General features: G+C 41.5%; 1 protein-coding gene across 1 annotated transcript; it reads right to left on the reverse strand.

Moving 5' to 3' along the window:
* Positions 1-12,561: 12,561 nt before the first annotated feature.
* MTAP (methylthioadenosine phosphorylase) lies at positions 12,562-51,482 on the reverse strand. Its single transcript, XM_022551559.3, has 8 exons — positions 51,322-51,482; positions 43,252-43,338; positions 42,002-42,060; positions 37,607-37,774; positions 24,796-24,898; positions 20,283-20,522; positions 16,276-16,398; positions 12,562-14,062 (listed from the first exon to the last, which is right to left on the reverse strand). The coding sequence occupies exons 1-8, from the start codon at positions 51,352-51,354 to the stop codon at positions 14,024-14,026; spliced, it is 852 nt and encodes a 283-aa protein (XP_022407267.1). The 5' UTR covers positions 51,355-51,482; the 3' UTR covers positions 12,562-14,023.
* Between the last annotated feature and the right edge of the window lie 20,607 nt (positions 51,483-72,089).

The raw sequence follows: 72,089 nt of genomic DNA on the forward strand, positions 1-72,089 counted from the left end.
ATCAGACAATTATATTGGGTTGGTCACAAAGTTCGTTTGGGCTTTTCCTTAAGATGTTAAGGAAAAACCCGAATGAACTTTGTGGCCAATCCATAATAACAGTGTGACAACGTACTGTAATAGAACAGGGTGTTTGTGGAACACAGAGGAGAGACAGACAGCAAATGAGCCAAATGAAGAGGGGTGGTGATGGAGCAAAGAGGACACTCACTCTTCCAGGTGGAGAGATTGCAGTTGAAAAGGGCCAGAGGCAAGAGGGGGCGCAGACTGCTTGGAGCTGCAAGGCCAAGAACTGCTCTGTCCACTATGGTAGCCCTTTGTCACATGCAGCTGTTGAACACTTGAAATATAGCAAATGCGACTGAGACACTGAATTTTAGTTTTATTTAATTTTATTAAGCTTAAAAATTAACATCTGCTTCAGTATACTTGGAACAACTAACAACATGTGAACCTACTTTCTGAAAGTAAATTTTATTAAATTTAAATACAGATCAAATATTTCTGATGACAATTTAGAATCCAAATTGAGGTGTAAAGTTGGTATAAAATACACACCAGATTCCAAAGGTTTAGTATTTGTAAAAGAATGTGTAAAATTTCGTAACTTCTTAATACTAATTATATGTTGACATAATATTTTGGATATATTAGGTTAAGTAAATTAATTTCACCTGTTTCTTTTTACTTTTTGAAAAAATTTTTATTTTCTATTGGAGTATAGTTGATTAACAATGTTGTGTTAGTTTGTGTACAGCAAAGTGATTGTTATACATATACGGGTATCTATTCTTTTTCAAATTCTCCCATTTAGGTTATTACAGAGTATTGAGCAGGGTTTCCTGTACTATACAGTAGGTCCTTGTTGGTTATCTATTTTAAATATAGCAGTGTGTACATGTCAATCCCAAACTCCCAGTCTGTCCCTCCCTCCACACCCTCCCTACCCCAGTAACCATAAGTTCTTTCACTAAGTCTGTGAGTCTGTTTCAGTTTTGTAATAAGTTCACTTGTGTCATTTTTATTTAGATTCTGCATATAAGCGATATCATATACTATTTGTCTTTCTCACTTAACATGATAGTCTCCAGGTGCATCCACGTTGCTGCAAACGGCCTTATTTCCTTCTTCGTAATGGCAGAGTAATAATACATTGTATATATGTACCACTTCTTCTTTATCCATTCATCTGTCAATGGACATTTAGGTTGCTTCCATGTCTTGGCTATTGTAAACAGTGCTGCAATGAACACTGGGGTGCATGTAACCTTTCAAACCGTATTTTTCTCTGGATATATGCCCAGGAGTAGGATTGCTGTATCATATGGTAGCTCTATTTTTAGTTTCTTAAGGAGCCTCCATACTGTTCTTCATAGTGGCTGTACCAATTACATTCCCACCAACAGTGTAGGAGGGGTTCCCTTTCTCCACACCCTCTCCAGCATTTGTTGTTTCTAGACTTTACGATGATGGCCATTCTGACTGGTGTGAAGTGACATCTCATTGTAGTTTTGATTTGCATTTCTCTAATAATTAGTGATGTTGAGCAGCATTTCATGTGCCTCTTGGCCATCTGTATGTCTTCTTTGGAGAAATGTCTATTTAGGTCTCCTGCCCATTTTTTGATGGCATGGTTTCTTTTTTTGATATTGGGCCCGATGAGCTGTTTGTAAATTTTGGAGATTAATCCCCTGTTGGTAGCATTGTTTGTAAATATTTTCTCCCATTCTGTGTGTTGTCTTTTCATTTTGTTTATGATTTCCTTTGCTGTGCAAAAGCTTTTGAGTTTAATTAGGTCCCATTTGTTTATTTTCGTTTTTATTTCTATTACTCCAGTAGATGGATCAAAACAAAGATATTGCTGTGATTTATGTCAAAGAGTGTTCTGCCTACGTTTTCCTCGAAGGGTTTTAGAGTATCGGGTCTAACACTTAGGTCTTTAATCCATTTTGAGTTTATTTTTGGGTATGGTGTTAAAGAATGTTCTAATTTCATTTTTGTACATGTAGCTGTCCAGTTTTCCCAGCACCATTTATTGAAAAAACTGTCTTTTCTCCATTGTATAGACTTGCCTACTTTGTTGTATATTAATTGACCATAGGTGCGTGGGTTTATTTCTGGGCTTTCTGTCTGTTCCATTGATCTATATTTCTGTTTCTGTGCCAGGACCATACTGTTTTGAGAACTGTAGCTTTGTAGTATAGTTTGCAGTCAGCAAGCCTGATTCCTCCAGCTCTGTTTTTCTTTCTCAAGATTACTTTGGCTCTTCGGGGTCTTGTGTGTCTCCATAGGAATTAAAAAATTTTTGTTCTAGTTCTATGAAAAATGCCATTGGTAATTTGATAGGGATTGCATTGAATCTGTAGATTACTTTGGGTAGTATAGTGATTTAGACAATATTGATTCTTCCAATCCAAGAACAAGGTATATTTTTCTATCTGTGTCATCTTTGATTTCTTTCATCTGAATTGTAATAGTTTTTGGAGTATAGGTCTTTTATCTCCTCAGGTAGGTTTATTCCTAGGTGTTTTGTTCTTTTTGATGCAATGGTAAATGGGATTGTTTCTTTAATTTCCCTTTCTGATCTTTTGTTGTTAGTGTATAGAAATACAACAGATTTCTGTGTATTAATTTTGTATCCTGCAGCTTTACCAAATTCATTGATGAGCTCTAGTAGTTTTCTGGTAGCATCTTTAGGATTTTCTATGTATAGTATCATGTCATCTGCAAACGGTGACAGTTTTACGTCTTCTTTTCCAATGTGGATTCCCTTTATTTCTTTTTCTTCTCTGATTGCCGTGGCTAGGACTTCCAAAACTATGTTGAATACAAGTGGCAAGAGTGGACATCCTTGTCTTGTTCCTGATTTTAATCCTATTTGGTCATGGTGTGTGATCCTTTTAATGTATTGTTGGATTCAGTTTTCTAGTATTTTGTTGAGGATTTTTGTGTCTGTGTTCATCAGTGATATTGGCCTGTAATTTTCTTTTTTTGTGTGATATCTTTGTCTGGTTTTGTTATCAGTGTGATGGTTCCCTCATAGAATGAGTTTGGGAGTGTTCCTTCTTCTGCAAATTTTTGGAAGAGTTTCAGAAAGATAGGTGTTAACTCTTCTCTAAATGTTTGATAGAATTTGCCTATGAAGCCATCTGGTCCTGGACTTCTGTTTATTGAGAATTTTAAAATCACAGTTTCAATGTCAGTACTTGTGATTGGTCTGTTCATATTTTCTGTTTATTCCTGGTTCAGTCTTAGGAGATTGTACCTAAGAACTTGTCCATTTCTTCTAGGTCCATTTTATTGGCACTTAGTTGCTTGTAGTAGTCTCTTATGATCCTTTGTATTCTGTGGTGACAGCTGTAACTTCTTTTTCAGTTCTAATTTTATTGATTTGAGCCCTCTCCCTCTTTTTCTTGATGAGTCTGGCTAAAGGTTTATCAATTTTGTTTATCTTTTCAAAGAACCAGCTTTTAGTTTCATTCATCTTTTGTATTGTTTTCTTTGCCTCTATTTCATTTATTTCTGCTCTGATTTTTATGATTTTTTTCCTTCTACTAACTTTGGGTTTTGTTTGTTCTTCTTTCTCTAGTTGATTTAGGTGTAAGGTTCGGTTATTTTAGGTTATTCTTGTTTCCTGAGGTAAGATTATATTGCTGTAAACTTTCCTCTTAGAATTGCTTTTGCTGCATCCCATAGGTTTTGGATCATTGTGCTTTCATTTTCATTTGTCTCTAGATATTTTTTGATTTCCTCTTTGATTTCTTCAGTGATCCATTGATTGTTTAGTAGCATAATTTTTAGCCTCCATGTGTTTTGTTGTTTTTTACAGTTTTTTTTCTTGTAGTTGATTTCTAATCTCATTGTGGTTGGAAAAGATGCTTGGTATGATTTCAGTTTTCTTAAATTGACCAAGGCTCACTTTGTGGCCCAGCATGTGATCAATCCTGGAGAATATTCCATGTGCATTTGAGAAGAATGTGTATTCTGCTGCTTTTGGATGGAAAGCTCTATAAATATCAGTTAAGTCCATCTGGTCTAATATATAATTTAAGGCCTGTGTTTCCTTATTTTCTGTCTGGATATTTATCCACTGATAATAGTGGGGTGTTAAAAGTCCCCCACTATTATTGTGTTACTGTTGATTTCTCCTTTTATAGCTGTTAGTATTTGCCTTATGTATTGAGGTGCTCCTGTGTTGGGTCCATATATATATACAATTGTTGTATCTTCTTCTTAGATTAATCCCTTGATCATTATGTAGTGTCCTTCTTTGTCTCTTGTAACAGTCTCTTGTAACAGTATTTTAAAGTCTATTTGTCTGATATGAGTATTGCTACTCCAGCTTTCTTTTGACTTCCATTTGCATGGAATAACTTTTTCCATCCCCTAACTTTCAGTCTGTATGTGTCTCTAGATCTGAAGTGGGTCTCTTTTAGACAGAATATATATGGGTCTTGTTTTTGTATCCATTCAGCTGGTCTGTGTCATTTGGTTGGAGCATTTAATTCATTTACATTTAATGTAATTATCGATATGTGTGTTCTTACTGTCATTTTGTTAATTGTTTTGGATTTGTTTTTATAGATCTTTTTTCTTCCCATCCTCTTTTGTTCTCTTCTCTTGTGATTTGACTATCTTTAGTGTTGTGTTTGGATTCCTTTTTCTTTTTTGTGTGTGTATCTCTGTAGATTTTCGGTTTGCAGTTACTATGAGGTTTTGATACTGCAGTCTGTATATGAACAAAATTGTCTTAAGTTGCTGGTGTTTTAATTTCAAATGCATTTCCAGTTTATTGCATTTGTGCTCCCCTCACAATTGCTGATTTTGATATCATATTTGTCTGCAGATGATTTCCTATCTCTACTGTAAGTTTGCCATTACTGGTGAGCTTTTCCATTCATAATTTTGTTTCTAGTTTTGGCCTTTTCTTTTCTGCCTAGAGAATTCCCTTTAGCATTTGTTGCAAAGCTGGTCTGGTGTGCTAAATTCTCTTAGGTTTTGCTTGTCTGTAAAGCTTTTGATTTTCCTGTCGAATCTGAATGAGAGCCTTGCTGGGTATTCTTGGTGGTAGTTTCTTCGCTTTCTTCACTTTAAATATATTGTGCCTTTCTGGCCTGCAGTTTCTGCTGAGAAATCAGCCGATAACCTTACGGGAGTTCCCTTGTATGTTATTTGTTGATTTTAATATTTTTTTCATCTTTAATCTTGGTCAATTTGATTATCACATGTTTTGATATGTTCCTTCCTGGGTTTATCCTGCCTGGGACTCTCTGCACTTCCTAAACTGGGTGAGTGTTTCCTTTCCTGTGTTGGGGAAGTTTTCAGCTACTGTTTCTTCAAATATTTTCTCAGGCCCTTTCTCTCTCTGTTCTCCTTCTGGGACACCTATAATGCAAATGTTGGTGCATTTACTGTTGTCCCAGAGGTCTCTTAGACTGTTTTCATTTCTTTTCTTTCTTTTTCCTTTACTTTGTTCCGCAGCAGAATAAAGACACCACTCTCTTCCAGATCACTTATCCATTCTTCTGTCTCAGTTATTCTATTCATTCCTTCTAGTGTAGTTTTCATTTTAGTTATTGTATTATTCATCTCTATTTGTTGCTTCTTTAGTTCTTCTAGGTCTTTGTTAAACATTTCTTGTATCTTCTCGATCTGTGCCTCCATTCTATTTCTGAGATCCTGGATCATCTTTACTATCGTTACTCGGAATTCTTTTTCAGGTAGATTGCCTATCTCCATTTCACTTAGTTGTCCTTTTGGGGTTTTACCTTGTTCCTTTATCTGGGACATATTCCTCTGCCATCTCATTTTGTCTAACTTTCTGTGATTGCAGATTGTGTTCCACAGGCTGCAGGACTGTAGTTCTTTCTTTTAATGGCTGTCCCCTGGTGGATGAGGCTGTCTGAGAGGCTTGTTGTGCAGGCTTCCTAATGGGAGGGACAGGTTCCTGCTCACTGGTGGGTGGAGCAGGGTCTTGTCCCTCTGGTGGGCAGGGCTGTGTCAGGGAGTGTGTTTAGCAGGAAGCTGTGTGCTCAGGAAGACTTGAAGCAGCCTGTCTGCTGATGGGTTGGGCTGTATTCCCATCCTGTTGGTTTTTTGGCCTGAGGCATCCCAGCACTGGAGCCTACAGGCTGCTGGGTGGGGCCCAGTCTTCGTGAGAAAATGGTGGCCTCCAAGAGGGCTCACGCCAATGAGCACTCCCCAGAACTACTGCCGCCAGTGTCCTCGTCCCTGCAGCGAGCCACAGCTACCCTCCACCTCCACAGGAGACCCTCTAATACTAGCAGGTAAGTCTGGCCCAGTCTCTGATGAGGTTACCACTTTTTTCCCTTGGTCCTGGTGTGCACGTGACCATGCATGCACCCTATAAGAGTGGAGTTTCTGTTTCCCCCAGTCCTGTGGAATCCTGTGATTAAACCTCACTGGCCTTCAAAGCTAGATTCTCTGGGAGCTCCTCCTCCCATTGCTAGAGCCCCAGGCTGGGGAGGCTGATGTGGGGGCTCAGAACTTTCACTCCTGTGGAAGAACTTCTGTGGTATAATTATTTTCCAGTTTGTGGGTCACGCACCCAATGTGTAGGGATTTGATTTTATCGCAGTTGCACCCTGTCTACCATCTTGTTGTGACTTCTTCTTTGTCTTTGGATGTAGAGTGTTTTTTTGGGTAGGTTCCAGCATTTTTTTTGTCAGTGGTTGTTCAGCAGTTAGTTGTGATTTTGGTGTTTCCATAAGAAGAGGTGAGCTCACTTCCTTCTACTCCACCTTCTTGTCTCCTCTCAAAAGCGATTTTTCTTTCCAGTGAGGAATGGTTTTCAGAATCGTTGGGCTGGAGGCAGTGAACTAGCTGCTGGGGCTGAGGGCTGGCTGTCCACACTTACAGTGCCAGGGTCTGTCTCTTCTGCTATGCTGTGGGGTGGCGGTGGCAAAGGAAGGCAGGAGGCAGCAGCTGCTGCCGAACAGCTCCTCAGTTCTCTCTTTTTACTTTTTAAATGTGACTCCTAGAAGATTTGCAATTATATATTGGTGCACATTATATTTCTATAGGATAGCTCTGATCTAGACTGCCATGAGATATGGGAAGTGAGAGAAGAGGCTGGAGTAAGCCATAACATGTTAGAACATGCAGCGCTTGTGATAAGGAAGGGGAAACCGTACATTCAAAAGTATTGACTGAAAGGCTACTAAGTGCCAGACACTGTTCCGGCCATTTGGGATGTGTATCAGTGAATGACAAAATTCCTGCAGAGTTTACATTTTAGAGAAAGCAGGAGGGTCAACAAAGAAGCAAACACAAATAACATACTAGAGTATGTTGGGAATGTTAAGAGCTATGGGGAAAAAAAAAGTTGAGCCAGGTAATTGTTCTCAGGAGTGCTGGGCGTGTAGAGTGAGGATTCTTGCTTTCCGTTAAAGTAGGATGGTTGGGGTTGACCCACTGAGGCATATTTTGAACAGTGATTTGAAGAAGGTGCTAGTATGAGCCACGTGGTTATCTGGGGCAAGAGTTTTCCAGGAAGAAGGGACACCAAGCAAGTACTCAAGGAGAAGGCCTGGTGTGTTGTAGGAAAAGCAAGGTTGGTGGTATGGAGCAAAGTGAGTTAGAGGGTGTTAGTAAGAGAGGAAGTCAGAGAGAGAAAGGACAGGTGCTGCTCCCATGGAAAAGGGTAGAGGCTGGAAGACCAGTTAGAAGGTTATTTCAGTATTCAGGTGAGAAATGAGAGCAGCTCAGAGCAGGGTAGAAGCAGTAGATATTGTGAGAAATAGTTTCTGGATATGTTTTGATGGTAGAGTGAATAAGGTTTTCCTGGTGTGAATGTGGGTTTTGAAGAGGCCAGGATGACTCCATGTTTTTGGTCTGAGGAACTGGATGAATGAAACTGCCAACAACTGTGCTGGGAGAGCAGATTTGGGGGAAAGATGAGAAATGGTCACCAAGGAATGAGTGAAGATACAAAATCCAAAGATTGAGATCAGGGAGAAGAGGAGGAACCAGCAAAGAAGACTGAATAGCAGCTGTTGAGGTAGAAGAAAAACCGAGTGTGGTGTCTTTGGAAGCTACATGAAGAAAGTTTATTAAAGAGCAGGAAGGGATAAAATGTATCAATGCTGCTGACAGGAGAAGGGTGAAGTCTGAGAATTGACCAATAGCTTTAATACAAGTGACCTTGAGTATAATTTTTGTGGTATTGGAAGTGAGATGCTGGCAAAATTTGATTTGGAGTGGGCTGAAGAAACAATGAAGATGGGACTTCCCTGATGGCAAAGTGGTTAAGAATCCACCTGCCAATGCAGGGGACATGGGTTCGATCCCTGGTCTGGGAAGATCCCACATGCTGCAAATCAACTAAGCCTGTGCACCTAGAGCCCATGCTCTGGAACAAGAGAAGCCCGTGCGCCACAACAAAGACTAGCTCCCACTCGCCACAACTAGAGAAAGCCTGTGTGCAGCAACGAAGACATAATGCAGCCAAAAATAAATAATAAATTTATTTTTTAAAGAAAGAATGAAGATGAATTGGAGGCAGTGAAAATAGATAGCTCTTCAAGAGGTTATATTTCAATGAAAGTCAAAGCATTAAGACAAATAGTAGAGAGAATTGTGGTCAAGAAGTATTTTTTTAATAGCAGAAATAACAGCATATTTGTGCATTGAGATGCAGTGATCCAGTAATGCGGGGCAGTTTGATTATGGAGAAAGGGGCAAGTGCCAGAGTGATGTCTTTGACTAGGTGAGAGTTACAAGATCTAGTAAGTGGATGAGCAGGGAAAAACATCTATGATAGCAGTTTTCAAAGTGTGGTCACCTGGAACTTATTAGAAATGTAAATTATTAGGCCCTATCCCAGACCTCTTGAATCAGAAACTCTGAAGCCCTATTTTATACCTACACCACTCACAAAAATTAAATTGAAATGAATTAAAGACCTAAATGTAAGACCTGAAACCACAAACCTCCTAGAAGAAAACACAGGAAAGACATTTGTTGACATGGGTCTTGGCAATGATTTTTTGGATATGACAGTTAAAGCACAAACAACAAAATGAACAATAAACAAGTGGGACCACATCCAAGTTAAAAGCTTCTGAAAGTCAAAAGAGACGATCAACAAAATGAAACGGTAGCTTACAGAATGGCAGAAAATATTTGCAAATCATGTATCTGATAAGGGGTTAACATTCAAAATATATAAAAACCCGTACAACTGAATAGCAAATAATAATAATCATCATCATCTCACTGAAAAATTGGCAACAGACCTGAACAGACATTTTCCCAAGATATTCAGATGACCAAAAGGTACATGAAAAGGTCCTCAACATTAGGGCAGTGCAAAGCCACAATGAGATAACACATCAGGCTTGTCAGAATGGCTATCAGAAAAAAAAAAAAGAGATAAGAAACGCTGGCAAGGATGTGGAGAGAAGAGAACCTTTGTGCAAGGTTGGTGGGAATGTAAATTGGTATAGCCACTATGAAAAACAGTATGGAGGTTCTCAAAAAAATTAAACAAAATCACCATGTTGAAGAGATATCTGCACCCCCATGTTCATTGCAGTATTATTCATAACAGCCAAGACATGGAAACAAACTATGTACCCATTGATGGATGAATAAAGAAAATGTGGTATGTTTATAAACAGTGGAATATGGTACAGCCATAAAGAGAAGGAAATCCTGCCATTTGTAACAACACTGATGGACCTTGAGGGCATTATGGTAAGTGAAATAAGTCAGATAGAGAAAGACAAATACTATTCATCTCATTTATATGTGGAATCTAAAATAAAACAGAACACTAAACTCATAGAAACAGATATCGGATTTGTGGTTGCCAGAGGCAGGAGGTGGAGGGTAGGGGAATTAGGTGGAGGTGGTTAAATGTACAAACTTCCAGTTATAAGTTAGTACCAGGGATGTAATGTACAATATGATGACTATAGTTAATAACGCTTTATGGTATATTTGAAAGATGCTAAGGGAGCAGATCCTAAAAGTTCCCATCACAAGGAAAAACATTTTTTTTCTGTAACTGTATGAGGTGATGGATGTTAACTAATCAGTTTGCAATATATACATATGTCATTATGCTATCTTAAACTTACAATATTGAATGTCAATTATATCTCAATAACACTGGAAAAGAAAAAGAACTAAAGATGTTCAGGCAAAATGTGTCTTGGAAGGACAGGCTGTCATCCAATATTAGAATTGTGTTGTGTGGAAGAGATTAGATGGCTCCCTAGTAGTTCCAGAGAGGGACAAATGAAAGTTACAGGTAGATTAACTTCAATTCAAAATTTAAGAAAAAGAATTCTTTCTAACCATCCCCTGTCCACCAGTGGAATGGGTTATGTTGGGAGCAGCAATCAACAAGCTCAGCAGAGGCTGGAAGATGCAAAACACAGAAAGGGGGACTGAGACACCAGTACTGAAATGTGTGCACAATTTCAAGATGGCTACAAACCTCAGATTACTATGTCCCAGACTGATGACTTCTAAAAAAGAAACTCTAGGGTGGGATCATGCAGTCTGGCTTAAGAAGTCCTCCAGGTGCTGCTAATATGTGTATTGTCAGAAAAGACAATAGAGGGGGAAAGAGCTTGGGGGAGGGTAATGGGGGTATGCCTGGAAGTTGTCTGCTGATGCTTCAGTTTTGTCAGTGAAGAGAGAACTGAAGTCACTTGCTGAAAGTGAAGACAGAGGAGGAGGTGTATGAAGAGCTGATGGAGGTTTTATGTAGGAAAAATAGGATCAGATTTTCACTTACGCAGATATTCACTGATCTTGTGCTAAGTACAAGGAACAAAGGATCCCATAATAAGTAAAAAAAGATGTTTCCTGCTTTTATGGAGGCTTATCAGTAGTGAGAGAGGTTAGTCCAGAACTGAACAGCCCTTTAAATATTTGAAATGCTCACATAAGATTTTCTCTTAAATAGTTAGACATATTCAGTCCCTTTAACCATTATGTACGTGGCATGGTATTCCCAGTTCCCATACGCTTCTTTCGGTGCTTTTCAGGTGGTCAGAGTTCCCCTGAAAGTGTTGTGCCCAGAAGTAGACACACTGTCTCGGACATGACCTCGCAGAATTCAATGTCAGGTTAAAGAGGTTATTTTATATAAACTGCTATAGAGCAAGGCCTCCCCTATTCTCCATGCCTCAAAATGAATAAACCAAGAGTAGATAAGATGCCTATGGTAAAAAGTCCAAAGAGTACAGAAAGGTACGAGGTAGACAGTAGGTCCCTTGGCTGGTACCTCAGAGGTTATCACTCAGCTTCTTTCCAGAAACTCTGTGGACATAAAGCATAAATATGCTATCCACACACCCACACAAACTGCATTATTTTACTTTACATATTTCTCTGGTTTCCACTTTTATCACCGACATTGTTTTATACTGGCACATAAAGATGTTATTTATTTGAATTAATGTACCTTATTTAGACACCCCCCCCCGCCCCGCCCCACCCCACCCCACTGAGAATTTTAGCCGTTCTTAAGCTTTGGCCTATTATGAACAACTCCAGGATGCACTGAGGCTAATTTGCGAAGTATTTTCAGGTCTCAAATGTAAGCCTTCTCCACTCTTTTTGGTTAACACTGAATATGAACTGTTCTGGTTATCTAATTGTCAAAATCATGAACAACAATGCAGAACAAAAATAAGCAGCTCACAATGCCAATACACATTTCTAAATAGATGCAGATGTACTAATTAGTAACTCAGCACTCTTCCAAGGGGCTAAGTCACTAAGCTAGAACTTTTCCATTATGCCCATAATCCACTGGGGAAACTTCGAAATGCTCAAAACTGATCACAGTGTTCACTTATTTTTGTAGCTAAGAAAAGGAGTGAAGAATCATAGAAGTGGAAGTGTTCTGGGAAGAAATGGTCAGCAAAGTCCTCAAGAATGAGGTAGGAGGAAAATTATATTATTGGCTTTGTTTAAGGAGTGAATGATGGGTAACAAAACAAGAGTACCATGTACTCCATTTGAGAAGTCTAAAAATGAGGCTGCAAGAAAAGGCTACTGGATCGAGAAAAGAACTTCTTTAACTTGGAGAGCACTGTACTTTGGGAAGGCAACAAGAAAAATGCCCACATTTTGGCCTTGACATCCTCAGACACCTACCAAAAATGAAGGAAAGTAAGGCATAGCATATATTACAGGGTAGTGAAAACAATCATGGGGTATAGAGCCAGAGAACCTTAGGTTCAGACCCATCAGTTCCTCTGTGGCTCCCTCATATGCAGAGTTGAAACCACTGCATCTGAGAATCCAAGAGCCATACTCACATATAACCCAGACAGCTTAGTATTAATGCTGAAGGGTGGGTAACTAGTTTATTGTTTACAATTAGCAGCTTATTATCTTGAAGACAGTTTCTTAGACACAAACACATTCATTCTACAATCTCTTTAAACAGACGAGATACATCACTAAAGGACCCAGTAACAGACCACAGTGAGGAGGAGTAATTTTGAGGGAAGTATGATCTCCCTGTGATAAGAAAACAAACCACATTCCTAAAAAATTGACAATAAAAAACAATAAGAAGCTTCCATTTTCTTTATTAAAAAACAAAAATCACCAACTCATGGAAAATAATTCATCAAATCATAAAAAGGAATAGAAACAAAAAATCAAATGTCAATTTAAAGAATATCAGACACACTATAATGTGTATATACAGTCTCTTAAATAATTTAAGATTAGCTCCATATTAAACACCCAGCTTTTCTCACATTGTTGCAAACCCAAGTATTGTTCTGACTATACAGTCATTAATTATCTTTTTTAACAAAAATAAAGATTGAACTCAAACAGAACTCCTCTTAGTATTGCCATTTTAACTTTTGCTGCATTACCAGAAAGTGTGTTTTCAAGAACTGGATCTTTCTAAGCCCATTTTTATTTTATTTTTTTTAGTTTTTATTTTATTTATTTATTTTTTTTTGCGGTACGCGGGCCTCTCACTGTTGTGGCCTCTCCCATTGCGGAGCACAGGCTCCGGACGCGCAGGCTCAGCGGCCATGGCTCACGGGCCCAGCCGCTCCGCGGCACGTGGGATCTTCCCAGACCGAGGCACGAACCCGTGTCCCCTGCATCAGCAGGCAGACTCTCAACCACTGCGCCACCAGGGAAGCCCCCATTTTTATTTTTAAAACTTCACTATTTGATTATATTCATTGTAGAAAAATGTGAAGATATGGAAAAATACAAAGAAAATTAAAAATTTATCCAGTATCCCTCCCCCCAAATATAATAACAAAAGAGTATATATCTTTCTATTCTTTGTACATATTTAAAACAAAATTAGTACTGTAAAATGCTTATATATCCCCATTTCATATTATACAGCAACAATTTCCTTAGTACGTTAAATATTATGTGAAACCATGATGTTCAGTTGGCTGCTTCACAATCTAATTAGAGCTTAACCATGATTACCTCCAGTTGTTGGATATTCAGATTGTTTTGAATATCTGCTATTAAAACTATGTTCTACATCCTTCTTTATACATAATTATTTGTATGTATCTCTGATAATTTCTTAAAGATAAATTCCTAGGAGTAAAGTAACCAGTACAAAGGGTATTTTTTAAGCCTTGTGATACATTTTACCAAAATGCCCTCCAAAAAGATTATACCAATTCACAGTCACATCAATAAATAGTCTAAGAGCTATTTCTTCACATTCCTTGGCAACATAGGAATGTTACTGCTTACCTTTACTGTTACAAATTTGGGGGAATGGTGAAAGGTGTCTTCTTTTTTTCTAATGTGTAAATATTTCCCCAGGTTTTCTGGTTATTTGCTTTCCTTCTGTTATCTGAAGCAGTCCAAGTCTTTTAGAAGGCATCTCTGATGTGAGCAATGTCTTGTCTTATCACTTGTTCTTCCTTAGGGGGCAAGGGCACAGAAGCTGCATATCTCTTCTGTGTTTTCTCAAGCAGGAATTCCCCAAATGATTGGAGTTAGAAGGTTACCTTGTCTTCTGGGCAGCCATGCTATTTTAATGTCTTGGTAACATAACAGAAAACTGGGCCATTTTCTGAAAGAAAGCAGGCACAAATTATGGGACTTTGAGTGTAACTCCTAACTTTTAGTTCTTCATTCTTCTTTCATGTAAGGTGAGGTTCAGAATGTTTATCTCAGAGGACTGTTCTGATTCTCACTTATCTCCATCCGCCTTCACATCCACTAGGACATATTTTATACACCAACCTCTAGCCTGGATTGTTGTTTATGCAACCTCCATCATTTGCCTTATTCCACTGCAAAACGTCATTGAAATTTCTACGTTAGTATCACCAAATAGAATCAGAGCTTCTTCATTACAGCGTCTTACATATCTTGACATATAGTGGGTGCTCACTAAGTGTAGTGAATTAATGATACACACTTCAGTGCTGAGAGAGCTGAAAATACTGCCCTGGAATAAGGGATTATTAGTATGGTGTTCCTTAATGCTACAGAATGGAGGCCATGATTCTTAATTTTGTCTAGAGCAGCAATTCTTCATTTTCTCTTTTCTACACATATTGACCCTCTTAAAAAATGCATACATACAGAAACACACAATTTTACACACACTTTCAGAAGCGTCACAGAAAGAACACCAATTTCTACTATCCATACATCTTTACTTAAAAATGCAGCTGAAGAAAAAAAAAAAAAGGAAAAAAAAAAAAGGAGAAAAAAAAATGCAGCTGAAATAATAAATTTATTGCTTGACAAATTATCTTTAAGTTCAAGGGACTATGGTCAAAATGGGGTCAGAAACCTAAAAAAAAAAACGAAAAAAAACAAACCCAAAACACACCATCCCATCTTGCAGGTTATACCCTCAGCAGCAGCAAAAGTAGAGTCATTTCCTGCCAATCAACAGTGTGTTTATTTAGACAAGCCAAAGTCATGCTGCTCTATCACATTACACTCATTATGTTTAGCTAAATGTAACTGTTTCTAGTTTAAAGTGACATTCTCCAATTCTTAGAATTTGTTTTCTGTTCCCCTTTTCTTTATCCTTATAATAAGGGCTGCCTGTATTTCAATTATGATGAAATACTTCATGGGGGGAAGGGCCTAACATTTACTCATTAAAGAACATTTATCTCCTGGGTATATAGGCTGAAACCAATGGATGTGTTTCCTGCTCCTTATGGATTTAAAGTCTAGTAGGGAAGACAGATTACAAATGTCAATATTCCTGACTTTGCCAGTCCTCAAGGCTGAGAGGCATATTATTACAGTGGTGTGCTGGAGCCTGCTTGTACCAGCTTGTAAAAACCTGATTATGTACATCACTTCCCAGCTTACCAGTGGCTTCATGTTAGTAGCTTGAAGTCGGCCGTGCAAGAGCATTTATACCACAGCAATGAGCAAACACTACAAATCTTGGCACCTCCATGCCCAGCAATTGGCAATCATTTACTACCACATAGTGTCCTTGTCACACTAAAACAGTGGCTCTCATTCCAGGGCTCCTTGGTAGTAATTCAGGTAGAGAGGGCTTTTATCAACTTTTCGAATCCTCTCTCAACTACTTTTCTTAAGACCTAAAAGTACAGATGTGTTCTAGGAGACCTTAGGATATACTGGCTACTAGGTGAATGTAACATCTGATCAATTTCAGGCAACTTCTTATCCAAGGTGGTTAATCAAGAGAGTCTCAAGATGTCCAGATAAAAACCACACATCTCTGAGCTCAGCAGTCAGTTCAAATTATATTCTGGGAATTAATACTAGAATTGAAGAGCTACCAATCTGCAACCCATCACTTGTTTATCATTAATTACTATCTTAGTTTGACGCAGCATTAACTGTTAAGTAGACATTCCCTGGCACCATTTCAGTATTGCTGTTGTCAGTGTTTTGGCTTTAAAGGCTGCCAACAGTTTGCATGGATCTGCCAAAGAGAAAACGGCCTTGTCTGCAGTGTAATCCATGTACAGAGCAAATATTACCGATCTTCTGAAGTAAAACTTAGGGATATACTGCAAAGCAGGACAATGTTAAGAACCTGGTAGACTAGATAATAAAACTCTCCCCACCTTAACTTCCAGTGCTCTTGCATTACCAGCCAAAATGTATATCTATTCCATTTATGGTTAGTAGTAGTAAATAGCATGAAAACTTGTAGAAAACATCTAGTCTAGTATAAAATACATAAGAAGATGGACCAAGGGTGAAATGCAAATTAAGAGAAAAAGGCAGCTGAGGGTCTATGGAAGTGTCTGCTTACAGATGGCTGAGGATACTTACCCTAATGTTATGGAGGGTTTCTGACCATTCCATGGATCCTACCTGAGGTATGGTAGTGAGAAGTAAACTTTTGGCTTTATTGGCATTTTCTTTCAGGGTCTTTAAGACCCGGTCCACAGAAACCTAGAGAAACAACAACATGGGATGTTAACAGCAATTTAAAATTCCACTGCTTTTCACAGAACATTTTCTTGAGTTCCTACCTGATCTGTTAAAGTCAGTTTACCCCATTTTCAATCCCCTGAGCGCAAGCTCTGCATGTATCAGGGAGAGCTCTTGGAGAAACCCAATGACATCTCTGAAAAGCACTACTGGTTTTCAGTATGGCATCCAAGAAAGTTTCTCAGATATATAATGTGTTAGCATGGCCTAAAAAGATTGTGGCTCTTCTCATGTCCATAGAATGGATTCCAGTTTTAAAAACTGTTGCTATACTGGATAAATCAGAAGATAAGCACATTTCTCTTTAGAGAAGTCTTCCAGCTAATAAAGAAAAATGATGGAATCAAAGCATCAACCATTTTACAGTCCCAGTGAATTAATGGATGGGCTGTTAACATCACAGAAAACCCAAACCAAACAAAGAAACAGTCCACTTTAATGAGCTTCCTTGTGGATTATGATGACCGAATATGATCAAATCTCTAGATCCTACTGCAAATTTACAGAAAATAACAGAGCACTGAGAAATTGGATAAACCACCCTAAGGAGATGATTTCACCAATTTGGATGGTGGGAAACTCTACAGGACAAATGACCTGGTTTCTTTAAAAAATACCTGGAAGAAAAAAATCACTTATGCTATTTGAGATAACTAGAAAATTGAACTTTGCCTGGATGTATTAAGCAATTATTGTTGGAATGCGATAACGGTAATGTGGTTATGTTAAATGTTTCCTAAAATGTTTATGGATAAAATTATGGATCAGAGTATAGATGAAATATGATTGGCCTTAAGTTGTTATGTTTATGATTGAAGCTGGATGTTGGATTCTTGGACGTTCATTACCATTGTCTGTTTCTGAGTAAAGTTGTTTCATAAGAAAGCTGAAAAAAGTTAAGTGTAAAACAGATGATCAGAAAGAGTACTTGTCATGTTTCACTATGCTTAGAAGAAACCCAAGATTCAGGGGCAGGGCACAATGATTACACCTTTCTGTTTCCTGAAGTATCAAGTCCAGACCCCTCCCACAACATTGAGATGTGTTTAGAACAAAATGATGAGCACTGTAGCAGAGGGGAGTCCCATCACTGTGCGAGGGGATCACAGCACAAGGTGGTGACCAGCTAGCTGGGTGCCTGGCCAGCTATGAATCTTCAAATGCAGGGTCATGAAGCATCCAAGAGATTTACCTTGTATTTTACTCTTTTCCTCACACTTCGTGACTAATATAGATTCTGATCTCCTTTTTCTCTTTGTTTCTGCTGTTGTTCTTCACCCAAAATGTCCTTTCTACTAACTTCCTCACAATAAATTCTAACCTTCTGTTCAACATCCAGCTTAAATCTCAGAGAAGTTTTCTTCAGAAACTATCCCCCTCCCCCATTCCATCACACCTACCATCTGATGACCACCCTCTCAGGAGCCAGCACTATACTAGATGCTCTACATTTATCATATGGCTTAATTCTCCTAATAATCTAATCTCCTAATAAATCTCCTAATAACCTGCAAGGTCAGAAATGTAACTACACAACCCCCACCCATGCGAACAGGTTAAATAACTCAACCAGTATTACAAGTAAAAAGAACAGGAATTTGAAGAAGGGTTTAGGCAACTCTAAAACCTTTTTGCCATGCCAGGCTACACATCTGGTTTAAAGCACAATGACACACATGGCTGACTGAGATGATGCCATCTTTGTCTATGTTTTCCTGGTGGCATTTAATATTATTTGCTTTCGTGCCTTACCACTTACAAAGAGCTTAGGTTTTTTTTTTTTTTTTTTTTGCTTTTAACTGAAGTAGCTCCAACTGACTGTTTTCCAAACCTCATGTGGGCTACTAAACGAAAGTACCATTCGCTCTGCATGGGGGACAAATGTTACTAGACCGAGCAGAAAGCCACAGGCAGGAAGTAATCTGCTCTTGCGGAGTGGCAGAGGCTGGAGTCTCCTATTAATTGGAAGCAGCTTCTCAACATCATGAGGCTGAGCTGTCCCTTAGGTGACCAAAGCTGCCAAGTCAGAGACTTTGTTGAGTCAGGATTTGCAAATCTCTTACATAACAAACATCCTAGTTGTCAGCAACAGTTTACTACACTGCAGAGTCAGGATAAGACATTCATGCAAAGAATCTGTGTTCATCTATGACCCAAAATCCATACCCACGGATGGACAGGCAGCTAGAATATCTTACTCCATTTTACATGAAATTGGATGGTGAAACAAGCAGCCTGAGATGGTGGTAAGGTCCCTTTGGAGAAGATGTCACCTTCCCTAAGTGTGTTCAGAACTGCCACACCAGCACTTCTTCCTTCAAAATTTCTTGGCTGTAGTTTTATCACTTTCTCTTTTTAAAATGAGATAAATGACAAGACAAATGATCTGGTTTTTGAAATTGGATGGTGAAACAAGCAGCCTGAGATGGTGGTAAGGTCCCTTTGGAGAAGATGTCACCTTCCCTAAGTGTGTTCAGAACTGCCACACCAGCACTTCTTCCTTCAAAATTTCTTGGCTGTAGTTTTATCACTTTCTCTTTTTAAAATGAGATAAATGACAAGACAAATGATCTGGTTTTTTCAAGTAAGATGCAAGGAATGAAAAGGGAGGAGAATATTACAGTAAAAGATTTAAGAGGCATATCGTTCAAATGCAATGTGTGGATTATAAGGGATCCTGATTTGAACAGTTAAAAATTATAAAACGAGGGAAAATGTGACAAATCTGGACATTTGATTATATTAAGGAATTAATATCAATATTTTTTCATACAACAATGGTGTGGTTTTAAAAAATTATTTTAAAAGAGAGGCCTTTTAGAAAAATTTACTTCAAAATAATTAGGGTAGGGGAGAGAAAAGTGGGTAGGGGCATATAAATAAAACAAGATTTGACATGGCTGATAACTGTGGAAAGCTCAGTGATGGTAACTGGGGGTTCATTATACTAGACTCTACTTTTGTAGATGTTCAAAGTTTTCCACAAAGAAAATATTTGTTTTGGAAGCCTGACCTCAGTGGCCCAGTGTCCTCAAATACCAGCTGGATCTTGCTGTCTTTCCTGCCAAAAACCCTCATTGACCTCCCATCTGAAATCCTTACACAGCCTACGTGGCCCTGCCTCCCTCTTCTCCCTCCTCTCCTCTCCACTCAACTCAGGCACGGCCATCTTTCCCATCACACTTAAACCAGGAAGCCTTCCTGGATTTCAAGTATTTGGTTGGGCCAATTTGATATGTACTTCTGTACCTTATCACACTATTTCTTTATAACCCTGAGCCTTCTCACATTGGTTTGCTTGGCCTCTGCCCAGCCCCACAAAACCCAGAATGTTGGCTCCTTATGGACTTGTCTGTCTGCTATCATATTATTTTACCAAGCACAGTACCCAGCCAAGGTAGGTGAGACAAACAGGAATACAGACAGACATGAATACAGAGTCCTTTTACCAGGAAGAGGTACGTAATAGCAGGGTTTTCACCCTACATAATAAACAGTAGCACAGCATACAGAACTTATAACCAAGTCTTTATCCTTAAAGTAAGGGCCAAGTCTCAATATAATTCCCAACACACCTACATGTTTACAATGTACTGTTCCCCTGTTGATCCTTGGATAAAAGTGTCTTTTTATTCTCTATGAAGATTTCTGTTCTTCCAGTGGGAACTACAGAAAAAATCTGTTAATACCTAATGACAGTGTATAAAAAGCTGACTTTAAAACCTGGTAGAATGGCACTTTCTGGAACTAATGTAATATAAACAAAGAGTTAAGACACTCTCTTACTGGCTCACACAGCACGTGGAAACCCAGGCCATACAAGTTCCAAAGAGAATTTCACTTACCACTTCCTCATGCTCCTTCCAGCAATCATAATCTGTTGCCATGGCGATACTTGCGTAGCAAATTCCAGCCTCCTTAGCAAGAATCACCTCTGGAACTGTGGTCATGTTGATAACATCCGCACCCCAGGTTTGGAACATGACACTTTCTGCCCGGGAGCTAAAACGAGGTCCCTCAATTGTGATCATTGTCCCTTTTGAGTGGCACCGGAGTCCTAGCTTCTTAGCGGTCTCTATGAGGACCTAGAATGCAAAGAACCAAACTCAAAACACACGAACATACAAACAGAAGTTCAGCTTAATTTATTTTTCCTCTGATTCTTTAAAAGATTGTTACTATAAATACCTAGTACCTGTAGGCCCTCAAAGAGAACCTAGGAAATCACAGAAGGGTGTTTCCTAGACCCTTACCCTTACATAGTGCTCTGTCCTGCCCCAGCCCCTAGCTCACAGCTACAAGAGCAAACAGTGAGGTTTTCCTACACACCAGGCATTTGTTTACATGCTTTAATCTCACTTCTTAACAACTTTAAGAGACTATCATGGATTGTGAATGGGGGCTTGAGCCTGAGCTCTTAACCTCCAAGGCTACACTAAGGTGCCTTCCTCATTCACATCTCAGAGATGTACAGAGTGAACTGTTTTCAAGCTCCTGAGAAACTCATTCTCACTGGTCTTTTATACAAAACCTGAGGGCTTTTGTGAAAGCTTTTTGGGGGTAGAAAGTGATTTCATAATCTCTTTTGCCTATTGCCTCTCTAAAGACATACAGTAAAAAACAGAATGGGGCTGTGCTGATTTCTTCTATCCAGAGATAAACTTATCTTGGCATCCCTTTAGAGGCAAGGTCACATATGAGTTTAGAAACATTATTTAAAAGTTTGATCACATTTTTAGTGTCTAATAATGTATGTCTAATCTAATTTCATTATTTTCTTAGCCTGTGCTTCAACATTCCTTTTTAATTAAAAAAAAAAATTAGTCTTTTAAACTTAACTGTTAAAGCACTGCCAAGAATTCACTTACCCTTATGTACGTCCTAGTTTTTTCATCTGTAAAATGGGAATAATAATATTATATAACTCAGAGATACTGAGAAGTTTTGTTTTTTTTTTTTTAAGAATTTATTTATTTATTTATTTATTGGCTGTTTTGGGTCTTCGTTGCTGCATGTGGGCTTTCTCTAGTTGCAGCCAGCGGGGGCTTATCTTTGTTACGGTGCGTGGGCTTCTCATTGCAGTGGCTTCTCTTGTTGCGGAGGATGGGCTCTAGGCGCGGGGGCTTCAGTAGTTGTGGCTCGCAGGCTCAGTAGTTGTGGCACACAGGCTTAGTTGCTCCGCAGCATATGGGATCTTCCCAGACCAGGGCTCGAACCTGTGTGCCCTGCACTGGCAGGCGGATTCTTAACCACTGTGCCACCAGGGAAGCCCCGATACTGTGAATATTAAATGAGCTAAGGAATATATATAGCAAGGAATCTAAATGCTTAACTGGTCTTCTAATTATTAACACTGGCAGCTTCTACACATTTCCCAAATAATTTGTCAAGTTTCCTATGATACCATATATAAGATGGAGTGACTCAAAGTCAATAGAAGGCTCCAATCTAGGCCAAAGTCTTGCCTGCACATGTCTGAACCACATAAGCAAATTAACCTATTTCCTTAAAAATAACACATTATGCTATGGCAAGACGAGAAAGAATTTTAACAAGAGCTTCGGCAACTCCAAATTTAGAACGATGACAAGCCCTAGATGACTAGCTGATGCTACATCATGTTTATTTATCCTATACATGCTGAAAATAAGGTTCTGCTAAATAAAAACTTTTCCTTAAGGAGTATAGGTATAAATACAAGGGCTTATTAAATCACTCTTTCCCCTGCTGTCCCCCCCCTCCACTTTCAAAATTAAGATATAACCAGCCCAGTCCTGTCTTCATTAAATGTCTTTAAAAATCCCAAATAACTGAGCTGTATGTCTCGGCCAAACTTCAGAGTGCTTCTAGAGATGTGTGAAGGAAGATCACAACTATCGCAGGCCAGTGGCAATGTGCCTTGTACGTCTTCACCATCACCCTGGGTGGTGGGTGCCACGATGGGGAGGAGGAAGTAGAGGCTTATCGGCCTGGGTGGGCCAGCCAGTGACAGACCCTGGGCCCTTGCCACCTGGGCAAGTACTCTGCACTCCCACACAAACAGATAACGCCACTGTAAGGTGCCAGAAATATAAACTACAGGCTGAGAGGTCTCTTTACTGTGTCAGGACTTTAGAAGAATGTGTTTCAGATTACCTTTCGACTAGAAGTACTATTTTTGGAATAGGTAACACTTGCACATGGTACAAAAATGTAAACAGTACAAAAGGATATTATTCTGTGACAAGTATTTCTTCTACCTGTGTACTAGCGACCCAGTTTCCCCATGGGAAACCACTGTTACCAGTTCTCCGGTCAACTTTCCAGAAACACTCTATCTGCATATAAATATTTTCATATTTATCTCTTTTATATACATATATTTCAACACAAGTGGTAAGATATAGTACAACCATAGTGTACCTTGCTTGCCACTTGACAATCTGTCATCGGTACACGAAAGGACAAAATGATGTTGAAAGTTAAAGTGATAATTACGAAGGGGCAACACCACCCACTCTTTACATTTTTTGGACAATATTTTAAAATCTCTTTTAGGGTATATAAGAATAAAGTAATACTCTGAAGGCCTTATTTTCCCATTTTCTTAAACTGCCCTCCCCAGCATTCTTTTAAAATCTTTATGTGAGGGTCCTTAGCTTGACTAGACTAATAATAGCTGAATTAATTCAGTCTCAAGGGAGGCCAAACTGCATTACTGGAAACTATCATCCAGCCACCACATTTACATGTGCTCTGCATACATCATTAGCACTTTTCCCTTACCCATCTCTACTCCTAGTACCCAAATCACTGGGCAGTACCTCTGATTTCCTACTAACATGCATATTCTCTCCCTAGTCTATTTCTTCCCAAGCTGCCCCCATTTTGAAGTGGACAAAAATGTTATTGCACACATCTACCTTCCTCTGGAGAGCAAATTTATTCTGTGGACAGATCTGTGTTTCAGACTTACATTGTTCTGATATATTCTGCTGATAACTACCCAGGAACATACACAGTTGATCCTTGAACAACATAGGTTTGAACTGTGCAGTCCACTCATACATGGATTTTTTCCAATAAATTCATACTACAATAGTATACCATCTGTGGTTCGCTGAATCCTTGGATGCAGAACTGCAGATAAGGAGGGCCAACTGTAAAGTTATACTCAGATTTTCAAGTGCATGGTAGGTCAGTGCCCCAACCCCTCATGTTGTTCAAGGGTCAAATATATTCTAAACTCACACTTAAAAGTTAACCTGCCCTTTTTTTTGTTTTAAAGAAGTAAAAAAGGTGCTTTCACAGAAGTCACAGAGAATCAACATGCAGTGATATATCTGAAATGGCTCCAACGCCTGGCTTTGGATTCTAGATTTCTGAGACCAGAGTGAGGTTAAGGTGCCCTAGCTCTTAACTGTAAGGAAGCTAGTTTTACATGATTATACAAGGCTGAACATATACTACTTTCCACATTCAGGTGTTAAAATCACCTGAATAATTAACATGTTTAGGTATCTGTATCGTCTAAGTTATTTTATAAAGTAGATTTTACTAGGCAGTTTGTCTCTGACAATAACTTCTGACCTACTGGGTTGCACCTGACTTTCAAATCTTGAGTTATAAGAAAAGTACCATGGATGGACTTTTGAATTGTGGTAGCCATTTTTATTCTCTGAAAGCTAAGGCTGTGATTCCTCACTTTATATCACCATTGGCTTTTGTAGGGCTGCCCCTTTAGTCCTGAGATGTTACTATAATCCTGGAGAGGAAGCTGGACAGTAACAGCCAAACTCAGCTCAAAGGCAAATGATGCCAATCTGACAATTTACAGATTATTAATAACTTAATTCATAAAAGCAGTTAACAGTCACTGGATGTCTTATAACTAACAGGCAGCACTCAAAGCACTTTATAAGTAAATAACTCTTTTATCCCTCACAGTCCTATGAGGTACATGTTATCATCACCTTATTTTACAAACGAGGAAACCAAACCCGAGGTTTTGGTCCAAAGACACACACCAATTAAGCTGAAGAGTAAAGACCTGATCATAAGAAATCTGGTTCCAGATTGTATACTCTAGACATACTATGCTACCCTAAATTATTTTAAAAGGTATCCTGACAGCAAAATCAAAACTTAGTTAAGAAAAAAAGAAAAGTAGGTTGCAACTTTGAGTGATTCATCTTACAAATGACTGAGAGTAGGGGAGACATTATTAGCAAAGGGAAACAACTCTTCATAAAACCTTGAGTAAGCAGCAAGCTAGAGAGGGGAAGAGAGACCACATGCTTGGCCAGTTAATTCTACGTCTAGATGCCACCCCAAGCCCTCATGATTTATTCTGGTGCACCTTCCAGAAATATTACGAACCTCTCTTGTTTTAGGGCAGAACGGCTCAGCCATTGGAATATGACACACTCCTCTGGCACAGGAATGATTTCCGTCATAGAAGGTCTGAAGCCTTCTGGTAGTCCTATAAAATAAAATTTAAAAGGGTAGTTTTTAAAAAGCCACCTTCCCACCCTCTGGGGGCTGGTAATCAATTGTATCTAGGTCGATATCTTGGTCCTCACTCCAGAATCAATAGTTCTGGATAAGCTGAAGGAAACTTTTTTTTTTTTTTAAAAAAAACAACAACAACAAGAAAAAGAGCTTCTGGATGGTATTTGGCTTTTTTGGCTCTGGGTTGGTGGCAACGTGCTTCCCAACAGGAATTAAAGTGTCTGTGGTCTGGTGGCTGTGATAGGATAACCACACTGAACTGTAGATGCAACTCAACTGTGGGCTCAGGAGGCCAGGTAAAACACTTAAGAAGTCAATATGAAAATTTTCCATCATCTCAGATGTAGAGGATTGTATAGTGAACCCCATATATATCACTTAGATTCAACAGTTTCCTGAATTTTGTCAAACTTGCTTCATCTGTTGCAAATCCCAGACTTTGTCACTTCACCCCTACTTCAGAAGGACCAAAATATGTGGAGTATTTTCCACGGCAATGTCATTATCACAGCTGATAAAAATGACATTAATTCCTCAGTATCACCTAATATATAGACCATGTGCAAATTTCCCTGGTGTCCTCAAAAAAAAAAAAAATCTTTTTTTAAACCGTTGCTTGATTAGTTTCATGTTCAAACACAGTCCAAACTTTGCATTTGATTGCCCTGTCACTAAATTGAGAGTAATTCCTGCCCTCTGCCCTCAACCTTATTTTTTCATGCCTTTGACCCACTGAAGAAAGCAGCCATTCATCCAGCTCCACATTTCAGAATCATTTGTCTCTTTGCTCCCTTACTTAAGCTTATGCGTCTACCCGCCAGAATTAGTTCTAAAGTCTCATGAAAGTTCTAAAGTTAACTTTCTGATAAAACATTTTTGAATCTGTAGGAGAGAGGGTAAAATTAAGCCAGTGGCAAGTCACCCAGCAACTTCTCTCTCAACGTTTTCAGAATAAAGCACTTCCTATATCCATTATATTGTTCTAAACTTGAACTCATGAGTAATATAGAAAAGAAAGTCCTCATTTCCCTAGAGAGGGGAGAGCAGGGGAGGGACACGGCAAGGGAAAACCAACAGCTGAAGGCAAATCACTTCATTTCTGCTTCCGGGGGTGGGAGGGTAGGCAACGGCATGGAGAAATATTCTGGTTCAGTTTACACAGCTGGCATGTCCACCTATCAAAGTTAACCTGTTACTTCCTCCCCATCACATATTAAACAGTGACACTAGCTGGCACCAAAGCCACCTTGCTCAGAGATCAGGCCTCAGAGATTGGGAGGAATGAAAACCCAGTCTGTGCTCCTCTCAACCCCTTATCGTATACGGGTCTTAAGGGAAAGGCTAAGTTAACCCCAAAGCAATTTCAGATGGCATTGAAGAACAGGTCAAATGACTCTTCCAGCCTATATAAACAGAGGCTTTTCTCTTTTTGTAAAACTGACTAATAAAATGGTTCCACATATTCCAGCTTTGGCTTGGTTTCAGCCTTCACTGAGTCAAGTATTAGCAAAAATCCTACTTACAACCATGATTAAGTGTGAAAACAGGGCCACAAAACCCTTCAGTGGCTATACCCCAATAGATATCTATGCAGTAACACCCCCATCTTATCTATCTCTGTCCTTCTCTATCTCCATCCCTTCTTTGCCTAATTACTCCTCTCTCTGTTTTGAACATTTACCTTAAGACATAATATGTATTAGTTATTCCTTATGTTATGCTATATACATGTGATACTAACTGCCTACAGTTTTAATTCCCTCTCAACTGGAACATTTTACATTTTTCTCTTTAAACAAAGCTCCTTAACTCCCACCTCTAAGGCTTATAGCAAACCACCATATCTTCTTGATTCTTCATTTCCCAATTACAAAATGTAGTGTTCATCCACCCATTTATAAGAGTGTTATAAGGATTAAGTGAGCCCTGATGCCTAGATATCCCACGGCAGCTCAGAACTGAGGTCTGGGCTAGAGACTGAATTGGGAGTCAGCACCAAGGAGAAGCTGTAGCTGAGAATGGGGCCTCAGAGCACCCAACCTTGCAGGAGGGGTAGCCCCGAGGAAGAAATAGGGACTTTAATACCAGTATTTCTAATAGGTTCAGGGTTATGCTGTTAAGATCGCAGGAGGGAAAGTGCCAATAAGAAACATCTCTTCACACAGACTGCCCACCTACTTGTGGTGTTCTGCATAACTCAAACAGTGACATATTCAAGGAAAAGTAATGATCTAATTTTAAATCACTATAAGTACTCCTATGCTGCATAAAATAATGAGGCATGATTATGCTGAATGAAATTCAGACCAAGAGCAATGGGGTTTGCAATCACAAGTGAAGTGACTGAAGGACACCACCCAAGTGAAATTCTAAAATGAAAATATATGTGATTTTAAGATCTCCTGTCCTCCCCCTGAGAGTTTTTAAGGAGAAGTGAGAGCTTCTGTAATGTAGCAAGAAGCAAAGGACATCCCACACGGTGGGGACTGTTACCTCATTGAGCCTGTGTTAAAGGGGGTTCCTGCCTGTTCACTCCCAATTTCCAGTCAAAAGAGCTCTTCTATAAACAAAACAGCAGTTCACTCTCAAGTGGAGTTTTCTGACAGATATGGAGAAAATATAGAAAATGTAGTTTTGTACCTGGATTTCAATCCTGTTACTGATTTTTCGTGTGGCCTTGAGCAAATTACTTAAGCTCCCTGAATTCTTTCTTCATAAGGTATTAGCAACATCCACTTACACCCTCGTTTAAAACAGGGCCGCAAAAAACCTCCGGTAGCTACATCCCAATAGGGTGATGCAATAACTCCTCCATTTATATGTCAAATGTGCGTTTGGGGATAAACAGTAATTGTTGCAAAGTGCTACTACTATTGCCCTGAGGATCAATGAGGGAACAGATGCAGCATCCGGCCCACAGTATTCACCCAGGTCACATTACCGATGGACACAGGCTTAGCAGAAGCAAGCACATGGAGGAGCTCATCAATGGAAGACACTTGCAGATTTTTCTTGAGGGCAGAAACTAGGTGTGCAGCCGTGCCTAGGTGAGCACCTTTCCCTGATAAAGGGGGCCCTTAATGAGATCTCTTCTTCCTCCCATCAAGAGATAGAACTGGAATCTCTTCCTGGGCCACAGGAAAAAAATTAGCCTTAGACAACATCAGACTGGCTGGATCCATTGGGAAGCTGTGTTTTAGGCTGTGGGTGAGAAGAACAGGAAGGATCACACACCTTCCAGAAGCAGCCTAGACCAAGGATGAGAGTTTAGGGGTGGCGGCTCTGTCCTACCAAGCTATGAAAGTGGCATGTGGCAGCAAACAAAATAATGCCCCCCTACACCCCTGAATATCCACACCCTAATGCCCAGAACATATGAATATGTTACCTTACATGGCAGAGGGGAACAGAGGTTGCAGGTGGAATTAAGACTGCTAACCAGCTGGACTTAGAAAGATTATCCTGGATTAACCAGGTAGGCCCAGTATAATCACAGGAGTCCTGACATGTGGAAGAAGGCAGAAGAGTCAGTACTAGTGATGAAAATGACTTGACCCGCCATTGCTGGCTTTGAAGATGGAAGGGGGCCAGGAGCCAAGGAATGAAGGTGGCAAAGAGCAAGGAAAGGGATTCTCCCGAGCCTCCAGAAAGGAATGCAGCCCTTGATTTTAGCCTACTGAGACCCATGTTAGACTCCTAATCTGCAGAACTAGATAATAAATTTGTGTTGTTTAAGCAACTAAGTTTGTGGTAACTTGTTACAGCAGCAATAGGAAGCTAATACATGTGCTCATATGGTTTAACACAGTTAACGCAATGCAACTCTACCCCTAACTCTTGCTTCAATTGCTGAAGCCTCCTAGCGAGGCAAAGGGACTGCTAATTTCACCCCCCTCTCCACCATCAGCCTGGGATATATATCCACTGGAAGTAGACTTCAGGGAGTGCCCAGCTGACTGGCTTTACTGCTCCCTGGCTGGCTGTGTGCCTCCAGGAGAGAGTCACTCTGACCTGTGTTCACCTTATCAGTCTTCTCATATTTTAAATGGGGAAGTATGAAGGGTAAATACTGTGTGAAGACTGAATAAGAACACATGAATCAAGTGCTCAGCCCGAGTAACTACTGCTGGTAGAAAATCTGCTTCTGTACTTCTCGTCTGCCAACTTCAGAGCAGACGTACTCGGGTCTCAAGTCAAGGGTACCCCCAAAACGGGGCTATGTGATGAGAAAAGTTAGCAAAACAAACAACAAACTGCGTATGGAAGAGTGAAGAAGACAAAATGATGTGTACTGGCAAGAGAAATGAGTTCAAGGCCATCAGGGAGAGAATACCGGGCACTTTCAGACACAGTGGGGGAACAAAGCCCAGAGAAAGACTGACCAGTAGGTTCTTTCTGGATCAAGATCCTTGAACTGGTACAAAGACAGCCATTTGTTAATAGTTTTCCTTTGAGGAAATGCTGAGTTGCAAACAAGATGAGGGAAAACACTTTTCCCACAGCAGAAGCAAACACACCCGCACACTTCCAAGGTGGTTCTGGAGCACAGCACATGTCCACGAGCCTCAGCACACAGGAACACGAGGCGGTTAATTTACTGGCAAAGCAGGGCCAAGGGCTGCTCATACGCAGCTTGGTTTCGGGGAAATGATTCTACCCATATCACTTAAAGTCTACCCAAACAGTCTATCTCATGAGTGCCCCTAAGTGAAAAATGCATCGTTTGGTGCATTTACTCTTAGCACTGCAAGCTGCAAAAGGGGAAAGCTGGTTGGAAAGGCATGCATATTGAAAACTTTAGTAATGTGTCAGATGGCCTTCTATTACGATTCTAACCATCTCTACCAGTAATAGGTATGTGCGTTAATTATCCAGGGCCTGACAGCATCTCACAGATGGGAAGAACTTAATATTTTTCTTTCCCTTCATAATTATCCAGAAATAACTTGACTTCATGTTCAAAAGACCAGAGATGACCAGATAATAAACATTAATACTTCACTGGGGAAAGGGAAATGAGCAGGGATGCAAAGTACAAAAGCAGTGAAGAAACCACCACAAAGGGGACAAGATAGTTTTAAGTACACATCAAAGATCATTACCATCAATGACAAAAGGAACTAGGAAAAAATTACATCAAATTACAGGAAGAGCTGAATAGCTGAGGTCTTCTACCCAGGGACAGCCCTTCTCTGGACTGTGCTGCTTATTCAGAAGTCTGCATACGAACTGATGCTCAGTAACAGATTCCGGGGCAAGCCCTCCCAGAGGGTAGCAGTTGTTTGAGCTTGGTTTCCAGCACTCCTGTGACTGTGTCTTCCTTCCTGTTATATTTTCTGGGAGTAGTATGGCAACCAGCTTTGAGGGGAGTCAAGCTGGGAGAAGTAAAAATGTTAAGAACTAACCCAGATGAGGGCAGTGGTGACAGATGACAGGGTGGATTCAAGGCACACATGGGCACGACTTAGAGACCGACTGGATGTAGGGGTGACAGATCCACAGCAGTGATCACCCGGTAGATGGCAGTGCGATGGTATTACCAACTTAGCAACTTACCAAGTGGAGCAGAGGGAGCTCGAGACGGGGGAAGGTGTGGGGTTAGAAGACAACCAAGGGGGAAAATTAATGAAGTGTGAATTACAAAGTGTGAGGTGTCTTTGGGACCTTGTCCTGTATCTAGGAGCCAGTGTGGATCTCAAGGTGGAGGCCAGAGCTGGAAGTCCATGTGTCAGGAGTGGTTGAGGTCATAGGGTTTGCAGATGAACCTAATTCAAACCCCACAGGTCCCACTTATTAGCAAATGACCAATATTTCTGAGCTTAAGTTTCCTCAATTTAAACTGAGGAAACGACCCATATATGTGGTAAATAGGGTTAATTGATTTGTGGTACTTGGTAGGAACTCAAACATTGGGAGCTTACAGCATTTTTTAAATAACAGTAAGGATGTAAGGTGAGAAGGTAGTTTGCAGAGCAGAGTTAACCTCACACAGGGAACAGTTGCTCCCACTTCAAGGACAGCAGCAAGATGACAAAGAAGAACAGGGATGCAAGTAACTGGTGAAAGGGAGGGTGAAGGAAGATGGCGAGTTTGTGCCTAATACCATCTGTTTTCTTGTAAAGAGGCAATGTTCTCAACCAAGAGCGAAGGATATGGGCAGGAAGCTGTGAGAGAACAGAAAGGGTTCAAAGTAGCTGCTGACAGGAATGGGAGAAAGAGCTAAGCAAAGGCTTCCTGTATAATTCTTTATCATAAACCTCCATTTCTATTGGTAAGAACAAACCCCGTGCCCAAGAGGCTGAAAGACTGAGAAACTGACATCATTACACACCTCAACCTCTAGGCCTACCTTCCAAGGATGGCTAAGAACTTTGCACTGTAAAACCCTAGGGGAAGCCCAAGGCAGGGCTATGTCTTTGGGAGAGGGAAATAAACTGACATCATCCCTTACCCCTGTGGTTACAGTGGGACTTTCCTGATGAGTAAGTGTGCATCACCAGCCAACGCTCATCCCAACCCCCAACCTCTCCCGATTCTAGCGAGAAAATAATTCTCTTAAGAGGGTGGGCATCAGAACTCTCAGGAATCAATCCAACACCCTCATTTAGCAGATGAGGACACTAAGTGACACAGGAATTCGGGGGCAGAGCCAGGATACAATTTTGGATGTCCTCACTTCCAAGCTGGGGCTTCTTCCACAACATTCTTTTAGTTGAACATAACCAGGGGCCTCAGGCCAGTGTGTTAACAGCATTTTGCAGAAAACACTTGGCATTAGGAATTACATCCTGCCTTTTTTTAAATCTTAATTTTTTGGCCATATTTTTCTCATTGCTAAAAAAACAAAAACCAAAATCCCCCAAACACCTTAAACATTCCTGATAGAGGCCGCTATTAAAAAGAAAGAATCTTATTCTCATCCTTACAGATGTTACCCAGCTTCACCTTGAGATATTTCTGGTAGTGACAGAAGCGGTTTAAGGGACCCTACTAGTATGCATCTTTTTTTTTTTTTCGTGGTATGTGGGCCTCTCACTGTTGTGGCCTCTCCCGTTGCAGAGCCCAGGCTCCGGACACGCAGGCTCAGTGGCCATGGCTCACGGGCCCAGCCGCTCCACGGCATGTGGGATCTTCCCGGACCGGGGCACGAACCCGTGTCCCCTGCATCGGCAGGCGGACTCTCAACCACTGCGCCACCAGGGAAGCCCTTTTTTTAACTTAATATAATGTGGGCATCTTTCCAAACACTCTGCATTATCTAATTGTTCCTTTCATAAATATGGTGAGGGACTTCCCTGTTGGCACAGTGGTTAAGAATCTGCCTGCCAATGCAGGGGACACAAGTTCAATCCCTGGTCTGGAAGATCCCACACTCTGCAGAGCAGCTAAGCCCGTGGGCCACAACTACTGAAGCCTGCGCGCCTAGAGCCTGTGCTCCACAACAAGAGAAGCCACCTCAATGAGAAGCCCACGCGCCGCAACAGAGAGTAGCGCCTGCTCAACACAACTAGAGAAAGCCTGTGCACAGCAACGAAGACCCAACGCAACCAAAAATAAATATATAAATAAAACTAATTCTTTAAAAATAAATAAACAAACAAATAAGGTGAGTTGAATTCCCTTCAATGATGATACTCAGGATTGATGGTGAAAGGAGAAAGGTCATATGTGGAAGTTGCTAGAATCTCCTGCCCATGTGTACCTTCCATGGCATGGAAAGTTACTAGTCTAGGGTGGAAGAGAGGCCATATAATCAGTCCCCACCCCCCACAGACAAATGAAGTTCTAGGAGTATCTAACAACAACTGGGTCGACAATGGAGGGTATGTGCAACAGAAGGAAAACAGGAAGAGACAACAAAATGCCTCATGCTTTGAAAAAAGCATCTACGGGAAACAGTGTTGCTTGCTCTATAATAGCAAAAATCTCATTAGAAATCACTTCTATACTCCACTTTATAATGTATCATCCAAGTCAGGCCTTAAAAGTGGGGTGGGATGCGAGGGATGGTTATGTCTTTACCTGCAAGGCTGAAAAGCAAAAACAAAACAAAACAAAAGCCAAGTAAATGCATAGTTATGCCTCTAAATTTCTAAGTCTTGTCTCAGAATTTGGTTAGTCTTATATGGAGCCCTCACCAAACCACAGGCAGGGAGGATCCAGCTTCATAAAACACCTACCACTGATCCTGCTGGGCTCAAAGGAGGGAGGTGCTTCTACCAGCAGGAAGGGAGGTAACAGCAGAACCACTGAGCAAGTAAAGCCGCTGGCTGTCCCAGCTGCTTCCTGGACAGTGGCAAATAGATACAGGAGATCAGAAGACACAAGGATGCAGGCAGGTATAAAGCACAGTAGAGAAACAATTTGAAAAGCCTTAGTGGAACCCTGAGAGTAGCTAAGCTTTCAGATTTCTGTCTCTGTTTCATGTGCAAAGCCAGATTATGGGGAGAGAATCAACTTGGATTCCCTATGAGGTCTTTTCTCTCCGTCACTCAGACAGTCTTGCTTCCCCACCAGAGACACTGTGAGAGCCAGATGTACCCTGCACGGGCAGAGGTTTGTACCACAGGAGAACTACCCCAAATTATGAATCTTGGGAGTGTCTCCCTTGTAAGATTCTTTTAAAGTAGAAATAGCCTCACAATCCTAAAACAGATGAAAGGTCAGACAGACACATTCTCTCCCCAGTTCACATGGACTGTTTAATAATGGGCAAGAAGCAGAACAAGCCCCATTCTTAACCATGTTTTATCATGAATTGCCAAATGACTTATGGCTCTGATGGTGGGGACCTCCACCAAGTAGAAGAAAGGGATTAATCAAACCCAGTGGGCTTCCCTGGTGGCGCAGTGGTTGAGAGTCCACCTGCTGATGCAGGGGACACGGGTTCGTGCCCCGGGCCGGGAAGATCCCACATGCCACGGAGCGGCTGGGCCCGTGAGCCATGGCCGCTGAGCCTGTGCGTCTGAAGCCTGTGCTCCGAAATGGGAGAGGCCACAACAGTGAGAAGCCCGCGTACTGCAAAAAAACACAAAACAACAACAACAACAAAACCAAAAATCCCCCAGTATATCAGGAGGCCCAAAGCAGGCACTGAGGACACTTACTGTGGGCGAGCCTCTTACAAATTCTTGGTATAAATTACTATTTAAAATTTTTGGTTTGTGAAGAATATTGCACATGGGATCCAGGATAAGGGAAGAGTCAGGAAACCTGTCACTGTGCAACACACATGGGAAAATGACCAGAAAACACATTCTTTCAGCATTTAAGTTCTAGATCCACATACATTTTCCTTTCTACAGCAGCCCTAATCACAAATGAAAGATTACTTTCACTTTAAATATTAGCAAAGGTTATTTCCTTGCATGTTTGAGAAACAGATGAAAGGACTGAGTACACACACCCAAAAATACTGGAACCAACTCCTCTCCCCACCTGTCTGCTGTCCTGATTTCTCCAGGTCAGCCACACCCAGGATTCCCCTTTTCTCATGCCGAGGCTTTCAAGTTTTCACAGGTTGGAATGTAGCATGAGCAAACCCAAAGATTTTCAGAAGAGAATGATCTTATTTTCCTAAAAGAGCTTTCAGCCTGTCAGACACCTTCAAGGGTATTTTTCATTTTTAGCTTATAGGCATCTAATCATTTTAAAAACAACCATAAAAATCAAAGCTACCTGTCACTCTTAAATCTTAATGACTTCTAAGTTATGCATGGCATGGTTGACAAGCCAGGTTGGTGTTTTTTCCCCCTATGCTGAGCACTGAGGGCAAAGAAAGCAAGATGCTCTAGTTCTGCCATCTATTAAAAAAGAATAGCCATACTATTCCATTTTGATTCTTTATCACAAATGTATGTCAGGGAGATTAAAACAGTCCCTCTAGTCTTGGAAGACACTTTAGGATGAGGATATTTTTTCTAAGATGATGTGCTGGCAAAGTTATAGCAGTAGTAAGCAAAAATGTGTTTCCAGATCAATCCCTGGAGAAGAACCCATGGACAGTGCAAGGAAAAGGAGCTTAAGTGACAGAATTCAACCTGTAATTTTGAAGAGAGGACCATGGCCCACATAGGTAAAGTGATCTGCCTGAGGCCAAACAGAGCCAAGATGACCCTTCTAGAGTTCAGTGCTCCTGCCCCCACAGCTCTAATCCTCTGTGCACCTCTGCAGGATGGTGCAGTCCTATCAAATATTCTGGGGCTGTGGTTACAGCTATGGGCACTGAGGCTGTAAACAGCAGAGCCTGCAGCTCACCATTCATGCCTGATGACAGGACTAAGTGGAGGTTCAGACGCCTGCCTTAACACACCAGAATTTAATTTGTTAAAATAAAAAAGTGCTGTCAGTACAACACATGTAGGGCATTTCTCACAAGGCAAAAAGTTCTGATTCTCCTCTCCTGTAAGACATTCTCAAGCCTGGGTAACAGAAACCACATAGCTCAAACAGCAGCAGTAACACTTAGAAGATGCTCTCCAATAGCAAAATAATGCAAGGCACATATGTAATTTAAAATGTTCTAGCACCCACATCAAAACAGTGTAAGAGAAACAGGTAAAATGAGTTTTAGTACCTTATGTAACTTAATATATCAAAAATGTTATTGTTGCAATGTATAATTGATACAAAATTTGAGATTTCATTCTAAATGTTACTTACTTAGGGGATCCTCCTTTCAACAGACCTTTTTTTCTGTTTTTACCAAGTGATGTTAACTGGCAGACATACTCCAGCCCAGACTCACAGTAAAGGCATTTATTGGGTAGGTACCACAGGCTAGACCCATAAAAGGCACTCGCTAGGGACTCAGAACTCCCAAGGCAAGACTAAGGAGGCAGGTTATAGCCATGGCACATAGAAGAAAACAGACACCGGAAGATTTTAAGGTCACACAGCTAATAAGTGCCAAGGCAGAAAGAAACCAGATCTGATGGCAACGCCTGTTCTCTTTCTATTCTCTTTGTGCCCCACCTGCTTTCTTGAGAGCCAGTATGTGAAACATTTACATTTACTACACGTGAGACAAAGATCTGGGAAATGCAACAGTGTACAGTTACACCACGTAAGTAACAAATTAATCCCAGGCTTAGTATCCAAGCCAAACTTTTCCTTCCAGTACCATCTACCATACTTTATAAATCCACATCATTCTAGAGTTTTGTGCACTGCATTATTAAAAAAACCACATTGCACCCATTTTCTTAGGTCATTACCCCCAAACACATGTCTTTGACGGCCATAGAGATTTTGATCAGGATGTCCCCTAAACACAAACTCCAGCCTCCCTCTCCCTTCGAACAATCATGTTCATTCAGTCACTCAAAAAATACTGACTGAGCAACCACAGGCCAGGTAGTATTGTGGGTGTTGGGGATAAAGTGGCAAACAGGACATATGGGGTCCATGCCCTCACACGGTTTACATTCTAGAGGGGAAGATGAAAAACATATAGTGTCAGGTGCAGAAAAATGATAGGAAAAATGAAAGGGGAGGGGCACGTAATGATTTTAGTCTATCCTCATTATTTATTAGGTTGAACCACATGAAATTACTGATATTCAACCATTTCTAGCTTACAGAACAGGCAATTTCATTTGGTTCAAGCTAATAGCTTCATTTCATCAGGTAACATTCAATGCTTCTGATGGACTAGGGAACATTTAAATACCTGAAAAGCAGAAGACACACAGAACAGGACTGAATAAACCTTCCTTCCATAACAGTCAAGGTAGGAGAGGCGTTGGGTACAGCGAGCCCAGAGTTAACAGACTGGAAGAGTAGGATGGACTGAGGTGATGGTCAGGGTGAATGGATGGGGGACACTGATAGGAGATACCAAGTGGTTTACCCTCTGTGGTACTTCTCCCCACCACTCTGGCTCAAGTAGCAGACTGCAGTTACCTGTCTCCATCCAGAGCATTCTGGGAAGTGGTTACTTCCCCCAGGAATGGGAGGTGGGGGCAGCAGGAGGATGGGATCCCTAGGAGACCACCCCTTTTCTTATGACTTCTTCAACTACTTCTAAATGCAGAGAAAGCCCAGGATCTTGGCAGTCCATTATTGTTCAATATTTTGGTAAAGGAACATTATAGATTCCTTGTGCAATTAAGTAACAGAAAATCCCTAGCTCAGGAACCAACTATTGATCTTAACATCACAAAAAGACAACCAGACATTACGTGCCTCCTGATATGATGCAGAAAGATTCTCACCAAGAATTCAAACCTGGTTCCGATCAGGCCTCCCGAGTTAAGCACTGGTTTACGGTAAATAGAGGGAACAGGGGAAGACACTAAATGAGACTTAAGGATGCAATCAGTAAAATCCAGCATGTGGGGAGACTATAGGACAAAAAAGAAAAAAGGCCTTCTCTGGACCCTCATTTCAACAAACCAACTACAAAAAAAAAGTCTGTGGGACAATAGGGAAAAAGAGAACACTGCCTAGACCTCTAATACTAAGGAAATATTAAGTAATTTGTTTTTTAAAAAGTTCTTTTAAAGTTACAAACTGATAAATGTTGAAGCTGGGAATTAGGAACTTGAGAGTTCATGATGATTCTTCTATTTTGTATCTGTGGGCCTGTGTCCCCTTTCCCACAAGTCCCCACACATTGTCCACTTGAGCTGAGAACGATTGTACAGGAGGAGCCTGAGCATTTTAGACGACTGCTCACCTGTCAATGAACTGATCAATAATGACGATATCGCCAGGCTGAATCTCTTCCTTCAAGGAACCGCAAGCTGTGGTCACTATGACATGTGTACAGCCCTCCTCCTTCAGAGCCCAGATGTTCGCCTGATAGTTGACTTTTGAAGGCATGATGGTATGCTGCCTCCCATGCCTAAGGAAAGAGAGTAAATATATTAAATATGGTAGAGGAGTGAGCAGGGCATTTTTTTTTTTTTTTTTTTTTTTTTTGCAGTACGCGGGCCTCTCATTGCTGTGGCCTCTCCCGTTGCGGAGCACAGGCTCCGGACGCGCAGGCTCAGCGGCCATGGCTCACGGGCCCAGCCGCTCCGCGGCATGTGGGATCCTCCCGGACCGGGGCACGAACCCGTGTCCCCTGCATCGGCAGGCGGACTCTCAACCACTGCGCCACCAGGGAAGCCCGAGCAGGGCATTTTTAATACTCTTGGAAAAGAAAACTCATTTACAGCAGTGCCTTCCAGCCCTTCCCACCAAAATGCTTTCCTTGGCAGAGGAAGAGTGAGAACAGGCCAGGCAATAACCAGCCTACTTTAAGTATAAACTATGTGGTTTTAAAGTGCAGACTCGGGACTTCCCTGGTGGTGCAGTGATTAAGAATCCGCCTGCCAGTGCAGGGGACATGGGTTCGAGCCCTGGTCCGGGAAGACCCCACATGCCGCGGAGCAACTAAGCCCATGCGCCACAACTACTGACCCTGCTCTCTACAGCCCAAGAGCCAAAACTACCGAGCCCACGCGCCTAGACCCCGTGCTCCGCAACAAGAGAAGCCACTGCAATGAGAAGCCCGTACACCACAATGAAGAGTAGCCCCTGCTCGCCGCAACTAGAGAAAGCCTGCACGCAGCAACGGAGACCCAACACAGCCGAAAATAAAAATAAATAAAGTGCAGATTCAATGTACATTTCATAGTTTACTTTCCTATCAAGAGTAGGTAAGAGCTTACTTAGAATTCACTCTCCAGGAAAATATGCCATGTCTATCCTGTGGGGCACCAACACCCCAGAATCTGAGGCATCTGGTCTCTCATAAGCCATGACACAGAAAACAAGAGGTGCCAAGGAAGAAACACCCAAAATAGAAACTCAAGTTTCCAGTCTAATCTCTCTATTCTTTTCTGCCTGATCACCCAAAGAAATTAATGAAACATTTAAAATATTAGATTTCCCAGTTGTTTATGTTGACATCAGCAGGTATGGTCCAAGAATGGATCACCTCACTCATCATTACTGTTATGGGCTGAATTATGTCCCCTCCAAATTCTTAGGCTGAAATCCGAACCCCCAGTACATCAGAATGTGACCATATCTGGAGACAGGGTCTTTAATGAGGTAATTAAGTTAAAATGAAGTCATTAGAGTGGGTCCTAATCCAACACGAATGGCGTCCTTATAAAAAGACACAGACATACACAGAGAAGAACATGTGAAGATACAGGGAGAAGACAGTCAGGTACAAGCCAAAGAGAGGGGCCCGGAACAGATCCTTCCCTCCCAACCTCAGAAGGAACCAACCCTGCTGACCCCTTGATCTCCGACCTCTACCCTCCAGAACTGTGAGGAAACAAATTTCTGTTGCCACTCAGTCTGTGGCACCTTGTTATGGCAGCCCCAGCACACTTAACACAACCGCTAATGATTTCGTGTCACGCTTCAAACAAAATACAAACACTCTGCCATGGCGCTCGTATCATCTGGGCCCAGCCTACAAACAGCAACGTCAGTCCTTACCTTTATCCCTTCCCACCGGGGCTCAGCCTCACTGGCCTCGCTGCTTAGCTCCCACATCACCTCCCCAGAGGAGTGCTTTCCACGACCACTGCTTCTCCATCACATCACTACCCCCTGACCTTATTTTTCTTTCTGGCACCTATTGGCCACTCAAACTATATATTTCCTTCTCGGTGTCCATCCTTCCCACTAGCATCAGCCCTGAGACGGTGAGGCCCTTATCTGTCTTCCCTGCTGGTACCTAGAACTGGACTTGCCATATGAGTAGTTCAATCTGTTGGATGAAAAACTGAGTACTTACACACACACTCTTTCCCCCATCTCTCTCACACACCCCCACACACACACCCAGTGTGCCAGGAAACAGCCAGTAACGGGAACTTGATTTCTAAAATTATTTTTAAAACTTCACACGTTAGAGGGTATATTTATAAGCAGTATTTCACAGAGAGTTAAAATTATCCTGAGCTGTTTGAAAAAGTACGAACATCACAGGTAATGTTCTGCCACAGGAAGGCTAAGTGTCAAGAGACCAGTGGTCTTCACATGTGATAATATAGGAACAGGCTTTCAAGGAAGTAACAACACACAAAAATCTCACTTTGTACGATAATGATTAAAAGTTTGGGCTTTGAAGTAAAACTGCCTGGGTTCAAATCCTAGGTCTGCCACTTACTAGCTGTGTGACCTCATCAAAATCACTCAGCTTTCTCAGCCCCCAATTTTTTTTTTTGATCTGTAAAATGGATAATAAAAAACCCTGCACCACAGGGTTGCTATCCAATATCCCTTGTATCATTCCATATTGATATTTTGAAATAAACTTTAATGTCTCTTCTTCACCAACAACAGAATTAAGAATATGGAAATAATTTGTACATAATTGCAGACAAGCATTAGCATATGAGGGTTTTTACCCCAAGGTCATAAACGACCTCTCAGAAGGTAGAAGTCCATGAATGCCCAGAAAGTATGGTAGTCCCCGCTTATCCACAGGAAATGCGTTACAAGACCCCTCTGTGGCTGCTTGAAACTGCGTATAGTACTGACCTCTATATATGCTATGTTTTTTTCCTATACTAACAGGTGGGTAGTGTACACAGTGTGGATATGCTGGACAAAGGGATGATTCCTGACCCGAGCAGAGGGGGTGGGATGGCACAAGATTTAAAACTTATGAATTGTTTATTTCTAGACTTTTCCATTTAATACTTTTGGACCACAGTTGACTATGGGTAACTGAAACCGTGGATAAGAGGGGACTACTGTACATGCATTTTTTCTAAGGCTGGTCTCCAAATCTCTGATTAGATTTTCAAAAGAAATTCACATATCAAAAGGAGTTAAGAACCACTGCATGAAGTGGTTCACAGTCCGACACACTTCATTTCAGCTGGCAAGAGTATAAAACCTTCACCATGGGGCTACAACACGAACCATTTTCTCTTACAGTCTGGAAAAAATTAAGCGTTTCTCCAGCAGTGACCACAGACCAACAAAGAAGGTTGCCTGAAATCAACCCTATGCGACCATCTAGAACTAAAATTTAGTTTTACTGGACTCAGCAAAGCCACTTCCGTTTCAAAAATGCAGTGTGGCAGACAGACCCTAGGGTGGTCTTCATTTTCATGCTCTGAATAATTCCTTCCTTCTCGACTGTGGGCGGACCTGAGATGCTTCCAACCAACAGAACACAGCGGAAGGTGCTGGGAGTCACTCCCATGATCAGGCCCCAGCCTGCCAGCATGCAGTACCTGGCCCTCCTGCTGGCCTCGCAGCAGCAAGCTGCTGTCTTGTGAACTGCCCACGGGGAGGGCCACAAAGCAGGGAACATAGACAGCCTCTAGGAGCTGACGGCCTCAGTCCTTCAACCCTGAGGAACTGAGTTCTGCCAACTCCTACATGAGCTTGAACGAGGACCTGGAGCTCCAGATAAGAACAAGCACTTAAATATACCCATGTGACACAATATATACTTGTGTGACCCTGAAGAGGACCCAGATGAGCTGTGCCCACACTCAGGTTACCTGGAAACTGTGGGATAATGTATGCTATTTCAGTCTGCTAAATTTGTGGTCATTTGTTATGCAGCAATAGAAAGCTAATACATGCAGTCTGACTAATTTCTAACTGTGAAAAAATGACTTGCTCTTCTCTTTAGGGAACAGCACAAGCCTTGTCAAGGCAATAAGGGTGTAGACACCACCGAGAACCCACTTCAGTGACCCGAAACCCACTCCCCACAAATCTAGAACTATTACTACACAAGGGGTCATGAATGAAGCAGTTTTTCTTGATCTTGTTAACTAGAAGATAAAAGACAGAAAAGAACAAAAGAAAACATTTCCTCTTGCAGCTAGAACTGAAAGCAGAGCTTCAAGTTTAGTCAAATCGTTGCATCACTCATTGGATTGTTCTAAACATTTTCTCAACCTAAGGGGGGATAGGCAAGATCTTTAATCTCCAAAGTCAGTAAAACCTACCCTGAAACTGTAAGTGATAAAGATGACTCAGATGCTATGGCTCCACCAACACATTAAAAACTCATACCTGCATCATTACTCTTTTCACAATTTAAGTTAAATTTAAAATGTTCTTTAGTAGTAACATTCAAAAGCTTGAAATACGTTACCTTGCAAGGAGGACGCAATCAACATTCTTTATTTTCCCCAAAATTAAGGCATCAGAAGGCTGCACACAGTGAAAAATGGTTACAAGTCAGTGATTTAAAAACACATATAGAAACAATCAAAAAGCTGCCATTTCAATTGTTCATCTGTAGTAGGATTCATAGAAACTTGGGGTCTGAGGGTATATTTCAAAGAAGTAAAAGAGTCTAGATTTGATGGATCAGCTTAGTCACTCAATATTTACTGAACCCTCTCTACCAGTACAGAGATTCGTAAGACTTAGAAGCATGCGTGGGTAGGAACCATTTAGTAAGATCTATTTGTAGCAAGCACCCCTGGGGACTCTGACGCCACACTGATCATACACAGATGTGTCAAGGCTATTTAGCAGGTTCAAGAACAGGTGTGAGAGTGGAATGCAAAAGGAATAGGAGGCCCCTATCAGGGAATTTAAGAACTCAGCACTGGAACCGTTTGCTGTGTTAACCAGGTCTAAGAAGGCCACAAGATGACCTCTGGTAATGGAGGAAAAAGTCTGAGAACCTAGGAGGTTAAGAAAACATGAGGCTAAGAAGTGAACAAGCTGACAGCAGGACTTGGAGGATACCGGATCAAATCTAAGGACTTGGCTGAAAAGGAGGGTTTGGTTGGGATTGCCAAATACAGGGATCTTCATAGGAGGATCAGAGGAACCACAGTATTTGGAAGTAGCCCTATGGAGTTAGGAGAAGGCAGACACCCTCACCCTAGCTGGGAGAACTAAACAGCCTCCTTTTAATAGAAAAGGAGGAGTGTTTTATTTCCAATTCAGTTATGCAGTTGTGTTCTCATTCCCCCAAAATCCCCCTTTGGGCCAGGGCTTACTAAGAAAAGGCCATTAGATATTTCCTCCCATTTGTTAAAGACTGTGGTATGACCGATAGGCCCCAAATTAGAAGCTGATTTGAATGCAGTGATCTGGAGAGTACAGTTCCTGTGTTTGAAATGAGCATCTGGCTTCTAGGGATATAATTAAGAAATTATTTGTACACATTTAAAAGCCATGTTCTCAGTAGTCAAGTCCAAGGCAATCTCAGGGATACTGTCTCAGTTGGCAGAGCCCAGTAACAGAAACTCCTGGCCTCTCTCAGCCTGGGGCAGGCAGCCCTGTGCTGCCAAGACAAAAGCAATTTAAAAAAATTTTTTAACTTAAAAATCAAGCCAGCAAGGAGAAAGAAAAAAGCTAGTATGTCTCCACTAACTGGATATTAACCTTGCCAAATGGAGTGTCCACATATTTTTCGGTTCTTCCTTCTAAGATTTCTGGATCATCCAGGCCTGTCCCACCAATTATTCCAATCTGAAGGAGACAATAAAAAGATATCACATTTGATCAGTTTGCAGTAGAAACAAAATCATTATTTTAAGCAAATTCGTTTATCCATACTCATATGCTCTTCTCCATTCCTGGTAAGCCCTAGTTATCTTAAAAATCTGAACATTCCTGAAAAGCAATCATTTATTCAGCAAACATTCGAAAGCCTTCTATATTCCAGAAATAACCAAAGCATGAGTCACCTTTTCGGACTAAATCACATTTTTGCTGACTATCTAAATAACAAATTAGCATGGAAACGTACTTCAACTAGTTTAAATCATAAAGCCAAACCTAAAAATAGGTAAATATGGTTGGAGAAAGTACTTTCTAACCAATTTTATTATCTCTACTAAATGCGTGATGGAATAAATGTTCAAAAAACAACTAGGATAGAAAATATTCAGCATTTCCATTTGGTAAGGATTTCTCCTCATTACTGCACTTGATAAAGAAACGAGAGATTTTCTTTCCTATGCCACTAAAATCAGAGCTGTAAGGGATCACAGATAGAGGAATCTGGAATAGCATGAAAAGTTAGCCTCTATATTTATGAACTCCAACTGTCATTCATATACATGTAAATGTAAGTAATTCAAAGGTCTGTAGTTCCAAATTATTTTCAAGTGTCTTATTGCATTTTCCAGACATTAACTTAATTGTCCTCGTCTTCAGGAAGTAATCTGAGTCTAAAAACCCTGATATTAACCTATAGAGTTAATCTAATTTGATGATTAAGACACCTGAACAAAAACAATTACAAAGGTAACTAAATATATTAACTAAACTGTTAACTAAAAATGAAATAACTGAAATCATTAGGAAGGTTTCCCTGAGTTGATACTTCCTAAAGGAAAAATACTATTTAAATTGTCAGCAACAGGCTACAGAGATGAACTAGAAACCTAATAAAAAGTCACCTGAGCATTTTTTTTCAATGAACAGCTTTAAATCTATTGTCACTTGAGTAAAATTTCTACTCAGCGGAAGTAGCTCCTTGAGAACAAAACTCCAAAGTTAAAAATTAACTGAACATCTGAATTAAATAATTTTGAGATCAGGTTACACAGTTGATTTATACTAGTATGTGGTAAAATAGTTACCTCTCTGGCCCTATTTCCTAGAAAAATAAATCAACAAAATAAGAAAAAGGGCGATTGAGTAAGATTTTTACAAAGAAAGGCAGGTTACATGATTTAGTACTTGGAAAGCATCCCACGACTTCAAGTGGCTAAACCAGTTTTTGAAGTTGCTGCCACCTTGTGGTACATTGTTGAAACCACAGCAGGTTACATATTCTACAGCAAGTCAACATTTTTCTTTGTTACAACTTAACATTGTAGGTAAAGACTAATCAATACAGGACTGCAGTTTTCAAATGAACAGAAGTGTTCACTTAAGTCAGTGGGTTTAAATTCATTTCAGTTCAGTAGAAATTTTTAAAATCGCACTATTTTATGAAATCCTGACCCATCCTCTAGCTGGTGTCTTTATTTTATCATTTCACGTAAGGCCGAAGCACCACAGATCATAGTTGGGATGGGGTAGGGGGTGCAATGAACTGTCCAGCCCATGTCATCACCTCAGACCGCCGAAATGAGTTGCTGACTTTGAAATTACTCTCAGCCTACCCTCTGGGGACTCTACTACTCATGGAAACGTCTGGTGTTTTTGCTTCCTTTTTTTAAAAAAATACTACCACTCTGACTTGGCTGTTTCTGGCCGTTCCCCTGGGCCATGGCATCTCGCATTCTGGATCTAACACTGGACTCAGACTCGTATATACAAAACAAACCAGACTTGGTTTTGAAACCACCCTCTGTTTAGGCAAGCCAGCCCAGCCTCACAGCAGTGAATAAGAAATGCCAGTTGGGGTCTTGCTGAAGTTCAGTGCCCTGGAGCCCACCCTCAGCAGCCCCAAACTTCAGCCCAAACCACTCTGGCTGCATGATGACCATGCACTGGGTAGCTGCTAACTCAGCCCTCAGTGAGGAATATTTAGTACTGGGTGTGAAAACAAGAGCCGTTACAGCTCATCAGAAAGGCCAGGATGTGTTCTCTGGCACTGGAGTTATCTGCAGGAGAGCCCGTCCAGTCAAACTGGCTCAAGTTGTTTCTCAAAACCCATATCTTGAAAGGGACACAGGACAAGTGTAGCAACTGAGTACAGCCACACCAGGGAACTCAATCCCTAACCTTTTTCTTGCTGCAGACGGAGGCCAGCAGTGCCAAGATATGGCAATGTCGCCACCTGCTGGCTCCATGGTAAAGTATAACTATGGGACGAAACTCCCAAGCACCAGTGGCCTGTCATTCCCCTCCAGCCTCTAAATTCAAATGGTCAACTCAGTACCTGCCTTGATAAAGTAACTGTGTCTTTGCATTTACATGTCACAGGCACTGTGGCCAAGTTCTCCAGGGGCCTTACCTCATTTAATTTTCACAACCACCCTGTAAGATGGGCCCTATAGTGTAACACCCATTTTATAAAAGAGGAAAGAGAAACACAAAACTTAAAAGAAATTTGTCCAAAGAGCAAATTATAAAGAGCAAAGCTGGGATTGGAACCCAGGTCTTTCATACTCAACCACTATGATGTACTACCTCCCAGTATCCCCTGGAATCCTTGATAAACACCACAACCTATTAGAAATTTGTCTCCATGTTATGAAGAAACTGGTCCTCAGAGTTCAAGTTCTGGACCAAGGTCACAGAGCAAGCATGGAAACAGCAACTCTGGGCACCTGAGTGAACCACCTTGGAAGGGAGGGGGCTGTCCATGCATGATCTCATGCATACTTACCAGGCTTCCTAGGCCAGAGGCATTGCCCTCAGTCCAAGCAGTCCTAGGAATGCTTAGGAAAAGTGTTCAAGGTCTGAGATGGAATTTCTGGGCCAATTCTGCCCAGCCAGGACTTCTTCACTACACAAGATAAAGTTCTGAAATAAGGACCCCCTGGTCCATCAAGGCCATTGCTAGATTTTAACAGCAAGTTGATTCATCCCACACTTTTCCACTTGCAGACCACCAAGTCAAACTCCTCAAAAAGAAGAGATGGTTTGACTTCCTCTCTGAGACTGTGTAAGCATTTTATCTAAATGTTGGCTTACCCAGCCAGAATGGTTACTTCCAACGATGCCAAAAGGGTTCACACCAACCCCTACCCTATGTCCACTTCCCCTGGTACCAGCCACAGGAGATTTCACATACCCCACTTGGTTTCAACAGCCATTCACCATCACTTTATACTACATGGAGGAACCTAGCACCCCATGAAGTGGAGAATTTCATTCTTTTCTTATGGCTAATATTCCATTGTGTATATATACACCACTTCTTTATCCTTTCGTCTGCTCATGGGCACTTAGGTTGCTTCCATCAACATTTGTTATTTGTAGACTTTTTGATGATAGCCATTTTGACAGGTGTGAGATGATCTCATTGTGGTCTTGATTTGCCTTTCTTTGATGATTAGCCATCATCAAAGGGCAGGATTTGACTGTTTTTGGAAATAGGGTCTTTGAGAAGGTAATTAAAATTAAATGAGGTCTTGGTGGGGGGAGTGCTAATCCAAAATAACTTCAGGTTCAGAACATCTGTAGTTTTTAATTTAACCAACCTCTCCTTGCAAAGTCAAGATATTATTCTAATGGGCAGACACCCTCTTTGAATATACAGTTCACTTCCCGAAGTGGTCAGTGACTTTTTGAGGAGGATTTTCCTCAAAGCTTACTGTACTCTGTAGCACTCTCCTTCACTTGTGGAAGAACATAGGATTCTTCCTGGTGCTCCTCCTGGGTCAGCTGCTGGATACTAGAATCCCCAGGGGAGCTTTCAGTACCAAAGCCCAGGTCCCAGATTCCAGATATTCTAATTGAGCAAGACAGAGTTGTTATTTTTCTTAAAGCTCCTCAGGTGGTTCTAATGTGTAGCCATAATTGAGCACCCTTGCTCTAGGGCCCAGATCATCAATTTCTAAAATCTGGGCTAGCTGAGCATCATAGGCTGAATAATGGCTCCTGCAAGAGAGCCTGTCAGCATTCTAATTACGAGAACCTGTGCATGTTACCTGTGTGATTAATGATTTTGAGATGGGGGCATGATTCTGGATTATCTGGGTGGACCCTAAATGTAATCACAAGGGTCCTTTTAATAAGATCGAATGAGGAAGAAGGCGATGTGATGATGGAAGCAGGGGGAGAAAAGGCGATGTAATGTAGGGCCCAGAGCCAAGGAACGCTGGTGATCTCTAGAAGCCGGAAAAAGCAAGGAAACATTCTCCCTTAGATCCTCCAAGAGGACCTGCCCTACTGACATCTTGATTTTAGCTCCATAGGACTCACTCTGGACTTGTGACTGCTAGAATTGTTAAGCGACTACACCTGTGTTGTTCTATGCCATCCAGTTTGTGGTGGTTGTGAGAGCAGCCAAGGAAACTAGTTCACTAAGAAACACCTGAGGAACTTGTTAAAAATGCAGATGCCCAGCCTTTTCAAAGCTCCATGGCCAATGGTTATCACATTTTAGCGGGTACCTGAATATACTGAGGCTCTTGAAAATCCAATTTGCTGCCCACCTCCCTATTTCAGATTCAGCAGGATTGGGGAAGGGCCCAAGAATTTGCATTTCTAACAAATTCCCAGAAGGGTGCAGATGCAGCACAGGCTTTGAGAACTACTGCTTTAGATGCTTTTGAGGCACAGACTAGAATACCATGATTATAATCACAATCAAAAAACCTTCCTCAGGGATTTCCCTGGTGGTGCAGGGGATAGGAATCCGCCTGCCAATGCAGGGGACACGGGTTCAATCCCTGGTCTGGGAAGATCCCACATGCCGCGGGGCAACTAAGCCTATGCGCCACAACTACTGAGCCTGAGCTCTAGAGCCCATGAGCCACAACTACTGAGCCCACGTGCCACAACTACTGAAACCTGTGTGCCTAGAGCCCGTGCCTCACAAGAGGAGCCACCTCAAGATGAAGCCCGCGCACCACAATAAAGACCCAAAGCAGACACACACACACACACACACACACACACACACACACAAACCCCTTTCTCAAAGTAACAACAGCAAAAAAGCCCCCATCTCTGTTTTTCTCTGCTGCTCAGGACACCAACCTGGCTACTTCTTCATCTCCTCACCAGGCGGTCTCTGTCTCAGGGATTTATAGCCCACGGGTCCTCAACCCAGTGCTGAGGCTCTCCTGAGAGGTGCCTGGAAATCCACGGGGAAATTTCTGGCTGCCACAATGACTGGAGGGAGTGCTACCAGCATTTTGTGGGGAGAGGGGACCCAGGATGTGTTCTATGTCCTACAATGCTCAGGACAGTTATACTAAGGGAGGAATTGTCGTACCCCAAATGGCATTGTGTCTCTAGGCAAAAAATGAAGGCTCATTGGTCATTTGGTTTCTGACTGGGGCCTGTGGGTTGTCCACCAGTTTCTGAAGGTCACTCAAGGACTTTCAGTGTGAAGGCCTTTGCTGGCCGCACTCAGCCATCGAAAAGGAGAGTTTCAAAGGCCTGTTCTCCACAGTCTAGACTTGCCCATCCCCCTTAATATTGATACCATTTTGTTTATAGCCCACTACCCAACTATGATGGGACCATATCCCCTCCTTGTCATAGCAACCATGTAAACAAGAGTTATTTTTAATCCCTCAGAGTAAAAGCTGGGCAGCTGCCTAGGGGAGCCATGGCCCATTACAGGAGCCCTCTGGAATGCCAGAGATCGGTTCAGCCCTCTGCATGGCCAAGCATGCCACTGCCCGTGGCTGTTGCCGGAGGACACTGTCTCCCTGAGGTCCTCCCAGACAGTGGCTGCTACTAATACTATGGGAGAGTATCCACTGGGCATTCGGCAGGCAGCTTGCTTCATGAAAACACTCTACACTCCCCCTTCCTTAAGGCTGCATGACCTTTGTCAACAGAATAAAACAGGGCACAGGGACCACATGTCAGATTTCAGAAATGGCTCACAACAAGTAGTTGGTGGAATGCCAGGCTCTAGGCCAATTCTATCACTACCTAGGTCCAACTATAATTCTGGACTCCTTAGGTGACCTTTCTGGGCCTCAGCTTTATGTCCACAAAAAGAGGTTTGTGTGGTTATATGGTCTTAAGGAACACTCCAGCTCTATATTTTATGATCTGGGGATAGGATATGGTTTCCATTAGCTTATTTTGCTCTGGACACTAGCAGTTCATGTTTTCTATATAGGATGTTGCCTCAGCAGTCTGGCAGAAGTGGTGTAGGAATCATGGATTTGCAACAGCAAAATTATCACCTGTTCTAACCCCAAAGAGAGAAATCAGCAGGCAGGCCTAGCACTATTTGTACCTATTAATTTTATATTCAGCAGCTGGCCAAGAACAAAAATGTACATCATTCAATATTTACATCAGGGCTCTGATCACAGTGCCCATTCTGCACTTAAATGCACTGCACTAATTTTACAGGGAAACTGTGGTAGGGAGAATGCAAAACCAGGTTAAAGTGAGACTGTTTTAAATACCACCGCTCTCTATTTTTAATGTCACTTTAAGTGTATTCCTGTAAAGGAAAGGCAATAGTTTCCTGCCTGCCCACTGAAAACTGTGGCCTCTCATAATGTAATTTTTGGAGAAAAGATGTTCAAAATTAATCTCATCTCCCTCACTTAGAAGCACTACCATTTAATAAGTTTCAGCCATGTGCTAGAAAGACAATACAATTCTAACGTCCCAGCAAACCCTGCAGTAATGTTCCCATTTTACTGAAATGAAAAAGAGCTTCATAAAAATTCTGCTTTGTTCTCCATGACTGATAAGGAAGAGGCATTCTACAATATTTGTTTAATGCAAGATTCTTTTCAAAATGGCAAAGGGAATACAGTATCTAAATGTGACTGCAACTCTCCCCAACCCACCCCCTGACATCAAGTGTCTGAAAGCTGCAAGGGCCTACTAAGCTAATCACTCTGGTTGATTACACACTGATCTCAGAGATTTGCCTTCTTCAGGGGGAACTGAACACAAAACGCGGAGTCAAGAGAGAGACTTGAAAGGCGACGGGCCTTCCTATCTCACGACCAAGAATTTCTAAAGCCAAACAAGTCAACTGAGTTTTTAGCTGATCATAAACAGCCTGGAAGAGATCTTAACTTTGATCCTGTTTATTTCTGTGGACTGTAATTCTACAGTCTCTCCCTGCCAGACATCAACCAGGAAGAAGTGCGTCAAAACCCCAGGGAAACTTGTTGCAATCCTCGGAACTCGTGCCCTCCTCCGGCCAAAGCTCCCACTGCACAATGATGCCTTGTACCGAGACCTGTGAGGACCAAGGGCACAAGGAAACTGATCCCTAACTTTCAAGGTTGCCAACAAAGCAGTTTAAAGCCAGAGGCCTCCAAACAGAGAGTGGCCCAGCATTCCTATACTCCATTTCGGTGTTGTAAAAAACTCTCAAGAGTTCCTAAAGCAGAGAAGGCCTAAGTTTAGAACACACAAAAAAGCCGGAAGCTTGCAAAAGAGCAAGCATGCAGTTTTCCCACGTGGGCCGCGGGCAGAGAGCCAAGTCAGAGCGGAAGCTTTGAAGTCGGTCAGGGCTCAAGGAGCCCGTCTTAGCGGTTGCAGGTGCCCACCCACCTGGCACACCCGCTAGCCCCTGCCAGACGCATCTGCCCAGAAAGGTGCTCGGGAAGGGTTGGGCGCGGGCGCAGCACCGGTCCGCTGTCCCTCTCTCTTAACTGCTTGCCTACCCGCTGCGCGCTGCGGATGCAGCTGAGACCAAAGGTTGGGGGACGAATCTGCAATTGTTCCCTCTCCCCCGCTCGCCGCCCCTGGGCTAACCGGCCTCAGACCCTCCCCGCCGCGGCGGGGGCGCACTGGCTGGGCGCGCGGCCCAGAGGCGCGGTCCCCCCGAGCGGGAGCGGGATCGTACAGGGCACGGAGGACCGCAGCATCCGGAACGACTAATCTCACCTTCACGGCCGCGGGAGTGGCACCTGAGGCCATGGCTGCGCGAGGAAGGAGCGACGGCCTCGGGCGGGGTGGAGACGTGGAGCGGCGGAGCGAAGCGGTTTCAGGCGCTGGGCCCGTGGCCGACCAACGAGGTCCCGGGGGCGGCTGTGGCTCCTCCTCTTCCTCCCCGGGACAGCTGGATTGGCTGCTGGTGTGGGCTCTCCCCCGCCACCCCCCACCTCAATTTGAGGTTCCAGTGTCCCGCCCCGTTTGCAGACCTTTCTGGTTCTCCGTTGATTTTTTTTCGACCCCCAGTTATAACTAACGGGCTCATGATAGTGAGAATAATGGAGACCGCTGATTGAGTACTTATGTTGTTCCAGACTCTGTGCTTTGCACTTTAATCAGCTCCGTTAACCATCACAAGAACGCTACAAAGAAAGAAGAGCAGCACTCCCGGCTCCGCCTCGTCTCAGCTGCAAGCTCGGCCTTATCTGTAAAACCAGGCCCATTCTCGGTGCAGAAGTTCTCGCGGGAGGGAAAATCGTGGAGAGGAGGGAACAGGCTCTTCGCCAAGGTTACCTCCAGCTGCTAACGCGGGGCGGGGCGGGGCGCGGTTGGCTCTTCTTATCACCGTGACCCAACCGGGGGTTTGCTCCTTTCTGTTAATTCGTGGGGGACAGAGCAGGGGAGGGGTTGACCGAAGACTCAGGGATGACAAAAAGAAAATAAACAGAGTAACGTGCTGCTGGATAACCTTTCTGACCTACAAACTGGCTGTTTGAGGTCAGGCTTTCAAGGGGATAAAATATTACCTAACTCCCAGCCTGGGTCAACAGGGCCGGGGCCATCTTTAACCTTACCCACACCAGCCAAAATCCAAGCCAACTAGATTCAGAATCCAGACTCATGTCTTCATCACTCAACACTGGCTGGTCACCCACCCCCCACCCCCGTTATACCAGCCCTTCACTGGGATAATCCCTTACTCTCAAAATCCCCATCCCTTCTCTACTGGGATAATCCAATTTAAACTCCCTGGATGGATTAAACTCTTCAACAAAATGCTGGGTGACAGTGATGTTCTGATATACAGAAACTTTGCAGATTACTCTGGGGGTGGGAGAATGGCTGTGGAAGGGTAGACTTTCCTCTTTCCCTATAGCAGTAAAACACTGAAACACGATGCAAGCATAATTTCATTCAAAACATCACTGGGTGCTTCCTGTATACTGTTCACTTAAACAGTAAAGACTTTCACTCTCTCCTTATCATTTGCTCTAGGTTTAAATTTTCTTGCAATGTAAATTTTCTTCTATTTCTTTTAAGTCATAAAATGAAATAGCAAAGAATAAAAGTAGAAGATTGGGGTGCTCCTTTGAAAGAGCAGGAGGCTGGGAGTTCCTCCCAAATGTAGTTTCCTAGGAGCCTGTCTGCTGCTTGTCCTATTGTTGGTAGCCCACTACTCAGAGGGGAACCATTGCAGGGACACAGATACTTGGGTTTTATGGCTGCTTCACAATTAGGGGATCTTGACCAACTTATGTGCTTTAATGTGACAAGCAAGTCCAGTTTCTACTCAGCACCGCCTCCCTGAGGAGAGTTAGACCCTGTAAACAAGTTAAATCCTGTAAGCATTACAAGACCCCTAGACAAAGAAGGAGTTGGAAACCTGGAAGGGTTAAAAACAAAATTCAACTGAGTAAATTGGAAGTCTGACTAGCTTTATTAGGCAATTCATAAGGGCAGCATCCCACCTAGCTAGAACTAGAGTGCTCTCAGAAGTGTTGTACACAATGGAAGGTTTTTATAGGAAGAAGGATGGGGCAGGGAGCTATTAGCAAAAGAAAAGAAATGATTATTTTTAGGCCAGGATATCTTTTTGGATGGAAAGGACCAGCAAGGGTTTTATCATGCATATTGCCTCTTCTTCCTCAGTAGTGGGGGAGGGGAGGAGGGAGAGATGGATGGAGAGGACCCTTGTGACAGATTACCTCATTGGTGCTGATCAGAAAATTTCAAACTATTTCTGAGGAAGGTCGAAACTGCGGTTAGGTTAGGTATTGAGTCTAAGTTTGGTTTCATGGGCTTTTAGCACAAGCAAGTGATGCCATTTTGGGCTTGTGGTTTTCTTTTTAACAGGGCTAAACTGGACTTCTGGACTTTTCTACTTTAAATTTCAGGACAGGGCTCAAGCATTTGCTCTTGAACTTGTGATGTCTGTGAAGGGAACAGTGTCCCAAGTCTGGTCTGGTTTTTTGAGTGATGTAATTTATAAGCCATTTCTGGGAAGAAATTAGCATTTCTAGACAAAATTTAAACAATTTTTTAACTTCTCAGAAAACAGGCACCCACCCACCAGCTGACTGTAAGGCACTATTTTGTTCTTTGTGTATGGGGCATGGAGTTCAAGACAAATTGATCCCCCTTCCAAGGGGACTCTAGCAGTTTTCATCATTATGCATTTTGAGAAAAGAGCATACAAATATTAGAAGCATGGGACTGGCCTGCTGTAGGTAATTTGAACTGACAACAACCGCTGTAGAGTTTTCTTAATAAAAGAATCGATTTTAGAAGAACATGTCAAATTAAGTTTTCAGAAAGTTAAAAACATTCAAACAAATAAATAGTTGGCACATGTCAGAGATGTATTTAACTCATTAATAAAGGAACCAGCAGGATGACAAAGCTGATTCAAAGGAGGATGTAAGATGCTGCAACAGCAGAAAAGAGAATGTTAGAATAAGATGGAAAAATTAGATACAAAACTGGTATATATTTTACAAGGCAATAAAACTCTAGCCTTCGGGGTTATCATGTCTGTGAACAGATACCACCTGCATCTTCAACTTCGAAAAAAGATTGTCACTTATCTATCTTAACAAGCAAGATATCTACCACCAGAGTCTGAACGCTTATCAGTAAGAAACAATAAAACAAAGTTACAGCACTTAGGTAAAGGGTCTGCAAACCTTGCCTACAAAGAGGCAAAAATTGAGGAGTGTGTGAAACTCAAAAACATAAACAATATCTGATTGAATGAGCCTGGCTGTATTCCAGTACAACCTTATGGATGCTTAAATTTGAATTTCATATACTTTTCACATGTGACAAAATACTAATCTTTATTATTTTTTTAAAATCTTTATTGGAGTATAAATGGTTTACAAGGGTGTGTTAGTTTCTGCTTTATAACAAAGTGAATCAGTTATACATATACATATGTTGCCATATGTCTGCCCTCTTGCGTCTCCCTCCCTCCCACCCTCCCTGTCCCACCCCTCTAGGTGGTCAGAAACCACCGAGCTGATCTCCCTGTGCTATGCGGCTGCTTCCCAATAGATATCTATTTTACATTTGGTATTGTATAAATGTCCATGTCGCTCTCTCACTTTGTCACAGTTTACCCTTCCCCCTCCCCATATCCTCAAGTCCATTCTCTAGTAGGTCTGTGTTTTTATTCCTGTCTTACCGCTAGGTTCTTCATGACATTTTCTTTTTTCTTAAGTTCCATATATATGTGTTAGCATACGGTATTAGTCTTTCTCTTTCTGACTTACTTCATTCTGTATGACAGACTCTAGGTCTATCCACCTCATTACAAATAGCTCAATTTCGTTTCTTTTTACGGCTGAGTAATATTCCATTGTATATGTGCCACATCTTCTTTATCCATTCATCCGATGATGGACACTTAGGTTGTTTCCATCTCCGGGCTATTGTAAATAGAGCTGCAATGAACATTTTGGTACATGACTCTGTTTGAATTATGGTTTTCTCAGGGTATATGCCCAGTAGTGGGATTGCTGGGTCACATGGTAGTTCTATTTGTAGTTTTTTAAGGAACCTCCATACTGTTCTCCATAGAGGCTGTACCAATTCACATTCCCACCAGCAGTGCAAGAGGGTTCCCTTTTCTCCACACCCTCTCCAGCATTTATTGTTTCTAGATTTTTTGATGATGGCCATTCTGACTGGTGTGAGATGATATCTCATTGTAGTTTTGATTTGCATTTCTCTAATGATTAATGATGTTGAGCATTCTTTCATGTGTTTGTTGGCAGTTTGTATATCTTCTTTGGAGAAATGTCTATTTAGGTCTTCTGTCCATTTTTGGATTGGGTTGTTTGTTTTTTTGTTATTGAGCTACATGAGCTGCTTATAAATTTTGGAGATTAATCCTTTGTCCATTGCTTCATTTGCAAATATTTTCTCCCATTCTGAGGGTTGTCTTTTGGTCTTGTTTATGGTTTCCTTTGCTGTGCAAAAGCTTTGAAGTTTCATTAGGTCCTATTTGTTTATTTTTGTTTTTATTTCCATTTCTCTAGGAGGTGGGTCAAAAAGGATCTTGATGTGATTTATGTCATAGAGTGTTCTGCCTATGTTTTCCTCTAAGAGCTTGATAGTGTCTGGCCTTACATTTAGGTCTTTAATCCATTTTGAGCTTATTTTTGTGTATGGTGTTAGGAAGTGATCTAATCTCATACTTTTACATGTACCTGTCCAGTTTTCCAAGCACCACTTATTGAAGAGGCTGTCCTTTCTCCACACTATATTCTTGCCTCCTTTATCAAGGTGACCATATGTGTGTGGGTTTATCTCTGGGCTTTCTATCCTGTTCCATTGATCTATATTTCTGTTTTTGTGCCAGTACCATACTGTCTTGATTACTGTAGCTTTGTAGTATAGTCTGAAGTCAGGGAGCCTGATTCCTCCAGCTCCGTTTTTCGTTCTCAAGATTGCTTTGGCTATTCGGGGTCTTTCCTGTTTCCATACAAATTGTGTAATTTTTTGTTCTAGTTCTGTGAAAAATGCCAGTGGTACTTTGATAGGGATTGCATTGAATCTATAGATTGCTTTGGGTAGTAGAGTCTTTTTCACAATGTTGATTCTTCCAATCCAAGAACATGGTATATCTCTCCATCTATTTGTATCATCTTTAATTTCTTTCACCAGTGTCCTATAATTTTCTGCATACAGGTCTTTTATCTCCTTAGGTAGGTTTATTCCTAGATATTTTATTCTTTTTGTTGCAGTGGTAAATGGGAGTGTTTTCTTGATTTCACTTTCAGATTTTTCATCATTAGTGTATAGGAATGCCAGAGATTTCTGTGCATTAATTTTGTATCCTGCTACTTTACCAAATTCATTGATTAGCTCTAGGAGTTTTCTGGTAGCATCTTTAGGATTCTCTATGTATAGTATCATGTCATCTGCAAACAGTGACAGCTTTACTTCTTCTTTTCCGATTTGGATTCCTTTTATTTCCTTTTCTTCTCTGATTGCTGTGGCTAAAACTTCCAAAACTATGTTGAATAAGAGTGGTGAGAGTGGGCAACCTTGTCTTGTCCTGATCTTAGTGGAAATGCTTTCAGTTTCTCACCATTGAGGACGATGTTGGCTGTGGGTTTGTCATATATGGCCTTTATTATGTTGAGGAAAGTTCCCTCTATGCCTACTTTCTGTAGGGTTTTTATCATAAATGGGTGTTGAATTTTGTCAAAAGCTTTCTCTGCATCTATTGAGATGATCATATGGTTTTTCTCCTTCAGTTTGTTAATATGGTGTATCACGTTGATTGATGTGCGTATATTGAAGAATCCTTGCATTCCTGGAATAAACCCCACTGGATCATGGTGTATGATCCTTTTAATGTGCTGTTGGATTCTGTTTGCTAGTATTTTGTTGAGGATTTTTGCATCTATGTTCATCAGTGATATTGGCCTGTAGTTTTCTTTCTTTGTGACATCCTTGCCTGGTTTTGGTATCAAGGTGATGGTGGCCTCGTGGAATGAGTTTGGGAGTGTTCCTCCCTCTGCTATATTTTGGAAGAATTTGAGAAGGATAGATGTTAGCTCTTCTCTAAATGTTTGATAGGATTAGCCTGTGAAGCCATCTGGTCCTGGGCTTTTGTTTGTTGGAAGATTTTAAATCACAGTTTCAATTTCAGTGCTTGTGATTGGTCTGTTCATATTTTCTATTTCTTCCTGATTCAGTCTTGGGAGGTTGTGCATTTCTAAGAATTTGTCCATTTATTCCAGGTTGTACATTTTATTGGCATAGAGTTGCTTGTAGTAATCTCTCATGATCTTTTGTATTTCTGCAGTGTCAGTTGTTACTTCTCCTTTTTCATTTCTAATTCTATTGATTTGAGTCTTCTCCTTTTTTTCTTGATGAGTCTGGCTAATGGTTTATCAATTTTGTTTATCTTCTCAAAGAACCAGCTTTTAGTTTTATTGATCTTTGCTATCGTTTCCTTCATTTCTTTTTCATTTATTTCTGATCTGATCTTTATGATTTCTTTCCTTCTGCTAACTTTGGGGTTTTTTTGTCCTTCTTTCTCTAATTGCTTTAGGTGCAAGGTTAGGTTGTTTATTCGAGATGTTTCCTGTTTCTTAAGGTAGGATTGTATTGCTATAGACTTCCCTCTTAGAACTGCTTTTGCTGCATCCCATAGGTTTTGGGTCATCGTGTCTCCATTGTCATTTGTTTCTAGGTATTTTTTGATTTCCTCTTTGATTTCTTCAGTGATCACTTCATTATTAAGTAGTGTATTGTTTAGCCTCCATGTGTTTGTATTTTTTACAGATCTTTTCCTGTAATTGATATCTAGTCTCATAGCTTTGTGGTCGGAAAAGATACTTGATACAATTTCAATTTTCTTAAATTTACCAAGGCTTGATTTGTGACCCAAGATATAATCTATCCTGGAGAATGTTCCATGAGCACTTGAGAAAAATGTGTATTCTGTTGTTTTTGGATGGAATGTCCTATAAATATCAATGAAGTCCATCTTGTTTAATGTATCATTTAAAGCTTGTGTTTCCTTATTTATTTTCATTTTGGATGATCTGTCCATTGGTGAAAGTGGGGTGTTAAAGTCCCCTACTATGAATGTGTTACTGTCGATTTCCCCTTTTATGGCTGTTAGTATTTGCCTTATGTATTGAGGTGCTCCTATGTTGGGTGCATAAATATTTACAATTGTTATATCTTCTTGGATCGATCCCTTGATCATTATGTAGTGTCCTTCTTTGTCTCTTGTAATAGTCTTTATTTTAAAGTCTATTTTGTCTGATATGAGAATTGCTACTCCAGGTTTCTTTTGGTTTCCATTTGCATGGAATATCTTTTTCCATCCCCTTACTTTCAGTCTGTATGTGTCTCTAGGTCTGAAGTGGGTCTTTTGTAGGCAGCATATATATGGGTCTTGTTTTTGTATGCATTCAGCCAATCTGTGTCTTTTGGTGGGAGCATTTAGTCCGTTTACATTTAAGGTAATTATCGATATATATGTTCCTATTCCCATTTTCTTAATTGTTTTGGGTTCGTTATTGTAGGTGTTTTCCTTCTCTTGTGTTTCTTGGCTAGAGAAGTTCCTTTAGCATTTGTTGTAAAGCTGGTTTGGTGGTGCTGAACTCTCTCAGCTTTTGCTTGTCTGTAAAGGTTTTAATTTCTCCATCAAATCTGAATGAGATCCTTGCTGGGTAGAGTAATATTGTTTGCAGGTTTTTCTCCTTCATCACTTTAAGTATGTCCTGCCAGTCCCTTCTGGCTTGCAGAGTTTCTGTTGAAAGATCAGCTGTTAAGCTTATGGGGATTCCCTTGTGTGTTATTTGTTGTTTTTCCCTTGCTGCTTTTAATATGTTTTCTTTGTATTTAATTTTTGATAGTTTGATTATTATGTGTCTTGGTGTATTTCTCCTTGGATTTATCCTGTATGGGACTCTCTGTGCTTCCTGGACTTGATTAACTATTTCCTTTCCCATATTAGGGAAGTTTTCAACTATAATCTCTTCAAATATTTTCTCAGTCCCTTTCTTTTTCTCTTCTTCTTCTGGGACCCCTATAATTCGAATGTTGGTGCGTTTAATGTTGTCCCAGAGGTCTCTGAGACTGTCCTCAGTTCTTTTCATTCTTTTTTCTTTATTCTGCTCTGCAGTAGTTATTTCCACTATTTTATCTTCCAGGTCACTTATCCGTTCTTCTGCCTCAGTTATTCTGCTATTGATCCCATCTAGAGTATTTTTAATTTCATTTATTGTGTTGTTGATCGTTGCTTGTTTCATCTTTAGTTCTTCTAGGTCCTTGTTAAATGTTTCTTGCATTTTGTCTATTCTATTTCCATGATTTTGGATCATCTTTACTATCATTATTCTGAATTCTTTTTCAGGTAGACTGCCCATTTACTCTTCATTTTTTAGCTCTGGTGTGTTTTTATCTTGCTCTTTCATCTGCTGTGTGTTTTTCTCATTTTGCTTATCTTACTGTGTTTGGGGTCTCCTTTTTGCAGGCTGCAGGTTCGTAGTTCCCGTTGTTTTTGGTGTCTGTCCCCAGTGGCTAAGGTTGGTTCAGTGGGTTGTGTAGGCTTCCTGGTGGAGGGGACTAGTGCCCATGTTCTGGAGGATCAGGCTTGATCTTGTCTTTCTGGTGGGTAGGTCCACGTCTGGTGGTGTGTTTTGGGGTGTCTGTGGCCTTATTATGATTTTAGGCAGCCTCTCTGCTAATGGGTGGGGTTGTGTTCTTGTCTTGCTAGTTGTTTGGCATAGGGTGTCCAGCACTGTACCTTGCTGTTCGTTGAGTGAAGCTGGGTGCTGGTGTTGAGATGGAGATCTCTGGGAGATTTTCACCATTTGATATTATGTGGATCTGGGAGGTCTCTTGTGGACCAATGTCCTGAAGTTGGCTCTCCCACCTCAGTGGTACAGCCCTGATGCCTGGCTGTAGCACCAAGAGCCTTTCATCCACACGGCTCAGAATAAAAGGGAGAAAAAGTAGAAAGAAATAATTAGTAGAAGTAGAAAGAAAGAAAGAAAGAAAGGAGGGAGGGAGGAAGGAAGGAAGGAGGGAAGAAGGGAAGGAAGGAAAGAAAGAAGATAAAGTAAAATAAAGTAAGATAAAATATAATAAAGTTATTAAAATAAAAAATAATTATTAAGAAAAAAATTTAAAAAAAACAAAAACGGACGGATAGAACCCTAGCACAAATGGTGGAAGCAAAGCTGTAGAGACAAAATCTCACACAGAAGCATACACATACACACTCACAAAAAGAGGAAAAGGGGAAAAAATCATAAATCTTGCTCTCAAAGTCCACCTCCTCAATTTGGGATGATTCGTTGTCTATTCATGTATTCCACAGATGCAGAGTATATCAAGTTGATTGTGGAGCTTTAATCCGCTGCTCCTGAGGCTGCTGGGAGGGATTTCCCTTTCTCTTTGTTCTCACAGCTCCTGGGGTTCAGCTTTGGGTTTGGCCCCGCCTCTGCGTGTAGGTCGCCGGAGGGCGTCTGTTCTTGGCTCAGACAGGACGGGGTTAAAGGAGCCGCTGATTCGGGGGCTCTGGCTCATCCAGGCCGGGGGGGAGGGAGGGGCATGGAGTGCAGGGGGGGAGGGAGGGGCACGGAGTGCAGGGCGGGGGCGGCAGAGGCCGGCGTGACGTTGCACCAGCCTGAGGCGTGCCGTGCGTTCTCCCTGGGAAGTTGTCCCTGGATCCCGGGACCCTGGCAGTGGCGGGCTGCACAGGTTCCCCGGAAGGGGAGTGTGGATAGTGAGCTGTGCTCGCACACAGGCTTCTTGGTGGCGGCAGCAGCAGCCTTAGCGTCTCATGCCCGTCTCTGGGGTCCGCGCTTTTAGCCGCGGCTCGCACCCGTCTCTGGAGCTCGTTTAAGCAGCGCTCTTAATCAACCCTCTCCTCGCGCACCAGGAAACAAAGAGGGAAGAAAAAGTGTCTTGCCTCTTCGGCAGCTCCAGACCTTTTCCCGGACTCCCTCCCGGCTAGCCGTGGTGCACTAACTCCTTCAGGCTGTGTTTACGCTGCCAACCCCAGTCCTCTCCCTGCGCTCCGACCGAAGCCCAAGCCTCAGCTCCCAGCCCCGCCCGTGCCGGCGGGTGAGCAGAGAAGCCTCTCGGGCTGGTGAGTGCCGGTCGGCCCCGCTCCTCTGTGCGGGAATCTCTCCGCTTTGCCTTTCGCACCCCTGTCGCTGCGCTCTCCTCCGCGGCTTCGAAGCTTTCCCCCCTCCGCCACCCGCAGTCTCAGCACGCGAAGGGCTTCTAGTGTGTGGAAGCCTTTCCTCCTTCACAGCTCCCTCCCACCGGTGCAGGTCACGTCCCTATCCTTTTGTCTCTGTTTATTCTTTTTTCTTTTGCCCTACCCAGGTACGTGGGGAGTTTCTTGCCTTTTGGGAGGTCTGAGGTCTTTTGCCAGCGTTCAGTAGGTGTTCTGTAGGAGTTGTTCCACGTGTAGATGTATTTCTGGTGTATCTGTGGGGAGGAAGGTGATCTCCGCGTCTTACTCTTCTGCCATCTTCCTACCCCGACTAATCTTCTTTAGATATTTTCCCAATCACTTAAGATTGTAAAAACCACTCTTCATTTGAAGCTATGCAAAAACAGGTGGAGAGCTGGTTTGGCTGAGCAGGGCTTGGGCTGTTGTTTGCCATTCGCCTCCCAGAAGCAGATGACCTTTGGGCAGACTTGTTGAACAATGCTTTAATATGTCTTTGAAAAGGCAGACAGTAATCTTTTGGGCTTATTTCCAAGTTTTAGATAATTTTTTCTTAACAATCCCCAGAATCAAAGTATGACAAAATTTCTAATAATCAGTGGTCTCCCTTTTTGATTGGTATAAAGAATCTTCAACAAGACAATAGGAGTCTCAAGGGTCTGTCTATGAAAGTAGCATCTTGCCCTACTGTTCTGGCCTATAAATTCCTACTGTTTACCTGTACCCTTGTCTTTCTGAAGACAATTGTAAAAAAGTACCGATGCCATCTTACAACAATTCTGATTATGGCACTACATGGATATTTCAATAGCTTTCTCTATTTTCATGCAATCCCTTGTACATACCTTGCCAGCTTCTATCACCTAGCCAACAAGGTACTGAGATGGTGTTGCCAATAGCTGTCCACACCAGGTCTTGAGCAATGGTCCTTCCATGTCCCATGTTCCCTTGTCGGGGAAAAACCTACAATGATTTATGTCTTTAAATATGACTAAATTACATGCTAATTTAAAAGACTTTTCTAAATCATTCCAGGAGCATCAAATATTGAAGAAGAAATGTTCACACAAATGCATGAAATATATCATCTCAGCTGACCATATAAGCTTTCCCACTGAAGGTCACATCTCTGCTACTGACCAGTGTGTCAGTGCTGGATGGGTACTACAAAATAGACCCAGGCTGGTGGTAACCCTTCCTCAACTGGGAACGTTAAAGCTGTCAAGTTGTCATGGCTGAAGCAACTCACATAACTCCCCACCACCTTGTAGAAATTTGCTGAAATAAAAATTCTGAACAACCTGAGTGTGTCCTTGCAGATCCCCAATTCTGTGTGACTCAGATCTTTTTACAATGTTTCTGTGTCACAGATATTATGGGTAGGGACGTTTTGGCCACCACTTTTGTCAGTGGATTAGAGTTTGGCATTGGAAGCTTAGGTAAAAAGGTGAAATTGTATTAGCAAGCAGCCACTTTGGATGTAGCAGAACATTGATGACAAAATATCTTAAGAGGGGGCTTCCCTGGTGGCACAGTGGTTGAGAGTCCGCCTGCCGATGCAGGGGACACGGGCTCGTGCCCCGGTCCGGGAAGATCCCACATGCCGCGGAGCGGCTGGGCCCGTGAGCCATGGCCGCTGGGCCTGCGCGTCCGGAGCCTGTGCTCCGCAACGAGAGAGGCCACAACAGTGAGAGGCCCGCGTACCGCAAAAAAAAAAAAAAAAAAATCTTAAGAGGACAGTAAGAAAATCAATAGTAATAATAATAAATTTTAAAAATTGTTGCCCCTTCAAATCCCAGTCAGGCAAGCCCATGAAGACCCCAGAGATGTCTCAACTGGTATAAATTCAGATTCAAAGACTGCAATGTCATCATTGCATACAGTATAGTCATTGGGAAAAAAAAAAGTCAAATAGACACAACAAACCTTAACAAAATTGTGTTCAGAGAAATTTTTCCATAGGCAGTTCTCTAAATACTTAAATTCTTTTTCCCCTGCCACGAGAAGAAAAAAACAGTTCTTAAAAGGAAACAGTGCCTGGTATTTATTAGGATAAGAAGTAAAAGATATGCAAATATGTACTAGGCCAGCCTTAAGGTAACATTCTATTTTTTAAAAATTAGTATAGCTTGGTAAGTATATAAAAGATTTATCTGCACCCCAAGTTCTTTAACACTCCTGGTTGTGGTAAATAACTGAATGAAACTATTTTATTAGTTTTTTTTTTTTTTTTTTTTTTTTTTGCGGTACGCGGGCCTCTCACTGCTGTGGTCTCTCCCGTTGCGGAGCACAGGCTCCGGACGTGCAGGCCGAGCGGCCATGGCCCACGGGCCCAGCCGCTCTGCGGCATGTGGGATCCTCCCGGACCGGGGCACGAACCCGTATCCCCTGCATCAGCAGGCGGACTCTCAACCACTGCACCACCAGGGAAGCCCTCAGACTGTTATGAAGCCCAGGCATCACAGATTTTGTACAACTGAATTGATGGATTCTAGGGACATTTAAAAACAGATTTCATGTAATTTTGCCCTGAAATTCTTCTTTGTTCTTTCCTTGTCACATTGGTCGGTTTTGTGTCCCAGTCATCTGCATACGTCATGGTTTGTAGGTGCATAGGATGGCTTATATTCATTCATCGAATGAATAACTGAGTGAACGGCTATATGAGTGAATGAATGGAGGAACAAATGCATTAATTATTATGTTTTTAGTGTCAGCAAGAGAGAAAAGCTCGGAAATGCTAAGGAATTTGAACAGCAGGGGGCAGCAAACATTACCTTTTTTTGTTTGTTTTTAACCCTACAAGTCAACATATGAGAAAGTGAGAGAGGTGTTATAATTTAAAGGGCAATTCTAAAGTGACAAGTGTACTCAGCTTCAGTTGCTGGTAGAACAACACACAGAGTTTTTCAGAGTTCTTTCCTCAAGGACCCCAAACTCTTATATAGATGGCCAGCAGATGGCAGCACTTTTCATGGGTCAGGAATATAGAACAGCATTTTTGGGGGGAAAAAAGATATACAGGGCATGAAATCTTTATTTTAAAAATTACAGAAGTAAAATAAATACTTACTAGAGGATTGAATTTTCTAGTCACAAATATCTTGATGAAAGGAAGGTAGAATTTTAACCATGAGTACATTGTTCATTTTGAAGCAAGGTGATAACTAAAATGTTTTAAAATGTCAAGTTTGAGCCTTACAAAAGGTGAGCTGTAATTGATGGCAATCATTTGGATTTTACTGGGTACTTTTACAATGTTCCTTTATCAGATTTTTCAGTGATCTTTTCACAGATGTTAGCCAAGAGAAAGACACATGCACGTAGACACAATGCTTTTAGATTACTGATTAATAGCACTAAGGGACTTCCTACGTTGTCCTTGGCTACCTTATTTAAGTGTCAACAAAGTACCTCAGTCTCTTAGTATTACCATGTCTTCACCTTTTCTAAACATTTAACTACTTTAGTTGGAATATTTATAATCAGATTAAAAACAGTAACAATGTCTGTAGTTTGAGTACTTGAACTGCAAAGGAAAATGCAGACCTACTGGTTTTTTGTTTTGTTTTGTTTTTTTACATCTTTATTGGAGTATAATTGCTTTACAATGGTGTGTTAGTTTCTGCTTTATAACAAAGTGAATCAGTTATACATATACATATGTTCCCATATCTCTTCCCTCTTGCGTCTCCCTCCCTCCCACCCCCTAGGTCGTCACAAAGCATTGAGTTGATCTCCCTGTGCTATGCAGCTGCTTCCCACTAGCTATCTATTTTACGTTTGGTAGTGTATATATGTCCATGCCACTCTCTCGCTTTGTCACAGCTTGCCCTTCCCCCTCCCCATATCCTCAAGACCATTCTCTAGTAGGTCTGTGTCTTTATTCCTGTCTTACCCCTAGGTTCTTCATGACATTTTTTTTTCTTAAATTCCATATATATGTGTTAGCATACGGTATTTGTCTTTCTCTTTCTGACTTACTTCACTCTGTATGACAGACTCAGGTCCATCCACCTCATTACAAATAGCTCAATTTCGTTTTTGAGAGTGACAGCACTTACCCTGAAACTTCAGACAGGCCTGTGAAATTTCCATCTGGGTAAAAGAGCAGAGGCCAGTCTAGCACTTAGTTTATTTTTAGACCTTCCATTCCTTAGCTGTGCAGGTAAATAATAAGTGCTTGAATGGGAATAAAAAGCATTTCATTGCATTTCTGCGTATAATGAAAGGTCCCCGTCGTTGGTTTTTTGATTTCCCACATGAAAGTCAACTTGGATTTTACTACAATAACAAAGAGCACTAGAAAAAACAGAAGGGCATATTTGCTTAAATTGCTGTTTGCACCAAAAGAAACTCCCTAATGGGGTTATCACCGGGTCAGGCTACACTCTGTTTTTCACCAAGGCTGAATCAAGGGCAGATGAATTCAGAAGGCTAGGTGAGTTTAGATTCCTTAAACACCATTATTTTAATGAAGTTTTGCCTTCTTGGCAAAATAGCCTCTCAGCTTTTCTATTTGACTGGCAACTGAAAGATACATAAGAAAGGGATTAGAAATACTAAAGAGTGGTCAACTATTAGGAAATGACACTTAGATTTAATTTTATTTCCAGCAAATAACACTGCTCCATATGGGAGGAAATATGGTCTAGAAGTGTGGCCTCTAACTCCAGGGTATTTGGTGTTGAATCTTGTCACACCCTGTGCTTCAGCTTCCTCATCTGAAAAATGAGGAGGATAATACCAGTCCGGTGTGAGAGTTCAAGTTAATACTTGTCAGGCATTAGGAATGCAGTTAAGTACTATATGTGTTAGTGATGATGGTGATGTACCAGGTACTGCATTAGGTACTGAGAATACAGAGATTGATAAAATACTGTCCCTGTCTTTGGGGAGCTTAGAGTCTCTTAGGACGAGTCGGGTAAATAAAAAAGAGCAGTAAATTACAAATGTAATTGAGAAGTTATATAGAGTTTGGAGAGAGGGGTATAAGGCACAGTGTGGTGAGTATGGCCTAAGTAGGGGTGAGGGATGTCTTGAGGAAAGGCCAATGAGCTGAATCATGAAATATGACTTCCATGTTCGCAGGCAAGAAAAGGGCGCAAGAAGAGGCTTACAAACATGGGACTGAAGGCAGTGCATTTACAGAGCTTCCCTTCTCAGACTATGACCAGAGGACAGGGTATGTGCCCTTCTCAGACTATGACCAGAGGACAGGGTATGTGCTTAAGGAGAGATGAAGCCCTACAGGTGGCAGACATCAGAGTCCAGCCTTGCAAAGCGGGCCCTGCGGCCTGAATTTGGAAATTAGATTGGTTTTGTTTGGCTCATTCAGTATTTTTCTTAAATAAGGTGTCAACTTTAAAATTTAGAATATTTTACATGGAAAAATATGGATTCCAGGCTTTCTAGAAAATCTAGAGGGTCTGGCAATACTGTTTTAGTTCCAGCACAGCACCATACATGATGTGTGTACTGCCCAGTTTGCCTCAGGCCTCTCCTCCCTCAGTACAGTCATCAACCTCCAGCCCATCAGCATTTATGTTTTTGATTTTTATATTATATGCTAAGGAGTTCTGATTCTATTCTATAGGGCATTCAGAGCATTAAAATGTTTTATGTAGGAGATTATACTGTGATCTAATTGCATTTTCTTGTGGAGGATAAAACAAAAGTTTCATCATGAGAAGTGACTGGACACACAACAGGGCAATTGAATATCACTGGCTCTTACTATAAAATTTTATTAGTAAATAGAATCCATTCTCTGAAAACTGTGACCTTTAATCTTGTTATGGAGGAGGGATCAATCTTCCAGTCACCTCTGTGTTATTTTTATTTTTAAAGGTATGCAAGAGGTCTAGGATTTTAACAGGAGAACTCAATCTAGTTTGACAGCTCCTTTAAGGATCAGTAGATGGTCCCTTTAGAATTGATAATGAAATAAAATCATATCTTAGCTCATCTGGAAAGGGCTAAAGGGAATGTATACATTTCAGCAGGGGAGGGGGATGGTACAAAACAACAGTTACCGAGCAGCAGCAAAGTAGTTCTAAAGAGTGGGTTTCACTATCTAAAAGCCACTCTTACTATAAAGACAACTCCTCATCTTCAGATAATCTGTGACTTCCTGGGGAAAAGTCACATAATTTAAATTGAGGTGTTAGATACAAATAAATGCAGGAAAAGAGCCATTAATAGAATCTTAGAGTTGGACGGGACCACTCTGCATAGAAGTTAAATCCTAGCAAAACTATCATAGCTTTAAAGAAGTAAATACCCATTTCTATGCCAGACAGCAGACACTATCCTCCACATCACTTCACACTCACTTTAAGAAAAACCAAAAGCACTGACTGAAAAAAACATGTGCTTTAAGATGTTGAAATTGAGGTCTGTGAGTTCCTTCCTATACTTTTGTTCAAATTGTTAGGAATTTCACACTGAACCATATTTTATTTACAAAACATTCTCCACCTCAATGAATCTTTATGCCCTTTCTAAGGAGACTCACTTTCTTAAAGATAAGTTTAAGACACTATGGTTTTTTTTAAGGAAAGTCTCAATTGGCATCCAATTATATGTGTTATGCATATTATATATAAATTTTCTCCCTCAACATAGCCTCTTTAACTATATTAAATTTGTTATATTATAAATTATGTGTGTGTGTGTGTCCCCCCATAATTTATAATATAACAAATTTAATATAGTTAAATATAGTTAAATAACTTTCCCCCTCGACATAGCATTAAAGATGGTTAATGTAATTTAGTATTTTGCACTTTGTAGAAAAATTCCATTAGGAGACTCTCAAAATGTTTTATAAATATGCATGGAGTCGTTTTTTTAAAAAAATAGATTTATTTATTTATTTTTGATTGCCCTGGATTTTCGTTGCTGCACGTCGGCTTTCTTTAGTTGCTTCGAGCGGGGGTTACTCTTCATTGTGGTGCGCGGGCTTCTCATTGCAGTGGCTTCTCCTGTTGTGGAGCGTGGGCGGGCTCAGTAGTTGTGGCTCACGGGCTCTAGAGCACAGGCTCAGTAGTTGTGGCGCATGGGCTTAGTTGCTCCACAGCATCTGGGATCTTCCCGGACTAGGGCTTAAACCAATGTCCCCTGCATTGGCAGACAGATTCTTAACCACCACTGTGCCACCAGGGAAGCCCCATGGAGTAGATTTTAATCATTGTCTTTTTCCTCCCCTGGCCACTAAGAGAAAGCAAGACAGACGGTTGAAATGACTTATGCAAAGTTGAGAAACATTAGCAAAGTTTAGGCCTGACAGGCTGCTGACATCATCCTGTCCCAGAATCCACATTGTCAAACTGCTGGTCAGTCATGTAGAAGGCATTTCTGCAGCTTCACCTCTAAGTGGATTTGCTTGGTAGTCAGTAAAGTAGGGAGGATAAATTAGTGACTTCCTCCTACCTACTGAACAACTTGCTGAACATCTCATACACTATCCAGGTCACCCTGATGAGAATCGAAGGAAAAAAATCAGCGAAATCCAAACAGTCGCAAGTACTCCCAGAGAATAAAAGCAATTTATAACCCAAAGTTCGTTCAATGAAGCTTATTTTAGCTGAATGTTAATCTTTATGTGTTCGTTGTTTCCTTCTTCTTCTGTCTCAGATTTCTTGCATCACGGCTGGAGACTTGTAGGAAAAGTCCCTGAAATATTTAAACCATAATATATTAAAAATTTAAAAAGAGCTCCCTCTCTTCTCCTTTCCTCAGTCTCCCCCTGGCTTGCCTCACTCTCTTTCTTCTGATCTTCTCTTTGTCTTCCCGTCCCCTTTCCTTCCACCTATCCTTTCTGTCCCCTCCCTGCCCCCTTCATCTCTCCCTTTAGGCTGAGTCCTGGGCTTCTCCTCGGAGCCTGACTCCTTAGATGAAAAGGGAGAGTGGAGGGTGAGAAGGAGGGCGAGGGGAGGCTTTGTGAAGCTGCAGCCAGGACAGAGCAGGAGTGGGCAGTGCTGACTCCTTATACAACTCCGTTTACCTGTTGTGCTCCTGCAGATGCCATTCGCATAGGACATTTTCAGTGGTGTCCGCCTGGTGTTGGGGTGATAATCGGTTGGCAAGTGGGGTCAGTGGAGCTGCAGTGACGGACTTGACTTTCTTCCTCCAGCAGCACAGTGCTCCCTGGGAGGGCAGGGAGAGCCCTCGGTGCTCAGGTGCAGACCCTGCGCCTAGAGGCGTATATGCCTCCTCCCAGGGATAAGCCAAACACCAAAAATCACACCAGCCTTCAGCACGTTCATCAGGCAGTGAGTCTTTCCAGTGTCGAGTCAACACCAGTGGGGTTTGCGAGACTGGGGAAAGCTTCTGCCAGACTCCAGGCAGACAGCAGCGCTTTCTTAGGAAGGTCTACGAAGGTGACACCATTTCCTATGGATGCCAGGGTTGTAGCAGCCTATGTGTTCCTATGAAGCTCTTTAATCTCAATGTTACTGTGAATTTTAGATGCTGCCGTGACTCACCTCTCTGCAACAAGTTCTAAAGACAGGGCCCAGCTTTTGCCCTAATCTGATGGATGAAGCTAATTCAGGATCCCTCTCAACTACCACAATCTCCAAGACTCTATGATCTGAATCCGAGTCCCCTGTGAGAGGCAGTCTCAGACTTGTTCTGTTTTCAGGCCCCCTTTCCTTTCCTTTCCTTCATTGAGAGATGCACCTGGGATAGCCTTTGAAATCAAATTGGGCTGAAGATTGGTGGACATAGCTGGGTCCAAGGTAACCTTTCCCCTTTTCAGGCCCTAATCAGCACTCACATTGATTGCTGGTTAAAAAGTCAGAGTCTGTGGAAGACTGAATTTGTGATTCTGTGTGTTCTGGAGGCAGGAGCTGAAGGAGGAGGGAGAGGCCTCCAAGGCTGAGAACAGTGGATGTGGGAGGGGCCATAAATGATGGGTTAGTTGAGTGTACTAGGCGGTGTAACACAAATCTCTTAAGTATCAGTGCCTTAAATCAATTAACAGTGGGGTCACTTATGTCAAAGTGATCTAAGATGGAGCTGGGAGGAAGTAGAACTTAACACATGTCCACCCCTGAACACAGCATAGAGTTTGGATGCAGCCACCCTCAGACCACCTGGAACTTGTCTTTTTTACTCCCTAGAGACCACGGCTTAGCAACCAATCTGCTGCCAGCAGGTGAAAATGCCTGCCAGCAGCAATTGTAGTTCTGTAAAGATAACCTATGTAATTTCTCAGGAATATCTTTGTTGACTTTGTAAGCCCCCACTATTTTCTACTTATCCCGGAGCACATTTGAGTTGCCATTCGAATCGGTGTCTCCAGAAATGCAATTCTTAGGACTCTAAATAAACTCTTTTTCTTATTTGTAAATAAAATAAAAAAATAGAATGTTGATTCTTAGGAATGAGCTAGAAAAGAGGACTGGTTTGGAGTGATGACCCAGTATTCTGGGTCTGCTGAAAATGTTACCACAACCCTCTGGTCTCAGGCTATGCAAGAGAAATCAGTGGATTGTTCCTCTAAAAGGAATCTGAACTGCTTATGTCTGCTGGATGATACTCAGATTTACCTTTGTTTTTGAGTGAAAGCAAAAAAAGAATGCTATGACAATGGGCAAAAATGCTCAAGGAGGGATTTCCTACAGGCTTTTATTTATGAAAGGGGGAAAAAACCACAATCATTGTAACGTATCTTTTTAAAAAAATTTTATTGAAGTATAGTTGATTTACAAGGTTGTGTTAATTTCTTCTGTACAGCGAAGTGACTCAGTTATACATATATATGGTCTTTTTCATGTTCTTTTCCATTACGGTTTCTCACAGGATATTGAATATAGTTCCCTGTGCTATACAGTAGGACCTTGTTGTTTATCCATCCTGTATATAATAGTTTGCCTCTGCTAATCCAAAACTCCCAGTCCTTCCCTCTCCTACCCTCCCTCCCCCTTGGTAACCACAAATCTGTTCTCTATATCTGTGAGTCTGTTTCTGTTTCGTAGATATGTTGACTTGTATCATATTTTAGATTCCACATATAAGTGATATCGTATGGTATTGTAACATATCTTTTTTTAGCCTGTGTCTTTGCATTTATTCACCCAGGAAACATGATTTCCTATGATGTGATTGTAGCTTTTCTACAGTTGAATTGTAGCAGTATTCACCAGATAGATGTGAACACATGAACCTTATGTTTACCTCAGTGTGCACGATAGAGCTGATTGTCCCTGAGAGCTGGCTGTATTAACTCTCCCTGAAGCAGTTATAGTGGAGACTGGTTTATTAGGAATGATAGTAGGAATGGAGAAACAAGGAATTGTCCTTGTTTTCCAAGCTCCTTTTAAATAAATAATTCTTAAGAGTTAGAGAAATCCCCATGGAATTTGGCAAAGAATTAAAGAGATCTATTTTCCACACCTTTAGCTTTGTCTGCGTAGAAAAGTTTGCAGAAAATTCCTTCTTTGTTAATCATTTAAGCAATATCTCAACCATAGTATAGAGCAGCTTGAAAAAGAAGAATAATTCATTGTTATATCATCATGAGGCCAGATTGCCAGGGGTTGAATTCTGACTCTGTGCCTTCTGACTATAGCTGAGTGACCTTGAAAAAAGTTATTAAACCTCTTTGGGCTCCAATTTCCTCATCTATAAAATGGAGATATTAATAACACCTACTTAATTGTCTTGTTTGAGGATTATGTTAGGTAAAATACACAGAGTACTGAGAACGGTGCTTTACACTAGTAAGTGCTTAGTAAATATTAGCTACTACTATTAATTAATTTTGAAATAATTA

This window comes from Delphinapterus leucas, chromosome 6, assembly GCF_059928025.1.
Source record: "Delphinapterus leucas isolate spDelLeu-1000000601 "Yukka" chromosome 6, BTC_Dleu_Yukka2, whole genome shotgun sequence".
Lineage (NCBI taxonomy): Eukaryota > Metazoa > Chordata > Mammalia > Artiodactyla > Monodontidae > Delphinapterus > Delphinapterus leucas.

Excerpts from the sequence above, each read along its gene's own strand:
- MTAP (XM_022551559.3), bottom strand. The coding sequence starts at position 51,354 with ATGGCCTCAGGTGCCACTCCCGCGGCCGTGAAG. Across the intron at positions 42,061-43,251 it reads TGGACACTCCATTTGGCAAG|CCTTCTGATGCCTTAATTTT; the intron begins GTTAATATCCAG and ends CACTGTGTGCAG. Across the intron at positions 24,899-37,606 it reads ATTGATCAGTTCATTGACAG|GACTACCAGAAGGCTTCAGA; the intron begins GTGAGCAGTCGT and ends TTTATTTTATAG.